The sequence below is a fragment of the Abramis brama genome, assembly GCF_963993115.1.
Source record: "Abramis brama genome assembly, chromosome: 3".
Classification (NCBI taxonomy): domain Eukaryota; kingdom Metazoa; phylum Chordata; class Actinopteri; order Cypriniformes; family Leuciscidae; genus Abramis; species Abramis brama.
This window is the reverse complement of record NC_139965.1, coordinates 54,535,471-54,596,418: the sequence shown is the minus strand read 5'-3', so window position 1 is coordinate 54,596,418 and position 60,948 is coordinate 54,535,471. Positions and strand designations below refer to the sequence as shown.

The following is a 60,948-nucleotide window of genomic DNA, read 5'->3' as shown; positions in this document are numbered from 1 at the left end:
ACTGTTGGAGCAATCATTAGAAAATGGAAGAAGCTAAACATGACTGTCAATCTCCCTCGGACTGGGGCTCCATGCAAGATCTCACCTCGTGGGGTCTCAATGATCCTAAGAAAGGTGAGAAATCAGCCCAGAACTACACGGGAGGAGCTGGTCAATGACCTGAAAAGAGCTGGGACCACCGTTTCCAAGGTTACTGTTGGTAATACACTAAGACGTCATGGTTTGAAATCATGCATGGCACGGAAGGTTCCCCTGCTTAAACCAGCACATGTCAAGGCCCGTCTTAAGTTTGCCAGTGACCATTTGGATGATCCAGAGGGGTCATGGGAGAAAGTCATGTGGTCAGATGAGACTAAAATATAACTTTTTGGTCATAATTCCACTAAACGTGTTTGGAGGAAGAAGAATGATGAGTACCATCCCAAGAACACCATCCCTACTGTGAAGCATGGGGGTGGTAGCATCATGCTTTGGGGGTGTTTTTCTGCACATGGGACAGGGCGACTGCACTGTATTAAGGAGAGGATGACCGGGGCCATGTATTGCGAGATTTTGGGGAACAACCTCCTTCCCTCAGTTAGAGCATTGAAGATGGGTCGAGGCTGGGTCTTCCAACATGACAATGACCCGAAGCACACAGCCAGGATAACCAAGGAGTGGCTCTGTAAGAAGCATATCAAGGTTCTGGCGTGGCCTAGCTAGTCTCCAGACCTAAACCCAATAGAGAATCTTTGGAGGGAGCTCAAACTCGTGTTTCTCAGCGACAGCCCAGAAACCTGACTGATCTAGAGAAGATCTGTGTGGAGGAGTGGGCCAAAATCCCTCCTGCAGTGTGTGCAAACCTGGTGAAAAACTACAGGAAACGTTTGACCTCTGTAATTGCAAACAAAGGCTAATGTACCAAATATTAACATTGATTTCCTCAGGTGTTCAAATACTTATTTGCAGCTGTATCATACAAATAAATAGTTAAATCATACATTGTGATTTCTGGATTTTTTTTTAGATTATGTCTCTCACAGTGGACATGCACCTACGATGACAATTTCAGACCCCTCCATGATTTCTAAGTGGGAGAACTTGCAAAATAGCAGGGTGTTCAAATACTTATTTTCCTCACTGTACATACATACATACATACATACATACACACACACATACATACACAGTCAAACCAAAATTTATTCAGACACCTTCAACATTTCTCACATTATGACAGTTTATTGGCTATAGTTTAGAAAATGGTCATAAAATATCAAATCAGTTGATATTTCACTGGTTTTGACCCACTTCTGTTAGACTGTCTCACAAATGAATTAGGTTGAAAAGCTGTCAGCTGTTAAATTTAAGTACACAATTAGATAATACCAATTTAGGTCAACAAATGACCAAGAAATGCTTAATTTTGTTCAGAGTCAAACTGTGGTGTAAAAGGTCGCATTAGCAATAAAAAAAATATATAAAAAAAATAAAAATAATATATATATATATATATATATATATATATTTTTTTTTTTTTTTTTCACTGGTAGTTTACTGTATGAAGAATTTTTGGGTATAATGTCACAGTTTACTTTATTTTGCGATCCTCACTTACACTTAAATGAACTATAGTGTCCTGCACCCATAGTAAAAATATCAAAAATTATATCTGGTGTCTGAAGAATCTTTGGTTTGACTGTATACACATACGTATATATAGGCATATTTAAAATGCTAACTAATTTATAATAATAAAAATGTCATCATAAAACAACAAAATTAATTCAACTTTTTTCTAAAATTAACCAGAAAATATAAAAATGTAAATAATTCAAAACATAAAAAAGAACTATAATAGTATTTCAATTGTGCTACAATAATTTCACTTCAAGACTGATTTGACGTTCATTTTCTAACAAATAATTATAGAAGATTACGCCAAACTCCTGACAAACTGTGTTACTTTTTAAATGAGGCTTTTTTTTCTTCATTATGATAAATTAGGATCGAAAAGGCATCATGTCTCTTTATGTCACTTGTTTATGTCTTAGGGTGTTTAATTGATGTCTGATGTTGCTGGGAGGATTCGCAGAATAAGAATTTCATTGTACTTTGTGACAACTGTTTCCTGTACATATGACAATAAAAAGTTTGAAGTCATTAACCCGTAATTATCATAACATACTTGGTTTTCATTTGTATTTATGTCCTAGACAGGTGCTTTCTCAGCTCAAGAAGTGAATCAACTTTAAATCCAGGGCAAGAATCCATCTATGTGTTATGAAAGCAATAATTTCAATTTTCTTCAGTGTCTTGAGCACAATTGATATATGGCCTAATTTAACTAAATGAACCCCCTGCGGACTTCATTAGCACCACTAAACTCACAAAATATCGGTTGTTAAAAGAACACTACAAGTTGCATTTTGATCCACTATTTTTAGGGGTGTGTGTGCAAACAAAGCATTATTCTATTGTCCTTCACTCTGTCCTGCATTATCCTGCAGAGAACAGCTCGACAGACTTGTGGCAAGTGAGACAAGGGGGAAAATGAGGTGAGTGCACTACAGCAATTATATTCCCTTCACCACTAATGATGACAGGCAGCCCAACCTGAGAGTCAGCCATCAGTCACTGCACGGGTCTCTAACTCTGGAGGCAGCGGCCTACCATTTCCTCATCCCATCTGACTGGTTCCACCAAAGCAAGACCTGCACCTCAATTAGAGCCTCCATGTTATTGACGTAATGGCAGAATGTGCTCCCAATTACTCCAAACCACAAGGCCTAAAGGAAGCTCTGAGAAGAAGTCTGAACTCACCTTTGAACTCAAGAGACGAGATGAAGTTGGCTGCGCAAAGACATTTTTTTATTACTCGACAGTCGCAATTGTGTGAAAACACATTAGAACATACGAGATTCAGCCATCATGTACTCAAAGGGCAGAACGTCATGCATCTTCACATACAAAATGGGCTTAAAAGATACAAAATAGACCATTTTTAGATTGACTATGATGATTCGCAGTCAAGTGGGAAACTATATGCATTTGTAGGTACTTAAGTTTTGAACAAACATTAAAACGCAAAATTCTTTTTAACTATTTTTTACAAATTGCACCATTTGTAGTAAAATCATATTATAAGCTCCAATTTACTTGAAACCACAAGGCCAAAAAGAAGCTCTCAGAAGAGGGGGTCTGAACTCACCTTTGAACTCAGAGATCAGATGAAGTGGGCTGTGGTTTTTATTTTTTATTTTTTATTTTGATGGCCGCAATTATGTGAAAACACATTAAAGATTCAGCCAACATATACTCAGAGCAGCGAGTCATGCATCTTCACATACAAAAAGTCAGAATGAAATACAAAATGGGCTAAGGGGTACAAAAATAGACCATTTGTAGACTATGATGATTCGCAGCCAAGCATTTGTACGTACTCAGTTTTTGAACAAACATTAAAATGCAAATCTTTAGGAACTATTTTTTTTTTTTTTTACAAACTGTACCACCAAAATCATAAAATAAAGATTCACAGTTACAGATAAAAGTCTGATTTGTAGTCTCTGAGAAGGGAATCTTGCTACACAGTAGTTTCATGCTTCCACAAGCCAGTCTTAATATTCCCTGAACTCTCCACGTTCAGGGGGGACAAATTTTGGAGTCTCTCTGAGTCTTTGGCGGGTCCGTTTTGGCACGCTAGATTCAACCCGTAAGACTTGGGCTGTACCTCCAGTTCAACAGCGAGGGGCTGTTTTGGACAGTCTTTAGTTTGGCTGGTGACATCGGTCCCAGATCCCTCCCCCCCTCCTCCGACTAAGCTTCCATTACTGACACCGTTCCCCACATTGTTGCTGAGGCCGTGCCCAAAACCATTACCGAGGCGGACGCCTCCACTTTTGCTAAGGTGGCGCGAGCGTCGCGGCAAACTAGCGCTGGCGTCGCTGCTGTCCTGTTGAAGTTGGCTCTGCTGGCGCTCCCGGTAAGCCAAATACGCGGCCCGTCGGCTGTTGCGGGCGTGTAGGCTCTCGTGATGGTGGCGCTTGTGCGGGACGCTTTGCACGCTGCCCTCCACGCTAGTTGGGACGTCGTAAGAGTACTCGCGCAAAACTGTGAGCCTGCTGGCCCGATGAGCTCTTGTACGGTTTTTGTGGTGTCGCCCAGAGTGCCCATTGATGTTCGCGTTTCCCGTTCCTGGAAGATTGTTGTTGTTGACTGAGCTGGGCCGATATTGAACCTCAACAGGTGCTACATGCATCTTAATCTCATTGTCGACTGAATGTTCAGTCAGGCTGTTGTCCAGTAAAGCCGTCCCATTGGCCGTTGAAGGGGCCGCTTTGCACTGAGCGGCTTCGACCTGCAGATTGGTCAGTTTACAGCCTTGGGTGGAGTTGCGTACACTCGGTGCGCTCTTATTGGTGCAGGAGGATTCAGCGCTGCTGGCCGGACACTTCGTCGCTTCAGTGTTTCCCCTGGCCGTCAACACAGAGTCACTGGTAACCGTGACAGGCAATAGCAGGGAATCAACTTGTTCGCCGTAGTTACGACGAACCAGGCAACAAGCTTGTGACCAATGACGACGCATGTCCTGGCGGTTTACGCAATGGTGCGCCACAAAAAACGCCCCGAGGGCTAAAGCGACAGCGCCGAAGAGGCAGGCGAACACCAAATCTGCTGGATGCTCCTGGGACACCGCAAGAGCACCAAACACCCACAGCGCTACATAAAGAGCTAGGGCTCCTGCAACGCCAATGAGTTGGGCCACAAAAGTATGTTCGTTCTCCAGAGCCGACATCAAAACCGGGTGTGCGGCGGCTGTGGAGGAGGAGGTCTCCAAATGGTCAGGTGTGATTTCGGTGGCCTCAGTCACAGAAAGGTGCTGCTGCTCTTCGGACTGTTCTTTGAGTTCAAAGCGGCGCTCGGGATGCCGTCGGAGCTGAATGAGAATGCTGAGGAAGTACATGCAATCCACGAAAACGATGAAGGTTGCCGGGCCATAAAACGCACCGAGACTGGGTTCCCATGCCATCCAGCAGCTGAGGAAAGACAACAGATTTGTTTTTTTAAAGTTGGCATTAAATGGAAATTTACCTCATCTGTTTTCTTATTTTCTGAGAATTACATTTTTAAAGTTGTTTATATGTCTATGTGGTGTTTTTAATATGCTTTAAGACAAACCGTGCAAAGAAAAAACATGTCTCCACTGATGTTCTAAGTTGTTAAAAATGTTTCTAAGGATACAGATTTTTAGAAGGAAGACTAAGATGACGAACAGGAACATGGTTTGTGTAACATTAGCAACACATTACAAGGTTTGATAACAGTCAAACAAAAGACTCCTCATATTAATTACTGTTATGTGTCCGATGTTGTAAAGAGCAATACAAAAAACGCATTACCATTCTGATACATCGACTTGTAGTTGACCCTTTATAATTTCTTCTACTTCTTCGAATCAGTTTCTGGTTCAAACATATATGGCTAAATTAAGCCATAATTATGACCAAACAGACTGTACACTAAAATACTGATGTTGACAAGCTGAGAACTGTTCCTGAGAACCGTTTTATACTTCAGTAAATCGACGTCACATTGCTCTACTTGGCAGCATGAAAATGACATTTACATTATTGAATGAATTTTAATTTTACATAAACAGAACAATGCTAGAACACTGCCAACATATTTTATAAATCAAAGCAGCTGTCACTCTCTGCAGGTCTGCTTTTTTTTAAATGATCTCTTATATTTAAGTACATACAAGTTCTAAAAGGTTTACACTGGTGGTATCAAGGGCTTCATATCGTAGGAAAAACACTTATGAGGCACTTCAGAGTTCTCAGATGCTTAGCAGAGCGTTTTTTTCCTTTTGTCATGGTAGCGTGAGATTAATTAAACCCCAAAGATCTCAGATGGTCTGGATTTTCAAATTAAACCATGCTGTTACACAATCCAAACAGCTGTCACAAGTGAAAGAAGGGAGACTGGGAAACCAACAGGCACAAGGTGGGGAGCCAAAAATAGAGCAGCATAATTAGGTTCACACAACTTCAGAAGTCTACACTACTTGCTCCTCCATAAAGTATTATTCTGCACTTTACAGAGCATGGGCATGAGGCTCCAACGAGAGCAGAAGCAATTTCTCATGGCAGAGAAAGACTATGGAATGACAGGAAAAGTTCACATGGGGATTTGGAAAGCGCCTTGAGGCACACACAGGCTGTATCTGTACAGTCGGTCTGTTGTTAATAGCAACGAAGTTAAGGAAACATACTAAACCATTGCATTTCGTCTCTAGTGGTTTTAATGTATCCACACAAAAATGTCTAATTGATTACACAAAATCTGTCAATTACAATCAATGCATTTTTCAAACAAAGACCCCTTGCTTGAATTTTATTGTAATGGATGTTTAAAAAGCCAATGCGGGGAGTCGTGGCCTAATGGTTAGGGACTGATAACCCGAAGTTTGCGGGTTCGATTCTCAATAACGGCAGGAAATGACTGAGGGTCTAACCCCCAATGACAAACCCCCAATCGCTCCCCAGGCGCCACTGCTCCGGGTGTGTGTGTCCACAGTTTTCAGTGTGTGTGTTCAATACTCACTACTCCTAATGTGTGTGCACTAACTTGGATGGGTTAAATGCGAAGGACAAATACCGAATATGGGTTACCCTACTTGGCCTTCACATGTCACTTTCAAAAGTGTCCTAAAACTCATACTTACTAAGGTGCATTGACTTGACTTCCATAGTTTTTGATGTTAGCAGCAGCTGTTATTCCACAGACAATGATCGGTATGCCTCCACCTATTAAGTAGAATCTGTAGAAGAAAAAACAACAATTTAAACTGTTTAAGGCTACAGTTCACATTAAATTAGTAAGCTATTATAAATTATTGTTCACTAGAACTATTACAAAAACATTTCATTAAATGAAATAAGGCTTAAATAAAAACATTTTTAATATTAGATGAAAAACTTAAGACTTAAAGTTCTAAAATAACACGCATATATATATATATATATATATATATATATATATATATATATATATATATATATATATATATATATATATATGTATGTACTTAAATATAAGAGATCATTTAAAAAAAACAGACCTGCAGAGAGTGACAGCTGCTTTGATTTATAAAATATGTTGGCAGTGTTCTAGCATTGTTCTGTTTATGTAAAATTAAAATTCATTCAATAATGTAATATATATAAAAATATGAACTATTCCTTTGAAGATCATCAGTTCACCTAAAAAAGCCCTGCTTACTGTTGTATGTTTACTGACACCAAGTGGAGAGCAGCGGGACTTAATTTAAAACACAGAGTTTTGCCTTTTGGGCAATGCAAGTTTAAAATGTTCCAGAAAATGAAATGAATCGCATCATGTGTGCTTGCTTTTTACATTTATTTAATAATAATTTATTATATTATCTATTTTTAATCACAAATTTAAATGAAATTATTAATTATTTGAAGGCCATTTTTATAATTTTTTTTTTTTTTTTTTTTTACACTTCTACTCATTGATTACTATGACCTTTACCTCAGCATAGGTCTGGGTGGAGGTGGAGGCTCATCCAGCTCCTCGTAGCGTTTGGCCTTCCGCGTCACCTGTTTGTAGATGTTGCGTGCAGTTACGCCGGACCACAGGGCCGTAGCCAGTGTGGAGTAATGCAGCACTATCCCCACCTTTAGGACGAGACATTAGAAAACATATGAATTCTCAAGGCCAATGAAAATGCAAATATTCATTTGTACTCATTGTAAGACTCTTTGTAAGTCGCTTTGGATAAAAGTGTCTACTAAATGAATAAATGTAAATACTCTCAAAATAGTACTTTAATAATTTTAAAGTCCCCATGAAATCAAAATGGATAATTTTTTTATGGAATATTGCAGTATTTATTATAACAGATTTAAAGTGATAGTTCACCCAAAAATGAAAATTCTGTCATTAATTACTCAACCTCGTGTCATTCCAAACCAGTAAGACTTTCGTTCATCTTTGGAACACAAATAAAGATTTTTAATGAAATCAGAGTTTTCTGTCCCTCCATTGACAGCTACACAACTACCACTTCGGCGCTTCAAAAAGTTCATAAAGAGATCATAAAACGAATCCATATGAATTGAGTGGTGTAGTCCAGATTATCTGAAGAGACTCGATCTTGTTTATTCTCGCGTTACGCAGCAAGCAGGTTACTACATGTCAAGTAGGTTCAGTGGAGCTTGTTAATGTTCGCTGATCAATGTTTATATGGGAATAAAAGCCTAAATTCAATCTGTTCATCATATAAAGTGATCAAGTCTCTTCAGAAATTTTGGACTAAACCGCTCAAAATTAATATGGATTCGTTTTTATAAACTTTGAAGCGTAAAAGTGGTAGTTGTGTAGCTGTCAATGGAGGGACAGAAATCTCTCAGATTTCATCAAAAAGATCTTCATTTGTGTTTCTGAAAATTAATTAAAAAGTAATTAATGTCAGAATTTTTTTTTTTGGGTGAACTAACCCTTTAACTGTGCAAATACTTTTTTATTTATGTGATGTATATAATCTTACACAACCATCCAATGAATTCCCCTCAGCAAAATCAAGTCCCACCCTACATTTCTTCTTGTTCCAGAAGTCATTTCACTTGGATATACAGTTCGCCAAAATAGGGAAGAAAAGACTATCGCAACTTCCATTTCATGCTGACTTTAAAAGTATCAAATGTGCAGTATTGCAGATCTGTCTATAAACCGAGAAACTTATATAAAGATTTCATGTAAATATTGTCCCCCAAACTTATATAACATGTGAAAATGCAGGCACATACCGCTTGACAAACACTTGCGTTGTACGTTTGGTTAATGCCGCCCACAAACACAGCACAGGTGAGGAGAATATGCAAGCACAGGTTAACCAGCATGTGCCAGCACTTCTTACTTATACGCACTGACCTGCGAACACATGAAATGTCACATTAAAACCAGCAAAAACCCATGCCTTGTACTTCATTAAAAAAACTAAAACAGCACTTACTTGTGGTGGTAGATATAACTGACTATGACTGACAGCAGGCAGAGCCCCAGGACGATGGCTGTGGCGTAGATAACAGGGTGAAGAGGTTTGAAGCTGTATGCGTCGTACCCGGTCCTGTTCAGATCCTGTTAGACAAGAGTTTATCAGCAGATTATATTTGCCAATGCATTCCAATACCCAATCATTTGGATTTTTCCTCATCTTCTCGAAGGTACAAGATGGGTGTTGAGGATGTGTGAAAAAATCTAATTACAAACAGGTTTAGAGTCTGGAAAGGCTCAGGAAAATCAACATGAAGGAAAATCAGAACAAAATGGCAAAGCAGATCAATCTAGCACTAAAAAAACCCTTGAAATAAGTAATTACATGACAAGAGGAATGATGGGAACATTGGGATTCACTATTCAGGGTTCTCAAGTCTCACGCATTGGCCATGAGACACACGCAATTCAACCAGTTCACACGCCACACCGTGTATTTCTCACGCTGAAAAGGCAATGCCAACCAATTTGTCCTGCAAGCTTTATATACAACATTGTATACGAGGCGCAGACACACAAAGTGAAGTTTCCTGCCGCCAGCACGTATCTCGCGGCCAGATTGCGTTCGTAACTAGGCAACATAGATGCGCGAACACATGGAAGTTGACGGAACATTCTCGGCCACCGTACGTTCGTTACTAGGTAACCAAAAACATTGCGCGAACACACGTCGTGATGGAGAAGGTAAGTTGGAAGAAAGCTCGTCTAACATTTTTAGGCTAGAACATTTAATATATAGCCCATCGTATACATTATTATTGATGCAGTCAAAAACTCTACAACTACTTTGCAACCAGGCCAGAAGCTTTGGCTCAGTTTGGCTAGCTTACGTTATCTGAAACTAAGGGAAATGTTAGTGGGTATGGGAAGGAATGAAGATGTATTTTCTTCAACACAAAACACATTTCATAAGCTGGAGTGTGTACTCGTGTACACACACACACACACACACACACACACACCTTAATACTCTAATATGTAATTTGTTCACAATGTCCCACCACACAATAAATCATACCATTTCGACTAGACATTCAAAATGCAAAAAGATTTGTTTTTCCAAACTGTTTGGAGCAATTTGTTATATTTTTGTATATTTGTAATTTTGAAATATAATATTAAAGAGTATATCTGATGTGATGAATTGCTCTGTCATTTATCAGATTTACCAATTGTTATAATTTCAATTTGTGTTGGTTAATTATGAACAATGGGTAAAATTGGGGGCGGGGCTGATTTAATTTACATATTTTCAGTTTTCATTTTACATTTAGTTCAAGTTTTAGTAAATTTTATTATCTTTAAAAAAAATTGTATTAGGGTTCTTTTATATCTTTTTATTTTGCTTTAATTAGGGTTAGGTTTAATTCGAAAATGATGAAAAACGATGCAAACGATTTTTAATAGACAGCATTTGAAACTGAAAAAAACTCCCAACTTAAACTGTTTATGAGAAGCGTCTCACAACTCATTTAAAATATTAATTTTTTAAACTTGAAGGTTAAATAAATTCTCACTCTTCCGACTATATGACTACAAAATAACTACAAAAGGAGATTTTTGAAGATTTCAGATGACAGCAACTTTGAATGGACACAAAACTTTCAAATATTATCCTAATATCATAATATTACCCTTATATTGTAATCATTAAGAGCACAAGCTGTAATTGCTGCGTAACACGTTTGTTGCGTTATCTTAATTGGACATTACAGGACATTAACCTTATTCCACAGAGCCTTGTAATACTTGATTCTGATTGGTCAATCACACCATCCAGCGGTATGCAATCCCCCAATAACAACCAGGAAAATCTGGTAACAACAGGCTCATCTGGGGGAAGTCGGCACTTTACGCTTGCTAGGAATGTTTTTTTCCTCGTGCAAGTTTTGCGTTTGGTGAGCTAATAAAATATTAAAACTCAAATCAATATTTTGTGTACAGTTATTTAATTATGTTATCCGGTATCGTGGACTCGCACTCTTGCTTCATACAAATGCAGTTGCTTCCATTTTGCGACAATTGTTTTGTACACTGTAATGGATTATAAGATAAACAGGTAAATTTTAAAACAGTTTCATCTCAAATCAATATTTTTTATCCCCATAATTATTTTTGTGGTGAAATACCATGTAATAAGTGGTATGACTGTACCATAACCCTATAACATCCATCTAGTTTAAACTTGCCGCTTGTTCCAACTGCTTTCTCCGCAAAAGCTTTGCGTTTAAAGAGGTAATAAAATATTTAGACTCAGATCAATATTTCATGGCTAATTATTTGCTTATGTGGCAAATAGCCGTGTAATAAGCTTCGCGTCAGGGTCCTAATCACCCTGTCGGGGTTTATTTCTGCGATAACAACCAGCTGGATGTACATTATCTGTATTACTGTCATAGGGACAGTATTTTGGTACACTCATCTCTGGCTGATAACAGAATATTTCCTAAATTGTAACACTGAAACAAGCATTTTCTATACAGCTGCTTTGAAACAATATGTATTGTGAAAATCACAATAAAAATGAAGTGAATTTGAAGAACAGTCTAAAATTCAAGCCACTTTCGTCTCTCTTACCATCAGTAAAGCGTAGTTATTAAGTGAATCACAGGAGATTGTGGTGAAGTTGTCATCCTGACGGAGGATCTGGCAGCCGTCACTCTGCCATCCTCCCTGTCCGCCAAGTAGACTGAAATTCCAGAAGGCGGGAACAGCATCCGATCCATGCAGGAAGCGCCGCAGAGTGGCGTTCACTGGACTTTGCAGGTTCTTCAGTGGAAAGCCGTCTAAACAACAGGAGAATGGACGCTTAATCAGTTTGTGCAACAAAACTCAAAACAAATCTGGTTATGGACCATCTTTGATGGTACACTTTTGGTACACTGTTCTCTATTTGCATCTACAATTCCATGAAGAATTTTTAGGAGCTTTCGGACCGGGTAGGTATGGGAACTGAGTTATAAAAACTAACCACCAGGGTGGTTCCCCGAGAACTAAATTTTCCCCTGGGGCCACTTTCCGGGTTGTATTCGCACCTCCAGTAAGAACTCTGAAGTGATGTAAGCCGGCCAACAGCGACGTCTTTTAAGCACTTCCTTCAACAACGTCAACAACTGGAGGATGCTGTGATTGGAGCTGTGTTTTTGTTTTGGGTATTGTGATAACAGATGAAATGTAGACGTACAAATTATGTGATTGAAAGAGCAAAAAGGAGGGCTAAGAGATGAGATCTCCTACAACAACTTGCAGTGCTACATATGCCGGTTTTTCGTATCATATGACATGTGTTCGGCCAATCAGTGTACACTTACATCACTATTGTGCTCGGTTAGACCCTTCTCTGAAGTAGGAGCTGATATAGCCCCCCCAAAAGGCGTTCCTATAATTAAGATTGTTCTTAGTTCCTGCGGTGCGAACATGCCAAAAAGCAGGTGCTTCCATCAATAGTTATAGGAACTATGAAAGCACTCCTCTGGTGCAAAACCCCCTTATAACATCCACAAACCTTTCCACTGGAAAAAAAAGGTTCTATATAGTGGAGAAAGGTTCTTTAGAATAATTCTAAAATGTTCTTCGCACTGAGAAAAACTATGGTTTTAAACTATGGAGTTAGAATCAGAAAGAGCTTTATTACATTCGAGGAATTTGTTTAGGTGACAGAAGCTTCCACAGCACAAACAGAATGACAGAGACTGAAAAGTTCTTTAGGGAACCAAAAACCATTGCAGATTTTTTTCATGGGATTACAAACGCTTTCTTCTCTGCTTATCCTTCAAAGTGAAATCAATCTGTTATAGCAGTAACTTTTTCCCAGCAGCTCCCTGTGCTGCTCTTTGCCGCCTCCTCTCACTTCAGTAGCTGCTATTATTATTGTTGTGTCTATGACACAAAGCCTCTTTACCTGCTTGAAGCCAAAATGGGGGAGGAATGGATAAGAGCTGTACAGCAAAGATCAAATCACACAATAAAAAACACACATATACATACACACATATATATATGTGTGTGTGTGTGTGTGTGTGTGGATATTTGGAACTGATATTTTATAACGTTTTTTATTTTGTGATTTGATCTTTGCTGCACAGCTCTATTATCATCCATCCATCCATCCATCCAAGAGATATATAATTTTATTCATAAAAAGTTCTAGGGGTGCCAATAATTGTGGTCAATGTGTTTTAAAGAAAACCATTCATTTCATAATGTGACGTTTAATATTTCACTTTTATTCATTGGCATTTTACATTATTTCTGAATTTAATAATAAAATGTGACTTCTACATCGCTGCAACTTATTATTATTTCTTTCTGCAGTTTTGATCTGGTGCAACAAAGTCAGGTGTGACTTTTGTCCAGGGTGGAAAAAGTATCTGCAGTAGCAATTTTATTAGTTTGATTTAAAAACAAAAAATGAAACGGTTTGAGCGCATGTCTGATCTTGCCCAAGGCATTAGGATCAGCACCAAGTGTTCTTACCAATCTTTGTGAGAATCACAGGTGTGGCCACACTCCTCCTCTTGCTGCCGTCACTGAGGACGGTGGAGTTTCCCGTTGGGGGAAAGAGTTTGCCGTTGCGGAAGGCTAGCAGGTGGAGTTTGTAGACGGCCTCTTCGGCCTGACCTGAACTTCCCAGAGATGAGAAGAGAGACGGGGGAAGCTGTAATGATGCCTCCACTATAGCGTTCTGCACACATGGAGATGCAATAACGTTACTGTCAAAACATGATGGATATAATCCTGCTTCCACAGCTTTATTGGAGTTCTCGGATTGAAGAAACACTCATCTTATATGCTGTGACAAAACATCTACAGTACTGTATGCTCCACACACAATGATGTACAGAAAGTACCAGAGAAAAACGCATACTTTGTGAGCCAATGCTGACAGGTTGCTGGTCACGTTGCATTTGAAGCTGAGCTGGCGCTCTGGGTTGATGTCGGAGTCTCTGGGAGAGAAATGGGCCATGGCCGTGCGCTCCGGTGAGACCTTCTGGAACAGAGTGCAGGTCATCCCATTGAAGCTGCTGGCCTTGATCGCATGAGCCTCCAGAGCAATGTTATGAGAGTTCTGTTGAAACAAACAATAAAGAAGAATGACTACCACACCATACTCCCACAATCACATGTTATTGAAGGACTATGACAACTCTTTCAAACTAAAGTCTATATAAATGTTCACTGCTGTTCAAAAGTTTGGGGTCAGTAATTTTTTTCCTACATATTAATACTTTTATTCAGCGAGGATGCATTCACATCAGTAAAGAGGTTTATAATGTCACAAAAGATTTATATTTCAAATAAATGCTTTTATAAATTATACATTTATAAATACATTTTTAACTTTCTATTAAATCAAACAATCCTGAAAATGTGTCTAAGAAAAATATTAATATACTAATACCCCTTTTAACAACTACTTAAAATACATTCAAATAGAAAACAGGCTTTTTATATAGCAATAATATTGCACAATATTACAGTTTTTACTGTATTCATCTTGGTGAGCATAAAAGAATATTGAACATTGAAAAAAAGATAAAGATAATAAAAAATAAAACATTGAAAATTGTACTGACCCAAAAGTTAATAGGTAACATACTATATTTTGACGAAAAAATAAAGGGTTCAACAAAGAAAGCATATACAAATAAACATTTATTTCGAGTTATGTAAACCGTTCAGCTGCTTTTAATAAAATAGAAAATCTAATTGAATTGATCTTTTGCAGGAACACACACACACACACACACACACACACACACACACACACACACACACACACACACACACACACACACACACCTCTAAATATATGAACACTGCATTGTAAATCAAATTGCTTTTCCATTTATGAAGTAACATAAGAAATTACACAGTATTTTTCAGTAATTCCAAAGAAATATTTGATGTCAAGAATATACGAATATTTGTATTACTATCGATCAGTTGAAGACCTAATGTCAATCAGTTATCAGTGAAATAATTTTGGCTTGTCCCTTAATTTGTAAAAAAGCAAACAAAATCTCATTTACAGAACTTGCAATGAAAATATTACATTTCATTTTTTTTTATTAATTTAAAATAAAAGTGTGTTATTTAAGCTGTTGTATAAATTAACTTCTGGTTACACCAGCAGAATACAGAGGGATATTTACTCACAGTAGAATAGGCCAGAGCCCCATTACTGATTCGGAGAACGGCAATCCTCTGCAGGCACTCAACGATACGTGAGCAAGCTCGCGCCTCCCTCTGAGCCATCCATAACACTCGCTCATCAGCCAGCATCAGATTACTGGAGATATCCACCATCACATCTCCCAGCTGAGAGAGGAAATGCAGTTAGAGACAACGCATGCACACCCACGTCAATGCCGATTCCTCCAGGCGTGCATTACACCCACAAACAAACTACATACTAATTCAATAAACACACACAAACACACTGCCACCACATTCCTGAACAAAACCAGAAAAATGAAAAAAAAATTTTTTTTTAAAGAAATAAAATGTGATTACTGGGATGCGTCTGACATTCCCACACTAGAGAAACACTTAACAGCAAATATTTTCAAAAAACAATCCTGGAGCCTTAAAGGTGCCTTATGTAAAAATTGAGGTAAAAATATCCAAAAAATGAGCTACATGCATCAAAAGAATGAGAAGAAATAAGGGCGATGATGTCATTAAAAAAATGTCAAGTTATAGTGCTGCAGAGATATCAACCTCAATTAGCATTAGCATTAATAGCCACGGCCCGACAGGTGTCGTAATACCAGTTTCGGCCATGGGAGGCGGTATGCCGGCAACATAACCACCAGCCAAACATGCAATACACGAATAACTCGCACGGCTTGTGGGCATACTTGAACCTGATGTCAATCGTGTGGAAAGTAGCCTACTGCCCACTACTACATTCAAATAAAATATGATAAAAAAGGAACAGAACCAGAGTAAACATTGGCACTGCTTTCCATCGCTGGAGACAACTAATGGACATGAAAAAAATGAGGTTTGACTTCGAACTTGCAACATTTCGTTTGGATTGGTAAGTAAGATGCTGTTAGTATTTCGTTAGAAGTTTGTTTTATATGTTTGTGTAGATTTTCGGGAAGTTATAACATAGAAATGTATCGAAGGCTGTTCGATAAACGTATATAACGTTCATAAATACAGTATTGTAATATAGTACACATAGCACAATCTCTATTGCTCTTTTTTTCTTGCCAACTACGTGACCTATATTATGTATATTAAATGGCTTTCCTGAGGTAAATCTGACATAATTGTTCTCCAGCTGTGTTATTGACCTCTTCACGATGATAAAAAACACTGATTGGTCGATATTATGTATGAGGAATACATTTTGGTAAGTTGTAGCCTAACGTTACTGTATCTTTCAGTGTTCGTGATTTTTTTACTATTAGCTAGTAGAGATGATCGGTTCACATGCGCTAGGGATCTGTCGTGTAACATTTACAAGCGCCAAAACGGTATTTCATTGACAGAATCTGAGAGCTGAGATTTTTTTATATCATAACTAACCTGCTCTGTCTAGTCTGTCGGTCTCCGTGTCCTCTTTGCTTCGCGATTTTTCTGTGCGTGAGAAAATTGATGTGTGGCGTGAGAGCATGTGAAAAGTGTTTGCGTGTGTCTCACGGTTAATGCGTGAGAGTTGGAAGCTCTGGTTACGTTGGCGCTAGCTTGGTCAACATCAGCGAATGCTGTCTGTCAAATTAATGTAATTCAAACTAACAATAAAAATGTAATATGAACAAAACGAATATGAACATATTCACTGGTAAAGGTGAAGGGGAGTAGCTTGAAGATATTCATACTCTAGAGTAGACCAACTCACTTTCTGGAGGTATACTGCCCCCATCTGGTATGGAATGTGGAGTATGAATTTATTTATTTTTACATAAGGCACCTTTAAACAGCCTCTTCTTTGTCAACTCAATACAACTGAGTCCCACTAAATTCCTGAGCAAAATTACACAAGCATGGCAAAATCGCGAGGCAAGTCAAATTTAATAACGCGTCCTTGCAATATGTGAGATGTTGAATGACGGTACAGATCCCTGCGCAGGTGTTACATGATAACGTTTCCCCTCAACACTGAGTGAAGTGCAACCTGATCCTGAAAAATAGGTTCTATGTTCCTCTGTGGCCCAGTGTCCAAATCCCTCCAGATCCTATCTGCTCCTCTCCTTACAGATTCAACTGCAAAAGCCTGTTTTGTTCTCCAGAGAGGAAGAGAGTCACGAACTGAGGTGGCGAACAGGGACGTTGCTTTAAATCAACGGTTTTCAACCTTTCTGTCTTCAAGGCCACCCCACTGTCCACAACAATATTCAAAGGCCACATAACTTTTTCAATTATTTGTGATTTACTGGATAATATAAATGGTATGTATATATATATATATATATATATATATATATATATATATATATATATATATATATATATATATAAAATGATCACTAAAATAAGGAATATATAGATTTTTAGCTTATTTAATGGTTGTTTTGTCTTATTTTAGCCCTATAAAGCCTACTGAACTGTTTGATATACACATTTCTAAGGTCTCTAAATTATCAACATGATCAAAACTTGCTGAAAAACCAGTTGTACACAATCTACTACATGCCTTCTGTCGTCTGATTCATAGTTTATAGTTTTTAGCAGGTAAAATAACTTGTAGTATAATTGTAAAAACATTCCCATTTAGGCTGTGGTTCACATGCGTTTTTGATCTTTATGAAGTAAACAAAAGAATAACTTTTTGGTCACACTTTAGTTTAGGGTCCAATTATCACTACAACTTTTGCCTTAATAAACTAATAATTACTGCTTATTAATAGTTAGTAAGGTAGTTAAGTTTAGGTATTGGGTAGAATTGAGGGATGTAGAATATGGTCATGCAGAATAAGGCATTAATATGTGCTTTATAAGTACTAATAAACAGCTAATATCTTAGTAATATGCATGCTAATAAGCAACTAGTTAATAGTGAGAATTGGACCCAAACTAAAGTCTAACTTTCTAACTATCTAACATTTATATTATTAGTAATATTTCAAGATGATCCCTTACTGGACTGAAGCAACTTTGGTTTGCTTGATTATCCATTTTTTGAAAAATCATGTTAAAATGTGAGTATCAAAAATTATCCACCAGGCTTTTAAGGAACATTTATTTGTTCATCTCTCAATCATCATTGTCTTGCACTGCATAGTATGTTTTGATGCCCACAATAAAAAAAAACTACAGAGCTTTGATCATAAAACTAAGCATCTAAATAGAATCTTAAGATATACTGATATTTATATGCAAGTAATCTGCTATACTCATAAATATCTCACTGAAAGTATTAAAAAAACTTATTCTTTGGCAATATAAATATCAGAAACTGCACTAAATTGCATATTTTTGCTCACTTTGTGCATCTAAATAAAACTGTTTTTTTGTTGTTGTTTTTTTCTCAAGTGTGAGCTCCATATTCTCATTATAATATCATACTATATGAGCCATGAAAGCCAGATGTACCCAATATGATACTCAACAAAAACTCATATGCACAATTTTATATAAAAAAATAAGATTTTTCAGACGATTTTTTCACATCGTCTTTTGGGTTGCACGTAAAAAATAACATCAATCAGAACAGAACTGTTGGATTTGATTGTTAATATTCCTAATACAATAACAGTTTTCCTCCCTACATGACTAAACTTTTTTTTTTATCTCACCTCTTTATACTTCTCTGCAAACTTGCCAATCTTCTCAATCATCTCCGCTACAAAGATCACATCCACCTTGTCAGAGAAGTTGGGCGCCTCTGCAGTGTACGCCAGCAGCTGCTGCGCTGTCTGAACCGCATTGGTCAGATTCAGAGGCATCTGATATTCAAGAAAAGCAAAAAATGAGCACAGACAGAGAAGAATCAAATACATCAGACTAAAAAAGGTGTATGATGAAAGTTAAACACAGAGTACTGTATTGCAAAGTTACAGTCACCTACCTGGTTGATGATATAAAGCACACGCGTGACATCTTTCATATATTCACACCGCGAGTAGTCGTCTTCCGCCCACTGTCCACCCCGGTCACACCGCCTCCATGCGCGTCGATCTTCGGCCGAGCTGCCCGAATAAATGCCAGCTCCGGTCACCTGCCGTTTACAGGGTAAGTATGCCGTAATGCCAGCCAGTGTACGAGGCCATCTGCATACAGACAAAAACAGATTAAAGATTAATGTGCAAGAAAGGAAGTACCAAGAACACCACTTGTCTGTGGTATTGCATGGAAATAAATGGCCTTAAATGTGAGTACATTTGACTGAAGTGGTTAAAATATGCAATAAGTACAAAATAATAATAATAGGTGAACAGTCTGATGGTTTTTGCTTGCACACTAATACAGGTTTCACTTAGATCTACAACCACAAGAGTGCAGCGAAGAGCTAAAATATTTTTTTAGACATTTGTTTTGATACTATGTCAGCAATGGATACATGTGATTCAATTGAATTAACTTTTTTTATAAAATAAATTATTTTATTCAGCATTAAATTGATCAAGAGTATTTTTTTTAAATGATTCTAATTAAACTATTTTATTTATTAAAGAAAAAGAAAAAAAACGCATCATGGTTTCCACAAAAATATGAAACAGTTTCAACATTGATAGTAAGAAGAAAAGATTCATGAGCACCAAATCACCATATTAGAATGATTTCTGAAAGATCATGTGACACTGAAGACTCGAATAATGATGCTGAAAATTCAGCGCTGCATCAAAAGAATAAATGACATTTTACAATATATTCAAATAGAAAACAATTATCTTAAATTGTAATATTTCACAATATTCCTGTTTTTACTGTATTTTTGATCAAATAAATGCAGCCTTGGCGAACAGAAGGGACTTTAAAACACTAAAAAGTCTTACAGACCCCAATATTTTGAGTGGTAATGTAAATCTGATCAGGTGTTCGCAAGACTCACCTATACTCCCCCTTGTTGTTTGACACCCGATCTGGCAAGCAGTACTTGGCAGAACTCTCCAAAACCACAATGTGGACCGTCCTAGTGTTGTTTCCTCGACTGGTGCGCACACGACACTCCCAGTTCCCAGTGAATCCCGGCTGGATGTTGGAAATGGTCAAGGCGCTGTGTGAGAACAAATCAAACTTATTGCTCCAGGACAATAGGTTTAGCATAACAGACTTTAGTATTTCACAGCGTTACTGTCAACTAAAACTGAAATAGTAACACTTTACAAAAAAGGTTCTGGCAGTTTCCAGCACAATGTTGGTAGATCAAGTTTATATTTCAAGTATATGTATCGCCATGCTCCGAGGCAAACATTGTTCATAGTGTGATTCATGTGTATCTAGTGTGCAGAAATGGCATTTTGCAGTCGGTATTGGGTTTGGGTGTCTCCATGGCTGGTTTCTATTACCTGGCTATTAAAGAGCAATTCTGCACCATGCTTTTCTCTATGTAGATGCCTTGAGTGGCATCAGGTTCCACCATCTTCCCATCCTGATACCACAGAACCTGCATGTCCTCATCCACGAAAGAGGCCATGCACTGAAACGGCAGGCTGTCGCCCTGGAAGACGATCTGATGTTGAGATGGAGTCATCTGGAAGGAGGGAAGCTCTAGAGGAGCGTCTAAAATAGAGAATGGAGAAAAACAAAGAGAGAGAAAGGGAAAAAATACACTGTGGTCAGCCATTGATAATTGCTTTTTGCGAAAGTTGACATTAATGAGAGATTTGGGAGCAGTTTTATTGTAGTTCTTGCACAAGCTATGGTTAGAAAGTCCAAAAGCAACATAAATGGGAGGCCTGAACCAAGGCTGAAGATCTTATATAGCAGGATTACTTTGCTTTTGGTGTCGGAGAGTGTGTTAGTAAAAGAACATTTTTACTAAAAAGCTGAAGGTACCTAATGTGCAACATGTCATAGGTCATGAAAAGCTGACTTCATGCTGCACAACATCATTAAAATATAACAAAATAAGTCACTTAAGGAGGGGAGCTAACAATGTATGTGGGTCAGGTGTTGCCTACATTGTACATATTATATATGTATATGTGTGTGTGTGTGTGTGTGTGTGTGTATATATACATACATGTATACATACACAACAAAATTGCAATACAAATACACAACATATATACAAATGTACATACACAACCAGCTAATTACAAATATTAATAAACACTAATAGCATATAAATAATACTAAAATAACACTGATTGTAGGACAAATCTATCTATCTATCTATCTATCTATCTATCTATCTATCTATCTATCTATCTATCTATCTATCTATCTATCTATCTATATATATATATATATATAATTTTTTTTTTTTTTAATGAGAAATACGTTTAGTTTAATATATTTAAATAAATTACTTATTTATAAATGCATTTACATTTAAATAAAAAATATATATATATAATTATATCTATATATAAAAAATATATATATATATATTTGTGTGAGGGTTAGAAAACATCATTAGTTCAGTGTAAATACAACAGAAGTCGGTGTAACATCTCCAACATGAAGTGTAAGTGTTGAAGCGTATTCTTACCACAGGTGAGCGTTTCAGGCCTGAGCAAGGTTATTAGCTGACCCTGTAGGGAGCGAGGGAACGAGCAGTGAGTTTCCTTCACCACTACCGCCTTATCTTTGATCCAGACCACCAACCATTGCAGGTTACAGTCACACAGAAGATACGGGCTGTCAAACTCCCTAAGAATGTATACAGCATGTTCAGAAATTATTGTAAAAACTACATCAGAGCCAAACATCTTTAGATAATATCATAAGAACATTCCTTTCCACAGAGTGTGGGTCAACAAATGCATTACATTTAGACTGGGGTCTGAGTTTAAGTTAATGAATAAGAAGTTTGTGAACACAAGCACTAATAAGCTGCAATCTGCATTTTATTTTAGGTATTGCACATTGCAATTTTAACGTGTGCAAATTATGCAAAGTACAACAAAACACTTACAGTATTTTCAGAGAGCCAAGGCTGTCGAAGATCCCTTGAGAAAGTGAAGAAAACTTGTTCTCCGAAAGGTTACTACAACGAAAATGGGGCAGCAATGAGCAAATATACCATCCTAAATAGAAACTGATGTTACCATCATAAGTCATAGTTGACTGCCCTTAAAGATGCAGTAAGAGATTTCTGAGAAACACTGTTGAAATCAACCCAAACAAACAAAAAAATAGGCAAAGATGACAAAAAGAAAAACAAGGAAGAACAAAAAATTAACACAGTATAAAAGAGTACATACGAGCTCCAGACAAACAATGACACTCAAAACTGTCCTGTTACTATAGCTAACATTACAACAACAGCATATCTTGGTTCTGTGAAACAGCAAAACCAATATTACTCGCATATGGAGCAGAAACAACCTCTGCGTCTGTTTTCAGGCCTTTTCGCTTTGGTCTTTTGGTCGCTTTTCTAATATTAATGCGGGTTCTAAAGCTCTTGCCTGATCATCATCCTTAGGGATGCACCGAAACGAAAATTCTTGGCCGAAGCTGAAGCCAAATATTAATGAAACGCTTGGCCGAAGGCCGAATACCGAACGCGGTGTTTCGCATTTTTTCCATTTATTTTGCCAATTTTTTCACCATTGCATTAATTAAATAGTAAAAATGTGCTTTTTACTATTTTGTCTTGCTTTTCCGAAGAAAACAAAAAATAAAATTACAATGAATTCAATTTAAAAATATTTATTAAACACTGAACTTTTTTTTAAACATTCCAGCAGATATTATACAAACAAAGCATAATATAACTTAAAAAAAAAATGTATTTGGCCATCTTTGAAGCCCCCCCTTCTTGAATAGCCTGTGTTAGGCCTATTATTGACTGCTGAAAGAATGTAACTGTATGCCTACAAAAAAAAAAAAAGTGCATTGAAAAGTGCAAAAAATGTGGATGAACCCACAACAAATGAAACAAAACTCGAGAGGGTTATTGCTCCTGGGGGTGGGGACTTCTGAGAGATAACCATCTAACTGTTAAGCGGTTGAGCTTGTTCTCTGTCTTGCAAATGGGTTATTCTCTTGGAGGATCTCATCGAACATGTCAGACAGCGAGACGGTGCGCGGCTCATCTGTAGTACGAGCCGGTTTTCTCTCTGCGCTGTTTTCATCTCCTGCGCTGTGCATCACCTAACCATCTCCATCACCTAGCGGCTTTCCCAAATCCAACTCGGCCTGGATCATTTCTCCACACCTCTGACATGTTTGCTGCATTTATAAAGCGCGCGCCTCTCACTCTACGCTGGTTACTATTTGAGCGCATCATCAAAAACGTCATTGTTTGGCAAAATTTATTCGGTTTTTTTTTTTACATATTCGGCCGAACACCGAAAGTGCTTTTTTTGCTCACTCTCTCTCTTCCCCCATCATGAGTGGACATGCCCCTTACTGCTGATTGGCTACAAGTGTGTTGTGGTACTGATCAGATCCGAACCACTTTCAACAGCGTTTCTCAGAATCGCTTATAGCACCTTTAAAGGGTTAGTTCATCCAAAATGAAAATCAGCCCATGATTTACTCTCCCTGAAGCCATCCTAGGTGTACATGACATTCTTCTTTCAGACGAATACAATCGGAGTTATATTAAAAAATGTCCTGGCTCTTCCTAGCTCTATAATGTGAGTCAATGGGTATATTTTTTTGGAAGTCCATCAAAGCCTATCCATCCGTGATAAAAGTGCTCGAAACGACTCCGGGGGGTTAATAAAGGCCTTCTGAAGTGAAGCGATGCGTTCGTGTAAGAAAAATATCCGTATTTAAAACTTTATCGACTAAAATAACTAGCTTCCGGCAGACGGTCGTACGCAAGTCGACTTACGCCAAAAGAGTAACACTTGAATTTGACGCACAACGTAATGGCGAACACGGTTGCCCAGCACTGTTTGTTTGAACCGCGAGAGGCGTCAAAGCTTACGCAACTTACGCTTCAGGGTGAGTAAATCAAGGGTAAATCAAAAATGTTCATTTTTGGGTGAACTATCCCTTTAAGTTAGCCTGACGTCGTCATACTCAGATTTTAGTCAGAATATGAGTCTGATCCACTGGGCTGTGATTATGGGGCGTGTTTCAACAAAACCAGGAAAGAAAATGCCTCTGCACTCAATTGGATAGACCTACAACCAATCAGAGCAACGGAGTAAGTGACGTATGTTTTTCATTCATCTTTCCGATCGACAAATGACTTTATCGCGGTTCTCTGTTCCTCTTTTAAAATGAATGCGCAGTCGTCGATATCTTCAATAACAGACGCGATGGCGGAACCTACACATCTCAATTCTCCAGCGGCAGCCATCTTTGTAGTAAACGAATTCAACCCAAGCGCTCTTTGGTGACGTGGATGATTATGTTACTGTTGATCATCTGTCCATCATCGTATAAAGCCCGCCCTGACAATTTGATTGGTCCGAACAGCTCTGGTTCGAGCATAGTTGCTCCACAACGGATCAAGTCCAGACCGAGCTTCCCGACCTCAAATGGTGTGGGCGGGGCTAAGTTTGACTGGCATCCAGGCTACCTTTAAGTATCTTGAATGATGAATAAAATTGAATATTGTTACAACTATTATTATGATTGCAACATTGCAACAGAGTCTGTGAAGATTGTGCTAAATTATTTCAATATCTAATGAGCAACACTTTCTGATGTGACAAATGTCATATCTGCTGTTTGAAATGAGAAAAAAACAAAAAACAAAAACAAAACTTAACTGTAATACTAGTCCAATTTATGCAAGTTGGATCCATTAACATGTTAAACTAAAAAGCCTCCTTACAAACAGTTTTTTTTTTCCTGTATACCCTTGATATCACATCTGTTTGGGATGAAATCTGTTCAGTGCTTCAACTGCTGTCTTAATTGAAATGACTGGATAAATTATAATCTTCACCTTCACCTGGTGAAGACGATGCTCACTGTTACACCTGCAGCTGTCGCTACACCCATGGGAAGTCAACGTTAACACGCTCATCTAACAACATCTGTTATGAGTTTCAGAATTCTGTGAAGGGTAATTAGGCTAATGAATCTCAGCCAAACACCACCAATGACATTTGCGTTCTCATCACAATCTAATAAAAATATCTGCATATAAACAGACTGTAGATGTATAGATGGACAGACAGATAAATGGATAAACACGTTAAATTCGCATTATGAGATGGATTATACACAGATGAGCCAAAACATTATGACCCCCTGCCTAATATGCTGTTGATCCTCCGTGTGCTGCCAAAACAGCGCCAACTCACCGAAGCATGTACTCTGCAAGACATGGTGGTATCTGGCACCAAGACGCTAGCAACAGTTCCTTCAAATCCTGTAAAGTTGTGAGGTGGAGCCAGCATGGATCAGAATTGTTGGACCAGAACATCCTACAGGTGCTCAATCAAGATTGAGATCTGGGGAATTTGGAGGTCAGGGCAACACCTTGAACTCTTCATCAGGCTCCTCAAACATTTCCAGAACAATGAGTGCAGTGTGCCAGGGTGATTTATCCTGCTGAAAGAGACCACTTCCACCAGAGAAGACATCATCATGAAGGGGTGTACCTGGTCTGCAACAATGTTTAGGTAGGTGACACGTGTCAAATTTACGTCCACATGAATGTCCGGACCCAGAGATTCCCAGCAAACCATTGCCCAGAGCATCACACTCCCTCCACAGGCTTGTCAACTTCCCACAGTGCACCCTGGCGCCATCACTTCCCCATGTAAAAGGCGCGCAAGTACATGGCCGTCTACGTGATGTAAAGGAAAATGGTACTCACTGGACCAAACAACCTTCTTCCAATGCTCCAAGGACCAGCTCCGACACTCCTGGGCCCATTTGTTGGTGCTTTTGATGGTGGTCAGGGGTCATCATAGGCACTCTGACTGGTCTGCGGCTATGCAGCCCCACACGCAGCAGAGTGCAATTTTGTGAGACTTGTGCCACAGTAGACCTTCTTTTGGCTAGGACCAGACGGGATAGCCTTCGTTACCCTAGTGCATCAATGAGCCTGGGGCGTCCAACAGCGAGTCGCCGGTTTGTGGTTTGTCCCTCCTTGGACCACTGTTGGTAAATTCTCACCACTGCTGACTAGAAGCAACCCACAATCCTTGCTGTTTCAATGATACACCGACACTGACAAGGGCCAAATTGTTATGGCCAGATGACTAAGTCGCTCAGATCTTTATTCCAGCCCATTTGAGCTGCATCCAACACGTTGATTATGAAAACTGACTGTTTGCTTACCATCTAATATACTCAATATTTAATATGTGGCCTTGATAGGAAATTATCAAAAATGTTTGCTTCTGTGAGTGGCCAAAATGTTTTGGCTCAGTGTATTATAAATTAAAGGGGGTGAAATGTTTATTAGATTAATTTTACACTAAAAGCAAATTAAATTGATTTAAGTTTAAAAACAATTTCTTTAGGTTCAGAGTAGCAACAAAAACATGACTTACAGTTTAACAAGGTTTGTGAGACCTTTAAACACATCCACATGGAGGCAGCCGATCAGATTTTTGGACAAGTCTCTGCAAGGTACAAAACATAAGAGAAAGTGTTGTTTGATAACTTGTACAGGCACTATTATTTATCATTTCTTACCTGGGTTTGTCAAAACATTTTACAACATAATTTTAATTGAAACAAATACATACAACCACATACAATTTGCACAATTGTATTTTTATACTCTGAATACTGAATACCTATTGTAGCTGTAAATTAGCGTTTTTTCCCATTGATTGATACGCACACAATAATATTTTTACATTTATAAATTGGCACAGAAAATTATTTTTGTTATTTTTTTTTTAGCTGTAAATGACACCATAACTGATCCCATCAGTTCCATACTGGTCTTGATTAGTGTTATTTTAGTATTTAGTTTATATAATATTACAGTATTATTATATGCAGAATTATTATATACTATATTATATACTATTACTATTATTATATACTATTAAAGTGTGTAATATTTTGAATTAGCTTGTATTTTTGTTCCTAATTACATTTTTTGTATTTGTATGCGTTTCTGTAATTTATCTTAAATTTATTTTTCTTTCTTTTTTTCAATTTCCATTTAGTTGCCAAGGCAACATTTCTAACTTTAAGGTGTTTTGTTGTATTTCATCGATTAATTTGATTCTATTTCAGATTATTTTTGAATAATGAAAACAAATTTTAATAGTTTGTTTACAATAAAAACACTGATCTTGATGGAGTGAAAGAGCATTCATACAGCCTCATGCTTTTAATAAAGCAAAACATATACTTCTAAAAACATAAAATACACACCTCACCAAACACCAATTAGGAAATGATCTCATCCTGCTAGTGCCTATATTTATACAATATTGACAGCCAAACTACCATTACATCCCAGACAAAACATAACCATTAAATGTCAATCTAGCAGTCGTCCCAGTCTTCGTACACGACACAACATGTTTTTGGCAAAGGTCTCTAAACCCCATCTAATCACTCACTTTAATGTCAAGCCACATGTTTCAGACATACAAGCATGAGACATTAAAAAAAAACTATAGCACTTTGATTTATCACAAGCTTCCTTTCAGCATCAAAAAGCACATCAATATGTGATGAGGTCCTGTGTACATTTGAGAAGTTGCACAGTTAACATTGCAGAATGATTAGGCATAAATCTTAGTATGAAATATGTAATATTGTTAAATATAACAGATAATATTACATGTTTCTTTTTAAAGAATAATTCTTGATATCTGTTCTTTGTTCAGTTATGAATATTTTTTTTTACATTTTAATAAAAATGACAAAAATGTATTTTAAGAGAATACTTTTAGATATCATCTCACACAATATTTAGTTCCCAAGACAATAATGAATACATTTTCTAATTAGCATCAGCCATTTCTTTTTAAAGTTCAGGACACTTAGACATTTTCTTCTCTGAAGCTGGCAAAGTAACTAGGCTTATAAAACTGTGAAAATTCATCTTGAACACTCTCTCAAAAGTTCGGAAGACAGCTATTCTTTTTCAGGGGAGCTGCATACTTCTCCATTCAGCCAGCCAAAGAGCAGTTTATATTGGCAAGAAGTGAGTCATATTACACAGCCACGCCATACACACGAACCCTCTGAGTGTGTGTCTAAAGAACGTATATAGCCGAACACTCACCACATGTACATACTTCACTCTGCACAAAACAAGGAACAAACTCTCCTTTCTTTCTCAAAGTCTCTTGCTCTCAACACACACACACACACACACACACACACACACACACACACACGTAGATAGCATCAGTCATGCTGTGCAGAGTGCTGTCTGGACATTGTCCATCTGGAGTGAAGAACTGCAGAAAGATGAAGTCTTATTTCCGTGGTTACACACACCCAACAGTGAAACTGTTTTAACTCGAATCAGAGCATTTCTGCAAGAGAGGTGTCAACCAGATTTATTTTAGTATCACTGAGATACTATTATCGTTTTTATTAATATTCTGAATTTGTTTTTATTTTTATAAATGTTTCAATAAATGTTTTCATTTGAATTTTAGTTCAAGTTATACGAACTTTGTCATGTTTTTGTAAATGAAAATGAAAAGTTACCTTGGCAACTAGCTAAAATTTTTTAAATATATATAAAAATGAATAAAAAAGTGGTGTTAATCAATAGAAAAATTTACTCGATCAATTTTTTTTCTGTGATTGATCACGATTAATCACAATTAAAAACACTTTTACGCTTTTATAGGTTTATATATTTTATAATGTAATAATTTCACAGTTAATCTCCAAATTAATGTAGAGACAACGTAAAGATAGTATATTATAAATACTTGTTTATTGGCATCTTTTTATGAATGAAGGTCAGTATCACTGATACTAATACAGCTCTTGATGTCTGGATAAAAATGATTTATAATTATAATTCTTTCTCTTTTTTTAAGCAGGCTTTCTTTCTTTCTTTGAGGTTCTTTCTTTTTATATTTTGGATGTTCAGACTGCGGCAATTAACATTTTTGTCAGAGTAAATTACATGTTATTTTGTCTGTTCAGAAACGTGGGAGAATCATGATCTCTATTTGAATAAAAAAAAAAAAAAAAAATCATGAATCTCAATTTATCCAGAATCGTGCAGCTCTATAGCATTGTTTTTCAGAGAAACAAGTATGTGAACCTAGCATGTTTTCTAAATATAACATACTATGGTATTTTTATGCTTTAGTACAGTAAAAAAAAAAAAAGTACATTCTGTACATACAGCACCTTTAAAGTTGATTTGATTTCAAGTAACAAATACGTTTTTTACGGTGTTAGTTTTTGTCAGCTACAATAACCCTGTTGTCGTCAACACATTTTACACTCTAGAAAGACAGAATGATACTTACAGTCGTTTGAGGGCGAAAAGTCCATAAAAAGCTCCTGGTTCAATATGTGTGATTATGTTGTTCTTTATGTCCCTGTGAAGATAAAACAGTTTTAGGCAGTGAACATTATCAAACACTTAAAAAAAAAGAAAAAAAGGCCTTTAGTTAATTTCAAACATGAGCTAAACTGAGCCAACCCAACCCTATAATAACAGGTTATTCAAAACTCAGAAAACATGCCAGTGGGTATAACACTTAAACCTTTTGATGCTTGACGTGCCGTAGCCATAAAGCCATAAGTCAATGCACACCCCTTAATAAGTCTCTCTCATTTGGCAGTGTAACGTAACATGAGGATTGGAACCTCTTCAAACGTAATAATTCAATATGCAAAATGAATCCATTTAGGTAATTCAATAATATCCTGATGTACTGCACTATATTATGCATGAATTATAGGAATCGACTGTAAACGACCACTGTACAATGGCTATAGCAGAAACTGACTGACGGCTAGTGCTTAAAGGCTCATTAAGTGCCTTGAAACATCCAGCATTATTCAATGCGTTGACGCAATTTCCACTGAAACAGGAAGACAGGGCGGGACATATCAAACAGCTCCTCCCCCTTTTTTAAATAGCCAGTCGTGTTTTGATTCGGCCAATCAGCTGTTGAGCTCAAAGCCGCATTTGACAGCCACAGTCTAATAGATTCCCCTTTTAGCCACAGTCTAATAGATTCCCCTATCATGTTGAAGATGTTTTGTTTGAAAATTATGTCATTTATGTTGGTGCATGGCACCGGTGTTATCTCTTCTACTCGTCAGTCTAACCGTTTCTCCTCCCAATCTGCTCCATCTCTTTATAATATAGCATTCTGTGTAGAATTCAAATGTATCCGATACCTTTTGTGGTCTGCACAGACTCGCGCCTATGATCTGCTCTGTGGTATTGTGTCACGCAGTGGCGGTTTGCGTGACACCACATTTGCCCCAGTGGAAAGCATATTTACACATTTACGTCCGAATTGTTCTCTATCCCCTATATAGTGCATTGTGTCACTGACCAAACATTAAATGAGTGAGCGTGCAACAATTCCAGAATCCGACAAAGGGCGGGTAAGTTCAAAGGCTACCGTCACTGATACCCAGAGCCCACACCTGCGCTAGTCAGCCAGCAATGTTCAAAACATCATCACAGAGTTCCTGCGTCAAAGGCGGACTAACCATGCAAGCCTCTTTGATGTTGTGCCATTTGTGGTTTGAGAGTGGAATAGAGGAGCACACAACACACAATACGGCAAGAGAGAGAAGGTAGACTAAGGTCATATCGACGGTTATAGGATTTCTGGAAGAACAACAACATTTAAAAATGTATGACGATTTCCACCAAAATATTAAGCAGCACAACTGTTTTCAACATTGATAATAGAGGTGGGGGAAAATCAATTTACATCTTTACAATCTTCTACCAGTTCAAATCAAGCCACAAATTTCAATTTCCAAGCGTTTGTTAATAACGCGATGCTGTCAGAACAAAGGCAGTGGCAGTCGACTGTGAGAGCAGTGAAGCACCTGAACAGTTTTGTGGACAGGAAACACTATGAATGAAGCTTTCTAGACAACAATAGCTCATATATCAATATAGTGAGTCACATGTGATGGGAAAAGGTCCTTACTGTGGATTTAAGCCCTGATATTCTAAACCTGTAAGCTGTTATTCTCTGATCAACAGAATCTCTAGGACATGCCATTCTTGATGAAGACATTTTTCTGAAACGGATACAGAAGAAAAGTTTAATGTCAAGCAAATGTGGAATAGCACATGGAAAAGCTTTTTTCTTTCTGTGAGAGAACACTTCTACAGAGAAGAGCTGGCGGAGCTTTAGGTCACAGTGGGCAGTTCTCTGGAGTGGAAAGGCAAACACGCGTTCCAGTGGCACTTCTCATAACCTTTGCACACGGGTCGGGGGAGTGAGAGGGGAAAAGGGGGAAATGGAAGGCTCAAACTCAAAGCTTTTAAGCAATTTCTCAGGATACATTAGGACAGGCCTTTTAAAAAAGAAAAACATTTGACATTTTCAAAATTTATGTCTAGTCAAATTTCAACACAAATATGCTGGCTTATCGCCATTGCCTGAAACAATATTTTTTTATTAAAGAAATAAATCATCAGAATAAATCAAGCATCATAAAATTAAGTTAATGCAAGTCTTCGTAAGTCATATGATAGCTCTGTGTGGATGAAAAGACCGAAATCAGTGACTTGTTAAAGTGATAGAAATTTAAAAAAAATTAAATTCTGTCAATTTACTCAATGTCGTTCAAAACCCATAAGACTTTCATTCAACTTCAAACACAAATTAAGATATTTTTAAATGAAACCTGAGAAGTTTCTGTCCCTCCATTGAAAGTCCACGCAACAAAGTTTAAACTTTCTTGACACCACCATTGAGGTTTGTTCTAGCATGTGACACACACACATTTGAGCTTTCCTGTTTATCATATTTGATGTGCATTAATCAAAGAGTCAAATGATAGTCAAATAAACCCCTGATTCATCGTTCATCACATAAAAGCACTCGTAACTCCTCTCAAGACTTGGATTTAGGTGTGGGCGATATGGCAAAAATATATTTAAAAAATTCTGGAAAAAAACACGATTCTATCATGATTTCTCCATGTTGGTTTTACTATTTTGCAAGTAACAGAGCAGTACAGCTAAACACATTTCCCTATTTTAAAAAATGTAGCCTTACAAGGTAACAAATAAAAGAAAAAAGAATGACAGACCATTTAGGCTTTAAAATGTATGCAAATAATAAACTTTCATGATATCACACACCACTACTTGGATTAAATCGCTCGATTCTCCATTTTCCAGCTCCTTTATGAACGTTTTGAAGCATCAGAGTAGGCTATTGGGTGAATAGAATTTCAATGAATGGACAGAAACATCTCGGGTTTCATTAAAAATATCTTAATTTATGTTTTGAGGATGAACAAAAAAGTCTTATGGATTTTGAACATAAGGATAAATAATGAAAATGTATTTTTGGTTGAATTAAGCGCTGGGACTTAATCATTTAGGGTACAGTTTCACAACAATAAAGTGCTAAAAATTTTACGTTTTTTTCTTTGTTCACACAGATCCATGAAAAAAAACGCTGTATTATGCTGCCAGGCCAGTAGTAGGCGATGTCACTTTTTAAAGAAACACTACACGCCTATAGACTGAACAACGTAATACGCATGATGTCACCTTTTCACAAATTCTAGTTTTTGTAGTTTATATGGAGACAATAACAGTATCGTTTTCAAAAATTTGCACTTTGAATCCCGTTTTTAAAAGTTTGCGTTTTCAGACCCCCAAAATGCCATTGTCGTGTAAATGAACATTGTCGTGTAAATGAGTTTTTAGTTGAAAACGATGTTGTGTAACACAGCCCCTGGGTCAGTTCGTCAAACGCAAGTACCGGATCATTCCAATTAACAAACAAATCATTCAGGTTTTGTGAACTTAATTAACTGATTCACTGAAAAGATCTGAATCATTTCAAAACAATGATTCATTCACAAATTGAGCATCACCACTTCTGCAAGATTTTTAGTGAACAACAACTTAAATTTTGGTTTGTTCTTCAAACAAAGTTTCTATGTGACTTCAAAATACATATATAGTGCACCCAGATGGAGCACTTGTATGATATTTTTATGATGTTTTTTGTAATTCTGGAGCTTGATAGCCCCATTCACTTTCAGTAAATGAAAAACTCACAAAGTTTGTAATTCAGGTTTGAAACAACATGGAGTTTTCATTTTTAGGTGAACTATACCTTTAACTGCAATAATAAGGTGAGAACGAGGTGGAAAAAAAAATCAGCCTTTTACCAATTCAGTCTTCAAAAGTGCACACACACACACACACACACACACACCAACACAGAGACAGAGTCACAGTGCAGAGAATAATGCGTGAATCAGACTGCTGACATCTCTGGCTTTAGCTCGATTTATTAGAATGACAAAAGCAGAGCTCTGCTCTGGGCGGAAGGGATAGGAGCGAGAGAGAAGTGTGAAAACAAAGCCAGAGAGGGCACACAGGGAGCAGCACTGGAAGGTAACTGTGCCAAAAAGCCCAGACGCAGAAACCCGCCGTGCCGTCAAGAGAGCCGAAGATGAATTCCTCAGGCTTTCAAAGCACGCAAAGATCAAAGATGTTTACACTTCCAACGTGTTATAAAGACAAGGGTTTAGCTAGTTATACCCTGAACTGTATCATTTTCTCAACATTAAAAGAGGAAAGAATTCCCTCACATTATAAACAGAACAGTGCACAGATTCACTCATGAATCAACTGGCTGAAACAGTCCAGTTGGAAGCTCTCAATTCAGTTTACACATCTCTCAAGATGACAAGGTTTACTGGTTGCTGGAACGCATGGTTCCACCACAATCACAACCGTAACAAACATCACTTTCTTTTGCATTCAAGCAAAACACAAGCCGAAAGTCCATCTGTTTCTTTGTTGGCTGAGATGATTCCCAGATCTTACTCAGGGGTGAATGAGCACTAGAAACTAAGATGAAGGCTAAGCTACAAGACCTCTTCATTTGGTTTTACGACTTTTGTATGAAACATTTTTTATAGTGTAGATAGTGAAAAAAAAATGATGGTAGGCTAATATAATATTAAGAGTAAAGAGATGTATTCATGAATGAATTTATAGTGAAATGTGTAAAATTACACAAATTTCCATTTTGGATACGTGTAGAAATATATATTTCAAATAAATATATTATATTTCATGAAATATAATATATTTCAAATAAATGCTGTTCTTTTGAACTTTATATTCATCAAAGAATCCTGAAATGGCATCACAACCGTTTTCAACATTGATAATAATAAGAAATGTTTCTGAGCAGCAAATCAGGACCATGTGACACTGAAAACTGGAGAAACGATGCTGAAAATACAGCTGTCTCATCACAGGAATACATTACATTTTCAAACATTTTCAAATTGAAAACAATTACAAATAACCCTGAAATAACTTTAATATTAACAAGAATAAGGACATGATAAATACACCCTCAAGGATGACATTGTGTATTTCTGACCCTTAATGAAGCACAAAACTAAAGAACTACTTCCATGTTTCCAGATTCAAACCCATTGAAAAGACTTAAATGAGCAAGAACAAATAAATCAATACTTTCTTTAAAAAATGGGTTTTTTTTTAAAAACGTAGTGTGTCAATTCCTTTATTCAGCAGTTCTTTGAAAGAAACCGGTTATGTGATAGGCCTACGCCGTGAACATGTCTGCTGGTCATTGAAAATCTGGGTCATGTATAGTCAAGCAAGGGAAAGTGCACACATAAACAGCAACACTAAATACGGCATTTCAATGTACAGGCTGGCTCTAAATTTAGCTGTGCGCTCCAGCATTTGACCAGCACTGCTAACGGAAGTACAGAGCAGTAAACTGATGCCAAGACCAGACAATTGTGCTCCCTGAAGGCAACAGCTATAATTAACTTTCACTTGACCATCCCCCTCATGACCTCCTCGAGGTCTCCAACAGCCTAATGATCCTTCACCGGTACCTCAGCATCAACAGAAAAATCAGGGGTTCCTTTCTGCTAGACAACATGCACCTTGTCAACAACAGAATAAGAACCAACCAGCTTTGCACTTTACCCAAAAGAACGGCTGGTCTCGAACAAGGAACTGTTAATGTACACATCAAATAAACATTTCAGAACAACTCAGAATGCCAAAACTGAAAAAATAAATGGATCCCATTATAAACACATTCCCATTAAATCTACATTGGAGACAAAGCAGCTCCAGCCACTTAACTATTCGTATTTATTTACAAATATCACATGTGTGAAGTGATTGTTGTGCTATGTTGGGCATCTTTTTTTTTACATTATGTGTAATTTGAATTTCTGAGTGTACTAAAAAACATTTATGGTAAACTAAAATGTACTTTAATGTACTTAAGTTGTAGCGTGGCCACTGGCAGTGTAATGGTTTTTTGGTAAAAAAAAATAAATAAAAAAAAACAAACTATACCATTCTCCACCCATGGTTCGACACGCACTTGCACCGCAGTTCATCTCAAATCTGATGACGCATTTATTACATGGTTTGTTGAAAATAACAACGAGTAAAACAGACAGAGTTTGGGTAATGGATATTTTTGTCAATGGATACGCATTCTGGCTTCCCTTAAACTTTGTTCAATGCGAGTGCCGTATGCTTTATGACCAGTCATTTACGCCGTCATCGTCGTGTTGATAGCGCGAGCGCAGGTGAGACCTGAACAGCACATTATCTGTGTTTAAACTAAACTCATTTAAGCCTTGCCAATTTAAACATTCAAAGAAGACGTGAAAGAGAACTAAAAAGATTTGTGTGTGCACTCATCAGAAACACGGAAAGCCGTGTCTCAGGGAGTGTGCGAATATTGAGCTCTGTTTCAAGTCTGGCGCTTGAACGGACAAATTCACACAAAAATCAATGTCAACATGCCCGTCTTGGCGAGTATCCTAGCAAACATAGTAGGTTATGTCTTAAGTGAACATAAACAGTAGGGCTGGGTATTGACACAAATTTCACAATTCACAAGCTTACAATTCGATTCGAATTCGATTACGATTCGATTCGATTCGATTCAATATCGATTATTTTGGATATCAGGTACAATACATTGCAAATTTTCTCAAGGAAAACAAATCTCTTAACTATTATTGTAAACTATGGGAGTCAGTTGTAGCCTATAGGCTTCATTAGCCTACTATAATATTGAAGGTAAAAATTAACTGATTTGTATACAAACACTTAAAATACACTTATTTATTTTTATAATAATAAAGTTATATGAAATTATATAAAAATTTAAATGGTGGCTGTCATAAAAAACTTTCCAGATTTATTCAAACATGCATTAAATATTGAAGAACATAAAAAAATATAATGAATATGTAATATGGTGCATATATTTAACAAAATGCTCCTCTCTAGAGTTAATTTTTCTAGCTGACTAACGAGTTTATGGTCACTGGATATTTTTTTCTGAGGTAAATGTGACGTTACATGACATTTGTTTACTAACGTCTTTCCACGGTTGAAACACTGATTGAGCGATTCCATGTGACATGATACGGACTTCGATAGGTTGTACTCTATCTTTTAACACACTTTCAGATGCTCATTCATGTTTATTTCGCACTGTAACTGATATTATTAAGGCGGAAGAGAAGGAATGTGCGCTCTGCGCTGCTGCTTCTCTAGAGCTGCGCCAGAGCGATCTCACGCCACAGCGCCAAAACGGTAATTATGTTTTTGAATTTCATAAGAAAATGGACGTAATTTGAAATCTGAGACTTCGTTTCATATCAATAATAACAAAGCACAAAGATTATTGTGATTTATTGGATGGGATGCGCGCAACAATGTTCCATTCATTCATCAACTGAAAACAGGGTGACTAATCGATTCTTGGGATTTAAGAATCAATATCGTTTCGTAAAAATGAGAATTGATTAAAATCGAGAAATCAATATTTTTTACCCAGCCCTAATAAACAGTCGAGAAAGACAACGCATGTGTATCAGTATCAGTGTATTGGATCCATGCATTATATCTTAAAGTGACAGCAGCCTAATATTCCTGCTGTGTGTTTTAAATGTTAATCAAACAACAAAAGACAAGGAAACCACTCACTGCTCTTGACTGAATAGCTTTTGTAACTTTAATAATGATTAATCTTTATTTATACAGTGAAGATTTTATGCAATGTTGTTTTACATTTGATTACTTTATTCAATTTCTGTACCTGAAAACATTATTTTATTTGTATCTTTGCTCTATTGTATTTATTTGTGCTGTTGCTTGTAGTTTGATTATTTGTTTTTATTTTCATTATTTTTATTTAACAGTAGTCCTTTTTTTCCCTGAACACAGCACATACCGAACTATACCGAAACAGTAACCCTAAAACCATGATAAAAAAATGAAACATAAGTAATTTGAACCGGTGCACCCCTAGTGGCCACCATAATTTTAAAGTTTTAGTTTGGGCGCCAGTTTAAAGGGGTGGTTCGGGATTTTTGACATCGGACCTCATTTTTAAGTCAGCCTGGTTGTTATTCATCAGTGGAGACATTTTTTTTTTCAAAATTATCCAGTCCTTATATTTGGATAGTTAGCCGAGTCAATGGTATATGTTAGCCAGCCATTAAAAACCATTTTACCCACTCCACAGTGCACCAAACGCAAATCAATTATAACACTAGACTATCGATGCAAATGTCCGTTGAGAGAATAATGTTAGAAATCAAACTTGCCTTTCATCTCAATGATCCCAAAGGAACTAGTTTCTCAGCAGCTGCGGAATTTTACTTTGCTCCGGTTAGTAATGCGGCAAAAAGTAAACACAGAACTGTCTGTGTATTCCGGCTCAAACCTGTAAGGTTCGTTGAATACACATTCATCGTCTTCATCCTCTTCAAAGTCTGACACTTTGTCATCACGGCTTTCAGACGTCGCCATAGTCTTTATAGATAACGTTACTCTGCTTATGTGACGTTAGTGATAATCAGTGTGCCAGCGGCAGGTAAATACACTTGCGTCATGTGTGTACCGGCTCACTCGGTTGCCTAGGTAATCAATATCACTCCGCTGCTGCTGTAGACAAGGCTTATGATTACAGGGAACAAATTATAACTAATGCAATGTGATGAAAGGTAAGTTTGATTTCTAACATTATTCTCTCAACGGACATATACATTGATAGTCTAGTGTTATAATTGATTTGCGTTTGGTGCACTGTGGAGTGGGTAAAACGTTTTTTAATGGCTGGCTAACATATACCATTGACTCGCGCTAGCCTAGCATCGGCTAACTATCCAAATATAAGGACTGGATAATTTAAAAAAAAAAAAATGTCTCCACTGATGAATAACAACCAGGCTGACTTAAAAATGAGGTCCGATGTCAAAAATCCCGAACCACCCCTTTAAATAAACTGTCACAATCTATTAAAGGGATAGTTCAAGCAATTATGAAAATTCTATCATTCTATTATTAATTATATCACAGAGGGACAGAAAGCTCTCAGATTTCATCGAAAAAATTTTCATTTGTGTTCCAAAGATGAATGAAAGTCTTACGTGTTTGGAACGGCATGAGGGTGAGTAATTAATGATAGAATTTTCATTTCTGGGTGAACTAACCCTTTACGGTGTATACGCCAATTAAACAAACTAAAATGAACTACAACTACAATATAGGCCAAACAAATAAAGAGAATTTTGAACTTACAGTCGTTCCAGTGATGACAAACCAATGAAAGAGCCATTCAGAAGTTCCTGGATTTTGTTGTTACTCAAAATCCTGTGGAGAAAACAAAAGAGATTGATATTTAAAAAAAACAGGTGGCCACAGATAAATACATAACTTGAACCTGAATTGTAAAACTAGATCTACAGTTATTTGCTTGCAAGTTCATGAGCAAACATCCTCATTTTTATTTTTCATCAATTGCATACTCAAAACCTTGGACTCAACAGACAAAGTACCTCAGAAATTGTTTTGCATTGCATAATATTGCATTAATTATACATTGGGGTTTTTTTTCTAAGCAAATGCTTTCTTATGAAATTGGCCTAGCAAATACAAGCACAGGCAGCTGAGAATACAAGAGACTATCTAAGCTCTTAATCATCAGAAAGAAGCTTCTAACAGCTGAAGATACAGAAAGATATGGAAAGTTACCATAACAACCAAATGGAATGGTAATGTAACAGTTAAAGGTCTGAACTGGTAACCAAAAGTTTAAACCCAAAGGACATTCACTTTTGTGGCCTAATGAAAATGTCTGCTAAACAATGAATCCTATTTGATCACTTCTGAATCAGTCTAACAGAACAGATCCAAAAAAAAAAAAAAAAAAAATATATATATATATATATATATATATATCGGTTGTCTCCTTGCTTCAATTTTCCACATAGATGACGGCCAATTGGCTGACAAGACCATCAATGGAGCAGAGCTTTCGTGGCTGCTGAGGCACACACCAGAAGATGTGTTTAGCTGTAAACCGGTGCAGTGCTAAACACAGCTTACAAGTGATATACAAGAAAGAAAACAGTTTCAATGGATAAACAATGAATTGCATTTAACTTGGTTTTATTTTGAAACATGAAATTACTGCAAAATTAAACAAAGTCTCTAACTTTAGAAGTAGGCTTCTCAAATGAAAGCCATCTATTTTACATAAAATACACAGCTGAATCATGTTTGTTTTTGCTTTCCGGAGCCAAAACATCATCCGCATGGCTTCTCCATTTTGTGTCATTCAGCAATAAACAGTGATGTACATTCCAGAGGAAGCACCACAACCGTTTGTGGTTGGCTGTTTTTGGGACAGTTGCACCGGATGCGGTTGCTCAGGCTCACAACCCCTTATCCACAGGTCCCGGCCAGACTGTTATTATTATGGGGTGCTGAGGGGTGACTTTATTACAAGCTTGGCCTACTGAGACAGCCTACATATTTTTCTGGCTTTGAGAACACAAACAGTTCCTATCCTCTCCTCACTTTAAGAGCTTGTGGATTTTCAAACTCCAGATGTGAAGAGCATTACGGAAGAGGTATATCAAACAGAGTCCAGCAGGGTCCTCTTTGGTAAACCCGCACCTGCAGTACTTAACAGAACAACCAACCCGTTATCCGACAGCAGCACTCATTTAATTCCATACCGACCCGATTGACAAAGACAGCGACCTGACCCACACCCGCAGTAAATCTAGACTACATCAGGTATATATTTTTTCCCCATGTAACAAGCAATCAAACCAACATTATGCATTCTGAGTTGATGCATTTAAGAAAAACAGTCACGCTGCCCAACATGGTAATAACTATATAAAAAATAAAAAAAAGATTAGTATGCAAAACTTTTGCCTACATCATGTGACAATCTGCCCATACAGGCTATTTTGAACAAATGTGCATAAATCACACTAAAGGCTATACAGAGGCCTAGATGTCTAATATATAGCCAAATATGAGCCTTTACAGTCATATAATATTGGAGATATTTTAGTGGATTCACTCTGCATTTAAAGTCGTCATGAAATCAAAATGTACCCTTTACATTTCTAGTCTTGTTAATACACAAACTATTTGCTTGTCGAGATCAAAATCTGAACATTTGCCTCCGCTTCCTTCTCTGATGACGTCAGTTTGACGGCTTGGGTTGCAAACGCTTAACCACTCCCCTCCAACCGTCAGTCTGCTATGAGCAAGAGATGGAGAGGAGGAGCGCTAAAGTAAAACCCCGCCCTCTGTTCAATATTCCGTTTCACTTGGAAATGCGTCACAACACTGGAGAAAAGGTTGCAACTACTGGTTCACGGGGACTTTAAATGCGGTTGTCTTACCTGAAACTAGCAGCATGAAAGATTCAAATTTATTCAAATTATATATTATACAGAAAGCAAATAGTGCTCCCTTAATGACTGAAGTGGTCAATCACTTCAGTTGCAGTGTGCAAATGCTGTGCTTGATGCTGCAAATCACATTGTAGTTAGAAACCTTTGACAGTCTTCAGACTACAGCGCGTGAACACAATCAGTGGGTACCGAATGGAGTCAAAATAGTCTTGGCTATTGGACCTGCAATCGGCCGTGCCTATTGATTCGCAACCCGCACCCCAAATGACCACGTAGATATTATTCCACACATTACATCAAAAACTGCCCGGAGTGCTCTGATTGGCCAGCTGACCCACTGTGTTGTGGTAAAGGGGCGTTACATTTCCAACACACGATTAAGGTGTTTGGCCAACCATAATCGCGAGTCAGCTTCCAAGGCTTTAAGCAATTGTAAACAGTTAATGATGTCGTCGATAGATGATCAAGTCGATCGATCTGAAGCAACTTTGCAAGAACGACTTGAGCAGACCGTTTCACAGTGGTAAGCAGGGGTGAAACGATACCTTCATGTCACGATTCGATACATATCACAATACGATAGTATTGCGATACTCCAAGACATGCGGTAAAACGTTAACAAAACATTTACTGTTGATTAAAATGCTAAATTTGGTATTACACTGGGGTGGAAATGAATAGGCTTGGAGCTGATAACCCAAAGCACAGGATGATGGTGACACCAGAATAAAAATATCCATGATTCTGAAGCTGAAACAGAATTATTTTAGACGAATATGCTTGCACTCTGTCACTGACTAGATATGTTTAAAATAATGTACTGGTAACATTTTTACTGGTAACATAAGACATTTGGCATTATCAGGACCCACAAATACTCCCCCATTGCATTATTATACATAGTAGTTTAACGTAGTACTGACATTAAAACTCTGTAAACTTGAGGTTTTTCCTCACACAGTAATGTTCATTTTGGGTACAGATATTGTTGCATTTTTGTATTGCGATTTATTGAGACTCGATATATTGTTACACCCTAGTGGTTTTTGGGTTGTACTGCAACAGCTTTATAAATAAATTTTAACCTCTGATTCCTAAGTTCATCCGTTTTCGGAAGGCCAAACAAAGATGTTTGGCTTTTGCATCCAAACACACAGACGTTTGAGGAAGTAATATCCGGTAATATATTGAGTTGTTTTAGGCAGGTCTGGATCAGTTTTCTCTGTTAGATAGAATGAATCCTTTTGTGGGAGACTATGAGCTTTGTAACTCTGCAGATTGCATTGCACAAACAGATACATTACACACCATTAAAGGAAAAGATTAAAAAGCATCATATGACACCTTTAAAAAGTTGACAAAAACTTTTATATAAATATAAATATTTTTATATATAAATATTTTTATATATTGTTTTTTTGAGTGTTGATTATTCCATTTTAACTGAATACAACTTAATTTCCAGTTTCAGTTTTCAGCTAAAGTAATTATTGAATATCCTGTTTCACTTATAAATGAGTCACAACACAGAAAGGTTTGAGGTTTTATGCAACAGAATAAAATGTTGTTTAATCATCATGAACATTAATTGTAGCTGTATTCTTATACATTACGTATGATATCCAATGATATCTCTCACATTAACTTCTCATATGCCTGCAATTACAGTTGTGTTTGTTTACATTTTTATTCTGGGCAACTTTAATTGTACATTTCAAAGCTGTCAAGAGAAGACTGCTTGAAAACATTCTGAAGTTTGTAGGGATAAACATGCATACGCTGCCTTGTGACTCTGATCTGTCAAGATCAATTTGAGAGCGATATTCATGAGCACAGCGATCTCCCAGCTGGGAGCGATTCCCCTCCCTCATGATTACAATATGAACCCAGGAGAATTACTGAGTCTGACACACAACTCTTGTGGGCCCAAGTACAAGTTTAACAGCATCTACAAGGTTTGGTTTTACTCAGCACTGATTTTATTTTACTTTTGCGTCTTCTTGCGCTCAAATGGTTTAAAATAGCTGGAATGTTTAAACTGAAAGATGTGCAAAATGATAAACTTTCGCTCGATGATGGTTAAACTTTGAAATTAATCTGAGAATCATGCACCTTTCGAACAGTGGTGCCTGGTCCGTATGGATCACGTATCAAATAAGATCCCTATACTTGGCATCGCACATCCTGCGATTTGACTATCGTGGATGCGCACATCGTGATCTATCGTTTAAGCGTCGATATCATGCAGCCCTAAAATGAAGAATGATATATTCATTTATATGCACCAACATAATAAACAGCAATTTTTACTAACACATTTAATCACATGAAAGAATCCAAAGAGGGACCATATGGACATCTTACTTAACGGCAAAATTACAATATCCACAATATTGCTGAACTTTACATAGCCAGCAAAATCATTGGAATTATTGGAATTTACAGTAGACCTACATTATCTACCAATAAGACATGCCTGGTGGGTAAGAATGAAGTATAGACCAGTTGTCCAGGGTCACATCAAGTGATTGGGGTGATGACCACTCGTCTGGGACTTGCATTGGTTCTAACAATAGCATTTAAATGAGCGTCTGGCTAGGCACCCACAGGTCTGCTAGTGCTGGAGACAGATGGTGAAGATACAACCTTATCTTGATTTTCTGAGGTTCTACAGGATCTAGTGACCGAATAACACCACCGGAAAGCAAAGAGAGCTGCAAATCACGCTTGCACAATTTAGATTTACTCTAATTAAAAGGTTTTTTTTCTTTCTGCAAGACCACATCTTCCTAAAATCAAAAACCTGGACTACGTTAAAACAGCCAGTATAATATATGGAAATATGCTCTGCAGTACAGCAAAAATGGGTGCACCAATAGGCTAAAATCAACTTTAAACAGCAGACAGATACATTTTTTCTCAGTTTCATGAGAAGCAAATAATTACATTAAAAGGTGAAGTGTGTAATTAAAGAGCAATCAGAATATGAATGGCTTATTGTTGACTCTGCATATTAAGCGGGGATAGGATAAAGTAATTAAACATCAACATCACATAATAGTTTTATTTCTTTGTTACCTGACCTGTGGATGAATCACTCTTGCTACCAACTGATATTTTCTTGAGTTGCAAACATTAAAAAGTCCAAGTTAATCAAAAACCTGTTAAGGAATATTTTGAAGCTTCTCTGAAACCTATCCCACACTGCCTTGCTACAGTCACCAGGTGTGCTTTGGGGAGGACAGCTCAATCCAGGTGTAGTTTTCAACACTTGCCTAAGAGAAACAATCTCGGTGACTGGCTTCACATAAAAAGACAGCTGCACAAACATGATCCACTTACAACAGAAATTGCTATAAACCAATCCCAAGCACTAAGAAACAATGTCAACGTTGGGCAGAGATTTAGTAACTTTCCTAAAGTAATTTGCAGAAGATTTAAAAAGCAGCATTGCATGAATAACTCTAAAAACTCCAGCTCCAAGTACAAGTCGCAATGAAACAGAAGTAGTAACAGAACCTTTCTTCTATTTTGTGACGCAAATCCAACAACAAATTATTGAACAAGAAAATAATGAATGGCGGAACTTGGTTTTATGCATCGGCTGTTGATTGGATTGTAAGATGTGGGCGTAGCACTCAAAAACGCAGGCAGATGAATGCAAGTTTGCAAGGATGGGGGCTAAATGATTAACTAAATGTAAGCAAACGAAATGACTGAAGACCACCTGCATCACAGAGAGAAGTTTGTTGTTTCACTGGATATTTTCGATTGACAATTATGAGGTCAAAAACGTTAAAAAAAGAAAGAAAAAGAAAAGAAACATGCATGTATGCATTGCACACTAATAAGAAGATCTATAACATGCATTTAGAAAACAGATGAATGAAGGTGAATTTTCTCTTCATGTCGACTAACAGGATTAAAACCAACTGACCCACCACCAGTAAAAAAAAGTGAGCAATCAAAAAGCTTCACAAGGTTGTAATGGGGAGCTTTTTTTCACCCTGTTAAAGGGGTGGTATAATAAACCTGCTGACCCCCACATATGTGTGTGAGGTAAAGGATTTCCTACACCAGGTTGAGGAAAGTAATTGATTTTCAGGGTTAGAGAAGGTCAAAAAAGGTAGGATTCCATGAATAACTACTGTTGACCCCTCCATGTGAAGAAAACATCATGTAAAGTGACAAGACTGCTGGATTTGCGACCCATAAACAAACGTAATCAAACCAACATAATGAGAAAGAGTTAAAATATCAATCTAGGGTTCCTAAATCAAATGTCCACTTTACATTAAAATTTGGGCAACTACAAATATTTGTCTGAAAAAGCCACAATTTTTTTTTTCCTGGTTTCAGCCGAAAACATTTTGGAGAGCTGAAATCATTGATGTTTAAATGACACTTCTCAGATGACGTGTTTTGACTATTTCGCCATCTATTTCATGCACACAATGTGATAAAGTTTCAGGTAAACATGTCAGCCGTGTGGAAGCAAAAATATTTCAAGAGTCGCAATATGTACAATTTATTTGATGCATTTTTAAGAGGGGTCTCGTTACCAAAGAACTTTACTATGACTGGTTTAATTCACCACCCTGCAGCATAAAGAGTTCAACCACCCAATTACCCACATTTATTTGGGGTTTTCAGCTAAAAGAAAACTTCGGTTTCAGTAAAAAAAAATTCATTTCAGTGCATAAAGTCGTGAAATAAATGTTTTTACACAACTAAATCAAGGTTTCAACAGTATGTACTAACAGTGCGTTTATTTCCCCTCACCGAAGCAAAGTCTTTGTTTTTACATGTGTTCTTCCTCTCTTTACAAACTCAGCACAGCCACATGAAGAAAGACGAATGCACCATTCAGGCTTTCAGACATGCTTGATATCCATCTCTGAAAGACACAGTCACGTGGGCCGCTTTTCGTTTAAACTCTAATAAGGCTGCACTGCCAGCCACAGAAAGAGCACAGGGCAAAACTAAACCACTGTTTAAAAAAATAAAATAAAAAATAAATATTATTCTGAAGATCCTAAAAAACAGATTCAGTCTAAACGTTTGACTGGTAGAGTGTATAACATGTAATGTTACCAAATATTTTTAGCTTTAAAGCAACCCAAATTTTTCTAATTCTGTCATCATTTACTCACCCTCATGTCGTTCTAAACCCATAAGACTTTGGTTCACCTTTGACAGAAATTAAAAGGTTTCTGTCCCTCCACTGAATGTCCACACAACCAAAAATGAAATGATCCAAAAAGGTTGTAAAGTGAAATCCAAATGAACAGAGCGGCTTTGTGAAGAGATATGATTGCTTTATATGATTCACAAATTTAATTTAGGATTTACATGTGAACAATGACTGACACACACAAATAGAGCATCACATAATGTAAACATGGAAGCTCATGTCATCATGCGCTAGACAGAACAATCCTATTGTAATAGTTTCCAAGGCATCAGCATTCTCCCCTAAAAGTGATTGGGCAGAGCAAACCTTAAGTCGTAGAGACTTGAAACTTCGAGGGATGGTAATACCCACCCCATCTACAATGTCAACAAGGCTCGCCCCAATCAGCCTGATGGTGGCGCTACAGCGATCAAAAGTACGTAATGGCTCATAACTCCTAAACCGTTCGTCGCAGGCTCAAGTCTCCTATATCGTTGGGTATTTTGGATTTTTCAAAAAAACTACTTTTGCAAACTAGTCCTAGGTTTTTTTGCCCAATCTGAAGCAAACCAGTGAAGAAAGATTCTGGTCTTCGGACTGTAGATTGGAGTCTGCAATAGGTGATTTGGGAAATGCTAACTTTAGCCTGCTAAATTACATCATGTGTCATTCACCGGTGAGAAAACTTTACAGTACAGTAAGTAACAGTACTACAATAAAGAATGTAAACAACTGTTTGTCTGCCATTCTCGCTTTGTTTGCCTGCCATTCAGTCCATTCTCGGACCGAATGCAATGGTTGAACGAACATTTTATGGTCCTACGCCTTCCACAAAGTACATACAAACCGCTTAACATGGTAATTGCTATAAAGATGTGAAGAGACTTTCATCCAGCATAACAACAAAAAAAAAATATGTGGAGAATCACCTACTGCACCTTTAAGTAACAACAGCAAAAGGTCACACCAGTTCACTAATATCTAAAGTAGGCATGCAAAGCGAAAATTACACAAGCTTGTACAATTGAATTTAGGTTACCCAAAATTAAGTAAAATATACCATTTCAATTTTATAAGTGTTCCCTGCTAATAAGGTATTCCATGTTATTGTTATGACCACCCTTTTATGACTGCATTCACTCTATTTGTTTTAATCATAGTTCAATAAAGAAAATAATAGTTGAATTGACTATGTGTCCTTCGAAAGGTTAATATAGATTATTAGACTTTTGAGAAATGTAAAAAGGCAATAAGCCTAATAGTATCAAATTATCAGTGGATGAAATATTTTGTATATTTAATAACTATTTAAGTCGCTCAGTTTGATCTGTATGACTTTTGAAAACTCATGAAAACTCACTTAAAAACTGTTGCGTTTATCAAAAGGTTCCCAGAGGGACCAGAAGAAGTCATGAGGTCAAATGGCAGGAATGACCCTCGTGATGTGTGGTTAAGGGCATTTTTTGAGATAAATGACAATGTTGATTCTGTGAGGAAAATGAGTGTTAACTTACAGTGAGACTGTTCTGTTGGGAAATGATTCAGTAGAAGGCACCTGATGGAGCTCCATGTTACTGCAGACCACTTTTCTGTCCAGTGTGGCCCCAGACGAAGAGCTTTTCCCTCCTGCACTTTTGAAGCGTTCATCATATGATTTACATTCAGTCGATCCTGCAGAGCTCGAGCTTCTGAAAAGCACAAAAGCCAGGAAAAAGACACAAGTAGCGCCCACCGACATCACTCCTGCCTTCGTTGATATTCACACGGCAAGAAGAGGGGTCAGATTAGCATATAAATAGCCCCAGAAAGCCTTTCGTTGCTGTTGTTTATATCTACACACGATCTCTGCGATGAATATTCGTCAAAAGCCATCAAGCAGAGACGCTGGTCAGCACTCCTTTAAGTCATGGTCGAAATACTGAGTCGACACAACATTAGATGGGACGATTTATCATGGTTTTTGCTCTCCACATTAAGCAGTCCGAAAGGCAGCGGTCGAATATCCTTCTTTGTTTTCCATAAGCATCATTGTACAACTCAACAAACCTTCTCCAGCTGGTTTCACGCAAGTTTCCACTGTTTTACACTAAGCATTTTCTTTGTTTCCAGTCAAAGTGGAGACCTCGCTCCTGCGCTAAAAGAGAGACAGCTGCAACCATCCCGAGATAACAGTCTCACAAACTCAAGGAAATCTGTTCACGTAAACTTTTTCTCTGTGCGCATCTCACTGCACATTTGAACTCCAAAAGAAAGCCAAACAGTTTCTAGACGGTAGTTATTCGAAGATTACCTAAAACAGGTCATTAAACGCGACATGTCCGCGTGCCGAACAATAAAACCATTCTTGAGAAACTGAATGCGTAAAGTTGGTTTTCACTTTGCTGCTGTTCTCCATAAGCTTGAATGCCGCTACCGACCACGACGGTAAAAACGCTTTGTGAGAGATACAAGCGGAATGTGTAACCCAGGGTCCCAGAGTGTGCCTCTTGCAGTCGGTGAGACGGTAAAAGCGTGAATGTGTCCAGCACGGCTCAGTTCATAGCCGAGTGTGTTGCAGTTCTCTTTCTCTGAGCCTCGGGCTCCATGTTCCATTTCCTCCCCTGACGTCATCATAGGTTTGGTCTGAACTCCAGTCAACACCGATCCTGTTAAACCCACTGTTGTTATTGCCCAAATTTTATACAATATTGCCTTTAATTTAAAATATATTATTTTATTTTATACTGAATTTTTATACAGAAAATATTCTAAATTTCTCTCTCTTTTTTTATCCATGAAGTTTTTCATTTTTGATTGAAGTAGACTGACTAATCATATCTCGGTCACCGTGATTTTGCCAAGTTAAACATGTTCCTGGATCGACATATTTTGTTGATCCTGGAACAACATTCCTTTCTGAAAAAATAGGCCTAGGCCTAACCCTACCCCTAAACCCAACCCTACTCATAACTTATCCCTAAAATTAGAGGGAAATGATGTGTGAATAATAACTGATGTTGAAGCACCTAACCCGGGTTGTAAGCCTAAACTTACATACAATTTAAAATTATCACTTAGATCTGATTGGTTGATTGGAACTTTGTTCTAGGATCAACAAAAGTGTTGATAGATGAACATGTTGTACTTGGTTAAATAACATTCACCCCAAAGGTCTTTGTTTAAATGTTAAAAAAAGATGTGACAGATTTCTGAAGCTGTAGGCTATGGGATGTTTTTTTGGTAATGCTATTGATGAGGTTTAGTTTGCTCTCCTGCTGTCAATGTTGTCCATTTATTTATTTAACTTGGCTAAAACTCTCATAGGTAAAACAGCTCTGTCCTTGACAACTTTTTATGAGGTTATTGAAGAGTTATGAAAAGACCCTGTAAATAGTCATCTGATGGTATATGCACTTTATTAAATTATATCATTCTGAAAATAAAAAAATCTTGAGAATTCTTGCCCTCTTTGGTTTTATCAGTGTTAACCCCTCTCGTTGTTTATTTTTTTAATTTAGATTTCTATTACTATACATTTTAGTCATTACTTTTCCAGGCATGCAAATTGCACTTAAAAATGTTACTTTTCACTGATCTGTATAGAGAACATTATGCAGATCAGTGTACTTTTTTTTAACTAAATATTTACCTTGATAATAACAAGAGTCATTTAAACCTATTAAAATTGCTAGTATATAAAACTGGTCTAAATGTTTTTATTTCATTAAAAATATGTATATATATATATATATATATATATATATATATATATATATATATATATATATAGTGTTATCTAAACATGTAAGAGACTGAGTGACCCACTTCTGCAGTTAATAAAAAAGCACATCCATTTCCTTTAAAGTTATGGCATTCCATTACAAAACCACAAAACAAAATGCAACACAATACTAAAGGATCCTTGATCCATTGTGCTCAGTTGTTTTTGTGTGGCCCTCACAAAAGGTTCTCTTTGCATTGCTGCACTACAAACAAGTTTAGACAGGTTGGCAGTAGGCTAGTGTAAAAAAAAGAAAAGAAAAAAAGTGAGCCTAGATGGGTCCTCGTCGTAGCAGAACAACCTGAAGAGAACAATGCATTGTGTGCAGCGTTTGTGACTTTGAATCGCATGCAGATGCTTCCTATATGGGAGCATAAATCTTTCTCATATAGTCATTGTGACCAGGGACAATTTAGAAGCCGTGTGTAAAGAGGACTGCACCTCATGCTGGTCAAAGGTCTCTGTCCTTGGGGCTTTTCAGTTTATTTCCTTTTCAGTCTCTTACGAAACATGATACGATAAGCCTTGCATTACAATTCGTTGAGCCTAAAAACAAATCATTAACGTTTATTCTACCGAACAGCAAAAACGTCATTAATTTAAATTAATCAAAAAACGTCAAAAATGTTAATAATGTAAAAGAAACGTTACTAATGTAAATATAAATATATTTAAAAAATAAATAAAATAAATGTACCTTGTACGGTCTCATGGCGGAGGTGCGCGATGACGTAACGTGCAGGGCGTGCTGACGTTCACCGCTTGCAGCCAGACTTGATTGCATGGATTTTTTTTATTCCGTTTAACTTTGTCTAGTTTCCTCTTCATCATTGTCTTAAAATATGTCTGCACTAGATGTCACCGTATTTCCAAAAGACTTTGCGTGGGGAGCTGCGACTGCTGCTTATCAAATAGAAGGTACATTTTACACGTGTTAGTTAATTTACTGTAGTAAACGTCGCGGTGGTTGTCGACTTTGTTATCTGATTTAACTCACTTGCAGATGCAACATTTCAGGATGCATGTAATAGCAGCAACACTTTGCAATTATTTAGAACATAGAGTTGTTCAGTTACACAAATGCTACAAGGTTTTTAACGTGGCATCATTATATTGTCATGTTTCTTAACAAATACCATGGTAATTATATGGTCTTTTTCATTATAGTACATTATAGTACCATGAAAATACCATGACAAGCTGATATCGCTAGATTATAACACCCCAGTACTTTTTGTTGAAGGCAGATGTGGATTGTTATTTTGTAGCAGTCAAACTTTGTTATTTGACAGTTGTACGACAAAAGAAAATTAAATGAGATTATATATAATGGGTCTAAACTTTCCTTTTGATTCCTTAAATTATCTTGCAGGAGGCTGGAATATGGATGGTAGAGGCCCCAGCGTATGGGACACATTCTGTCACGTCAAAGGACGGGTGTTTGAAGACCATAATGGAGATGTAGCCTGTAACAGCTATCAGCTCTGGAAAGAGGACTTGAAATGTATCCAACAGCTTGGTCTCACCCATTACCGTCTGTCCATATCCTGGTCACGGCTCCTTCCCGATGGAACCACAAATCATGTTAATCCAAAAGGTGCTCAAGGCAAAATGACCCTCTTTGTGAGGTTCATAAGAGTAAAATCAAAAAAGTCAATCCCTTGTTCTTTCTCTGTGCTAAACAGATTTACAAACCCTGTAAATAATACTTTGAAATAATAACTTCTCACTAAAAAACACAACAAGTAAAATTAGATATTTATCTAAATAGCATAAATATTCACCTTTATGAACAGGAAAATATGTAAAACGAGTCAAAATACTTTATACTTATCTTTATACTCAAAATACTTTTATTGAAATTCTAGCATTCTTAATCCATGAATAAGTTTGAGGAAACAAAGCATCAACTTTTGTGTTTTCTTGGATTTTATTTCAGCTTCAAATATTTGTTTAAACATTTGTTTAAAGTAATTTTTTCATGGAATATTGCAGTGTTATTATAAATGCACTTTCAGTGCCATCGTAATGTTTAATCAAAAACCTCTCAACAACATCTCTTTTCTGATGATGTGTCTCTCACATGAGATCATCGCAATTAACAACAACGGACCAATCAATTTCTAATGGACAAAATCAAGTCCTGCCCTAATTTTGCCTAGCTCATGAACCCGTTACACTCGGATATACATTAGTCACATTAGTGAGGAAAATATCTTGTTTCATGCCGACTCTAAATGATTTAAAGGATTGACACGGACAATGTAAAAAGGTGTGCAAGTTTAATTTTGGCCTACTTGTCACCTAAATCATTATACTTCCTGCGTTTTTGACCTTTTTTCTGTAACCCTCAGGTGTGGCGTATTATAACGAAGTGATTGACGACTTGATTGCTTGTGATGTGACGCCCATGATCACATTGTACCACATGGACTTACCTCAGGCCTTACAGGATCTTGGCGGATGGAACTCAGCAGATATTGCAGACATCTTTGAAAGTTATGCCAGGTTTTGCTTTAAGACCTTTGGGGACAGAGTGAAGCTCTGGATCACACTGAACGAGCCCTATGTTTGTGCCAAGCTGGGTCATGAAGATGGCACCTTTGCCCCTGGGATCAAAGATCCAGGAATATCAGTCTACTTGGCAGGACATAACATGCTGCGTGCCCACACCAAAGCCTGGCATACTTATAATGCTCATTTCAGGCCTTTACAAGGAGGGCAAGTGTCTCTTGCCCTGAACAGTGACTGGGTAGAGCCGTTGAACCCGGACTGTCCTAAAGATGCTGCAGCCACTGAGCGCTACAAGGACTTCACGTTGGGCTGGTTTGCCTGCCCTGTGTTTTGCACAGGAGATTACCCAGAGTCCATGAGATTCAGGATTGAGAATAGGAGCTTGGATCTGGGATACAAGCAGGGCTCTCGGCTACCACGCTTCTCAAAGGAAGGGCCCACTCCTTTGGGCACAGCGGATTTCTTTGCTCTAAACTATTACACCTCTCGGCAAGTCAAAGATCTAAGTAGTGCTGGTAAGAACAACGAGCTCAGTTTCGTGGGGGATCTGGGGGCAGAGGGGGTTGTTGACCCGTCATGGCCCATATGTGGGGTTCACTGGTTGGCTGTTGTTCCTGATGGATTGTGGAAATTGCTGAAATATATAAAGGTACCTTCATTTATTTGTGCACAGTTCTTTCTAACTTTCCTTTATTTTTAATTTAATTAGGTGTATATTTATTATGCAGTGATTTATATATTGTCTTATTAAAGGGATACTCCACTTTTTTTGGGAATAGGCTCATTTTACAACTCCCCCAGAGTTAAACAGTTGAGTCTTACCGTTTTTGAATCCATTCAGCCGAACTCCGGGTCTGGCGGTACCAATTTTAGCATAGCTTAGCATAGATCATTGAATCGGACAGGACCATTAGCATCTCTCTCAAAAAAATGACCAAAGAGTTTCGATATTTTTCCTATTTAAAACTGTCCAGCAGGCGTAATGATATGACGCAGCGCCTGCAAATAGTCCCCAGCTCGGTAACTTCCAACGTGACCGGGACTAAGTTTGTCTAACCTATTAGACCTATTTTCAGGCGCTGCGTCATATCATTAGGCCTGCTGCACCCATGGTACGGCAGCAAAGTTTCTTGATTCTTACGTAGGAATGAGAGTATAGTTCCTAGCCATATCAGCCTAGAAAATCACAACTTTACATTTTCCGTTGGTCTTAGTACACGATGTAACTACAGAAGAGTCAAGTTTTAAATAGGAAAAATATTGAAACTCTTTGGTCATTTTTTTGAGAGAGATGCTAATGGTCCTGTCCGATTCAATGATCTATGCTAAGCTATGCTAAAAGTGGTACCGCCAGACCCGGAGATCGGCTGAATGGATTCGAAAACTGTAAAACTCAACTGTTTAACTCTGGGGGAGTTGTAAAATGAGCCTATTTCCAAAAAAAAGTGGAGTATCCCTTTAACAAAATCATTTACATTTGCTTGGTTTTTTTTAGGACACATATTCCAGTCTGCCCATCTATATCACTGAAAATGGCTTTTCGCAGATGGGGCCGGTTCAGATAGAAGATGCCGACCGCTCACAGTTCTATCAGGACACTCTGCAGGAAGTTGGCAAAGGTACTGTTATATTAACACTACACAATGTACAATAAAATAGCTCAAGCAGGGTTCCCGCGGGATCTTAAAAAGTCTTAAAAAGTCTAAAATTCTGAACTTTAAATTTAAGGCCTTAAAAAGTCTTAAAAACGGCCAGATTTTCATCCGCGGTCTTAAATTTAATTTAGTCAGGTCTTAAAAAGGGTTTACTCTCGTTTATTTCCAGAAACGCTGGCCGCAGAAAGTTATTACAAAGTAGCAAAAAAGTATCGAGTCGTAGCCAACAAAGCGGAGCTCTAGTGCTGGGGTCTCCAACACGTCGATCGCAGCCTGATTGGAGGTCGCTCGCCAAGAGGCCGTTCACATATCGCGTCTTTTGTGCGCTCAAGTTCATTCAAATGTAGGCGTGCTCATAATTGAAGCGACACGCTCGTTTTTTCCAGGCGCTGTCTGAAAGCTCAGTCAACAGGAAGGATGGGAGTGCACCCAAACACTACAGGTGTTTTTCTCTTCTCCGTAAATGAATCTTGTAGCAGAGCTACAGCAAGCGTTTTTCGGTGGTGGAAATCCATTAGCCAGTAAAACTTTTTTGTCATTGTGGAGACGCAGGGCATGGTTGCATAGCAACGACAGACGCCACGGGAAAATCTGACCTAATTTTACTATTAATAATAAAAGATAAGCTAAAGTGCATTGTAAATGTCAGTAATTTATCTTTTTGGACTAATTCTTTTTATAAAAAAATATTTAAAGTCTGAAATATGTGAGGTTTATCTTTTTATAAAACCTTTTTTGTCAAACCTTTATTTTAACTTGTACATGTTAGTATATAACATGCAATACACAAATATTCATTTTTAATGGTATTATTTTAATGTTTATGTAAACAAAAAGTGCATATTGATGCTAAATTTATTTGTTATTTGCTGGTTTTCGACATAAAACATGGTGAATTGATTTCATTGTGTAGTATTAGTACTTTTTGAACAGGATTCTGTGATAACCATGATCATTTTTGTCACTATAATCATTAAATTAAATGTTCATGCCATTTCATCTCTAGTTATGATCAACTATGATCAACTAAAATCAACTAATTATGTTTTTTACAGTATAATATGCAAAGTACAATTTTCTATAAAAAAATTATATTTGATTATGTTCTTTTCTCTGACACGCGTTGTTGGGTGTGGAAGGTTACTAATGTGATTTATCTGTAAATTAAATGAATGCTTTTTCAATTACTGAATTCATTGAAATAAAATAAATTCTTTGACTTGAATATTTATTTGGTAATGCGTCATGTAGGTCTTAAATTTCAATCTTTATGGTCTTAAAATGTCTTAAAAAGGTCTTAAATTTGACTTACTGAACCCTGTCAAGAGTACAATGTTCATTTTATACAGTTCATGTTATACAGACTAGTAATGTCCTTGTGAAAAAGTGTGCTTCATTGCGCAGTTGTATTGTTCTTAAACACAAATATTTTTTCCTTAAAAAAACGTACTTGCGGACAATTTAATTTTAATGAAATAAAAGGTTATTTAAGTGTACTTAAAAGAGAGTACACTTTCATGACTTTCTTAACACACTTAAGTTCACTTCTTAAAAGTGCACTTTGTAATAATGTCAAATGAAAGGTTTTACTTTAAAAGTGCTTCTTAAATAATTACTTTAATAATCTTTTGTTGTCCTTTAAAAAAAAGAAACTTTTTTTGATGTGTTAACTATAACATACTAAAAAATGTGCAATGTACTAGATTATTATTATTGCAACGTTATGTTTGTATTTAAATTCAAGACATGAATTTCAACAGAAATTACATTAAGTAAATTTTAGTTTACCATAAATGCTTGTCAGTACATGCGGCAATACCATATTTTAAAGACAATAGAAGTAATTATGAGATTACATACAAAGATGAACTTGTGGGTCAAAAAGCACCCTTAAGTTGAACTAATTGTATACATTTATACTACAATACATTTTCATTTAATTGCAATTAAGTGTCAAAACACTACATTCAGGTTATACTTGCTTTTAAGTAAGTATATTGTTGCCATATCAAGTACTCTTTTATAAGTTTGCTTAAAGGGTTAGTTCACCCCAAAATTAAAATTATACCATGATTTACTCGCCCTCAAGCCATCCAAGGTGTTATATGACTTTCTTCATTCATACTTACACATTCAGAGTTATATTTAAAAAATATCCTCCTGTCTCTTCCAAGCATTATAATGGCAGTGAATGGAGGGTGAGATTTTGAAGCCCCAAAAATGCATCCATCCATCATAAAAAATAATCCATAGGGGGTTAATACAGACCTTCTGATGCGAAGCGTTGGGTTTTTGTAAGAAAAATATCCATATTTAAAACTTTATTAGCTATAATAACTAGCTTCCAACAGATGACCGTACGCAGCGATTTGCAGCGAAATACTGACCTCTGACCCGGCGCATGACATATTGACGAGCTTGAGTTTGTTGCACAGCCCTATTTAGCTATTTAATACAGCTAATAGGGGTGTAACGGTACGTGTATTCGTATACGTGTTTCTTTCCCTTACTGTACCGAAAATAAACCGAACCATGACTTTAAAACCGAGGTACGTACCGAACTGTGATTTTTGCGTACCGTTACACCCCTAACAGCTAATAATGTTTAAAATATGGATTTTTTTCTTAAACGCATCGTTTCGCTTCAAAAGGCCTTTATTAACCCCCCGGAGTTGTGTGGATTACTTTTATAATGGATGGATGCACTTTTTTGGGCTTCAAATTTTGGGCTCCCATTATAAAGCTTAGAAGAGTCAGGACATTTTTTTTTATATATCTCCGATTGTATTTGTCTTAATGAAGAATGTCATATACACCTTGGATGGCTTGAGGGTGAGTAAATCAAGTTTCATTTTTGGGTGAACTATCCCTTTAAGTGTATTTCTTTTTCACAAGCGTGGATGTAGTCCTGAAATTGTAAAATCCAGTTGATAGGACAGTAAAGTCCTTGTATTGTAGCTTTGAGACCCAGACTACTGAAAGTTTTTCAAATATTATATACTATATTATTATAATATGGATGATGTGTTTGTTTTCCAGCTATCAGTCAAGATGGAGTGAATGTAAAGGCATATTTTGCCTGGTCACTGCTGGATAACTTTGAATGGAATGATGGCTTCAATGTGCGCTTCGGCTTGTTTCATGTGGATTTCTCTACGCCTGAACTAAAACGCTCCATATACCGCTCAGGTAGAGAGTATGCTGCGGTCATATCCAAACATCGCTCTCAGACCAAACCCAAGAGCATTTAACAACATTACTAAGAAACAAAATCAACATTATATTACACGTGAAGGAATGACATCAGGAAATGTCTAATGAAAATGCGGTAATTTCAATTTTTTGCAGCCTAAATAATAATGAGCCTTACTAGTTACACTACAGTGTTGCTTGCTGTAAAATCAAGTGAGTCATTGTTATTAAATCGAAGTTAGACTTAATTCCTTTAGCTGGGGGTTCTTGATCATTTAGTATGAAGCATGAGCAAGAAAATCAAGGTTTCAGTTCTAGTGTTTTGTTGATAAATGCTGCCTCGGTGTGGCCAAAAATGGTATTAAAATGGTATTTGGAACAGCATTTTGTGCTGGTATATTGGCTGGGATTGTTTTATGCGAGTTCTACAGTCATTACACTCTCCTAATGGTGTAAAATGAGAATGTTCATGAGATATTAACATAACAGGTTGTAATTTTACATGCAAACTAAAGTGTCATTAACTGCACATGTAATTACCATTGGAAATGAGGGAATGCTGAATCTAACCGCAGCCCTAAACTCCCAAGGGAGTAAATGGCTGAAAAAATGTGTGTTCTGTTCTAATTGTTCACCCAGGAACAGCCATTATTGCATCCTGTAAATTAATAATATGATATCACAAATCGTATTTGATTGTATTGTTTGAATTATTATAATCGGAGCTCAAGTGAATTAAGCAACAATAGAAGCTATTTTTAATCCACATGTTCCAGTCAGGCTGACATTTTTATATAGGTTTCTTGAATGTAAATTAGTGTATTTTAATTGTAACATTCAATCACCTCCACTGATGGTCAATTATACAGATGTCAAATTAATGGAGGCACATTTTTATTGGAACATACTTATATTTTGACACACTTATGAAATATTCAGCAACAAGGGAACTCATTAGATTAATATAAATTAACTGAATAATTTAGCTGCTAATTAACTATTTCCAGTATGAAGTAGATTATATTCAAAACCTAGAACTTGCGTCCTAGAACGGGGTTCCCACGATTAAAAAAATATCATGGAAATATCATTCAATATTTGCGAATTGCAGCCTGGAAAAAGTCACGGCAATTAGCAAAACGGTTTTTGGTTACGCTCAAATATTTCATTGGGTATAAAAATAGCTTTTTGTGAGTGCATTCTCTATAGTTACTTTTAAAAACCCTTATTTATTAATCATGAACAACTAAATAATTAATGGAAATGCAATGGTCAAGAAGTGTGGGAACCCTGCTAGACAAGCGTCCTATAGGTTTCAGCGTCAGTGACAGTATGTGTTAAATGATATGGCTCCGGTGTTGGCGGGAGAAGCCAGCAGGGAGTGAAAGACGGTCGAAACAGAAAGATGTAGAAACAGAGATACCCTGTGAGATAAAGGCAGTCTCAATGAATAAACCACAGAAGAAGAAGAAATAAAAGCGTGTATGCGTGAGAATCCATTTCAAAGTGCCTTACCTAATAAAGTCAGATGTTGAATTCAGCACTCCTGATGATGCAAGTGTTACATTTGGTCATTTTGATATCATAATACAGCTATAGGCCAGAAATCACATTATTATAGCACAATGAATAGATACAGCACCAAAAGTAACGATACACCAATAACTGATGAAGAACCTCGTGAGTGACTGAATGCTTCCAATCAAAGAAATATTTGTCAAATAAACATAACTTGATGCCTTCCTCGAATTGACCAATTTCTACATATATAATTATTAATTTACAATTATATAATTCTGAATCAACATGCACCAATGCCAATGTTTCTACATATTGTAATCATTATGTTCACAACTTGTAATAATTACTTCAATGAGCTCATTGTTTCTGCCTTAAATGAATACATGATGTTAGCTAACCGCATGATTTGTATATGTACATTTCTGAAATACATAACTTGGACACAGTCACCTATGATAACAGATCACTCTAAATTGTAATGTAGACGGATACATTTTCTGTAAAGCTGCTCTGAAACGATATGTATTGTGAAAAGCGCTAATAAATGTGAATTTAATTTAATATATAATTATAATAAATAATAGAGCCTTTGCTGGTTTAGTGGTATTTCATGATTAATCTGGAATAATAACAGTGAACATAAATGTAAATGTTTTTATATTAAATATTCTAAATTTATTTCTGCCTCTATGTTTTGTGCTTTCATTTTCAAACTCCTGATTTTAAATCAAAATTAGATTAGATACTATGGAATTAATATTTAACATCTACGGGTCAGTAGGCATTCACAAAGATAAAAATATATTTTCAATGTAAAAGATAGTTGTGTAGGAGACGGCAATAAAAGTAAACTCTCCCATACCATTGTGACGTTCAATTGACTGACTACAGCCTATTTGGACTGAAGTGAATGGGAACACTAATGGCATTTCTTCTGGCATGAGGACTGTACTTTCAGCAGCCAGTTCAGTGTGGCATGTACATTTTCAGTTCCATTTAGTCCTGAATAATAGGCACTCACTGTGAACTGTCATCATCTGAGTGGCTGAAAAAGGCCTCCCTTGGGCCCCAATAATGACAGGATTATATTCTCAATTGATACTGCAAAGTCTTTGTTTGTATAAGATCTCTAAAAAAAAAATTCCTATAAGCTTTAAATCAAGAAGCTGAAAAGATTATTGCACCAAGTACATTGCTATTTTTACTCAAATAATTATTGGAAACTAATGTCCTCATTTCTGTTCAGCCGTATTCTCTTATTCAAGCACTTTTGAAGTGAGAAAAAAAATCTTTTAACAGTTTTGGGGGGTACTGCATTACAAGTAACGCGAGTTACATAATCAGGTTATTTTTTTCAAGTCGGTAGTAATGTAACGCATTAGCTACTTTAAAATTTACAACAAAATATCCGAGTTTACTCTTTCAAATAAATAACGGAAGTTACTTTGTTTTACACTGAAACCACGTTGAGAGAAATCAGGAGTATGCAAAGGCTTTGTGTGAACATGATGGTTATTGTAGTTAAATTTGTATGGAAGCGGATTAGTCTCAAATATAATTCACGCAAAAAACATGATTCACACATGCATAGACAATTTCACATGCATGAAACCTAATTCACGTACACACACAAAAAAAACACATTTTTTTGATGATGTAACATGCAGGTAGGCCCGCCCTCACGTGATACTGATTGGTCGATTGATAAGCTTAAATCTGATTGGCTAAAGAGTACGACTGCTCTGTGTAGGAGGAGAGCGCTGCCAGGAAAGTCTCAAAAACACACACACACACACAAATCCAAGGCGATTCCCACGTGAATGACGATTTGCACATTCACATTTAAGGATAAACTCGTACATTTTAAACATTCAAAGGTTTTTGTGCACAGTTGTACATCTACGAATTGTGTTTTGCATTTGTGGAGTGTATTTTATGAATATATCATTTTATTTTGCGCATGTGAATTGCTTTTTGTGATTTTTTTTTTTTTTCACGCACGTGAATTTTTTTTGTGTGTACGTGAATTGTCTACTCATGTGTGAATCATGTTTTTGTGTGAATTATTTTTTAGACTAATCCGCTTCCATAAATGCGAGCATGCATTTACTCATCTCACTTGCAGAGAAAAACAGATTCAGTATCCCTCAAAATGAACC

The 60,948-nt window shown here is 37.0% G+C and overlaps 2 protein-coding genes across 2 annotated transcripts; one reads left to right on the top strand and one right to left on the bottom strand.

Annotated features, from left to right (window-relative positions):
- Positions 1–2,828: 2,828 nt before the first annotated feature.
- adgra3 (adhesion G protein-coupled receptor A3) lies at positions 2,829–48,771 on the bottom strand. The gene is made up of 19 exons (XM_084108293.1): positions 47,662–48,771; positions 38,837–38,908; positions 29,523–29,594; positions 26,604–26,675; positions 22,106–22,177; positions 21,680–21,840; positions 20,532–20,745; positions 20,075–20,239; positions 19,091–19,292; positions 18,819–18,968; positions 15,226–15,387; positions 13,934–14,134; positions 13,543–13,750; positions 11,644–11,852; positions 9,026–9,150; positions 8,820–8,943; positions 7,543–7,688; positions 6,710–6,805; positions 2,829–5,018 (listed from the first exon to the last, which is right to left on the bottom strand). The coding sequence occupies exons 1-19, from the start codon at positions 47,883–47,885 to the stop codon at positions 3,566–3,568; spliced, it is 4,128 nt and encodes a 1,375-aa protein (XP_083964419.1). The 5' UTR covers positions 47,886–48,771; the 3' UTR covers positions 2,829–3,565.
- A 1,857-nt stretch (positions 48,772–50,628) lies between these two features.
- Positions 50,629–58,727, top strand: gba3 (glucosidase, beta, acid 3). Its single transcript, XM_084109379.1, has 5 exons — positions 50,629–50,825; positions 51,280–51,504; positions 52,262–53,070; positions 53,917–54,040; positions 57,116–58,727. The coding sequence occupies exons 1-5, from the start codon at positions 50,750–50,752 to the stop codon at positions 57,325–57,327; spliced, it is 1,446 nt and encodes a 481-aa protein (XP_083965505.1). The 5' UTR covers positions 50,629–50,749; the 3' UTR covers positions 57,328–58,727.
- Positions 58,728–60,948: the final 2,221 nt, after the last annotated feature.

Bases quoted from the DNA above. Each gene is read 5' to 3' on its own strand.
- gba3 (XM_084109379.1), top strand. From the start codon at position 50,750: ATGTCTGCACTAGATGTCACCGTATTTCCAAAAGACTTTGCGTGGGGA. The intron at 50,826-51,279 runs GTACATTTTACA...ATTATCTTGCAG, and splicing joins TGCTGCTTATCAAATAGAAG to GAGGCTGGAATATGGATGGT. The intron at 53,071-53,916 runs GTACCTTCATTT...GGTTTTTTTTAG, and splicing joins AATTGCTGAAATATATAAAG to GACACATATTCCAGTCTGCC.
- adgra3 (XM_084108293.1), bottom strand. From the start codon at position 47,885: ATGTCGGTGGGCGCTACTTGTGTCTTTTTCCTGGCTTTTGTGCTTTTC. The intron at 26,676-29,522 runs GTAAGTATCATT...TGTACCTTGCAG, and splicing joins CTTTTCGCCCTCAAACGACT to AGACTTGTCCAAAAATCTGA. The intron at 22,178-26,603 runs GTAAGTCATGTT...TTTTCGTTGTAG, and splicing joins CTCACAAACCTTGTTAAACT to TAACCTTTCGGAGAACAAGT.